The 72089-nt window shown below is 35.3% G+C and overlaps 3 protein-coding genes across 3 annotated transcripts; all 3 read right to left on the bottom strand.

Annotated features, from left to right (window-relative positions):
* Window positions 1-35764: 35764 nt before the first annotated feature.
* Window positions 35765-48441, bottom strand: LOC136802495 (serine/threonine-protein kinase LATS1-like). Its single transcript, XM_067059223.1, has 3 exons — window positions 47932-48441; window positions 38266-40569; window positions 35765-37895 (listed from the first exon to the last, which is right to left on the bottom strand). The coding sequence occupies exons 1-3, from the start codon at window positions 48373-48375 to the stop codon at window positions 37359-37361; spliced, it is 3285 nt and encodes a 1094-aa protein (XP_066915324.1). The 5' UTR covers window positions 48376-48441; the 3' UTR covers window positions 35765-37358.
* Window positions 48442-50740: 2299 nt separating this feature from the next.
* On the bottom strand, window positions 50741-59218 carry LOC136802493 (ribosome production factor 2 homolog). Its single transcript, XM_067059221.1, has 10 exons — window positions 59135-59218; window positions 58705-58837; window positions 57733-57770; window positions 57556-57595; window positions 57299-57380; window positions 56197-56273; window positions 55525-55624; window positions 54112-54214; window positions 51827-51971; window positions 50741-50996 (listed from the first exon to the last, which is right to left on the bottom strand). Exons 1-10 carry the CDS (start codon window positions 59140-59142, stop codon window positions 50814-50816), a joined length of 909 nt encoding a protein of 302 aa, XP_066915322.1. The 5' UTR covers window positions 59143-59218; the 3' UTR covers window positions 50741-50813.
* Window positions 59219-59413: 195 nt separating this feature from the next.
* Window positions 59414-67526, bottom strand: LOC136802494 (GPN-loop GTPase 2-like). Its single transcript, XM_067059222.1, has 5 exons — window positions 67062-67526; window positions 66710-66866; window positions 66315-66475; window positions 65477-65613; window positions 59414-59852 (listed from the first exon to the last, which is right to left on the bottom strand). Exons 1-5 carry the CDS (start codon window positions 67473-67475, stop codon window positions 59843-59845), a joined length of 879 nt encoding a protein of 292 aa, XP_066915323.1. The 5' UTR covers window positions 67476-67526; the 3' UTR covers window positions 59414-59842.
* Window positions 67527-72089: the final 4563 nt, after the last annotated feature.

Genomic DNA, 72089 nt, shown 5'->3' with positions numbered 1-72089 from the left:
ATTTACGGTCAATATAAATAAATTTTCCGTCTGGTAATAGGATATGTTTAAAGAATTGTTTCATGGTAAACATTAAAGAAACAGATTTATTTCTTTTTCAATACTTGAAGTTTCTTGCTTTTACACATTCATCAGTTGATTAGAATTGTTCACATAATTGCCAAGCTTTTAATTGTATAAACCATAACCAGAACATTTTTGCAGTGAATTTGTATTGTACGTAGTCTCAATTTTTTCTGAAAAAGCTTCTTCGCCGATCAGTTCATTTTGACTACCAGTCAAGCAATCACTGGAGATGTATGCTTTTTTCTTTTTCATACTCCTGATGCCCATGGTCATGGACATGGACAAGATGTCAAAATGTATAAACATCAGTCAGTCATTCATCACGAGTGATCAGATTATAAAGAAACATGCAAGATTGCTGTTGGAAATCAGTTCAAGCAAAACAATTATATGTGGACAGCAGAGAGTCTTTTCGAGTGAATCTTTAAACTATTTTCCATAGTCATTTTGTCTTTCTGTAAAAAATCGTTTTACAAGCAGTTCCAGTTCGCTCAGTGCAGGGATAGACTGCTTATCAAGGTCTCGTAGTATCTTTCTCTGCCAATCAAGTTTCATTTAAATGATATTTTGCAATTTTGTCAATTGATTGGTTTGCCAAGAGTTCTTTCTTCATACTTCAACTTCTTCATGTTGAGAATCTGTCTTTGACTTTTAAATTTACTATTTACATTATTTAGCTTGTTTTGATTTTTTCATATTCTCGGAATTTGTAAAATGGCGGGATTATGCTAATCGACATACGTTTCGCGTACATGCCTAAAAGTACTTTCGTTTTTAAAGTGCACCAGGGCTTATATCCCCCGTCAACGCGTCCATCAGAATCATCAATAGCGTAAGGGGGTTAGATAAGCCATGGAGTCGAGGGTGGTGTAAGCGTAAGTTTTTCAAGCATCTTTCGTGGGACTCAACCATATGTGATTGGTTCGAAAATAAGGATTTTTTTAATTTTTTTGAGAGCGGGCATGACGGTTGTCAATAGTTTTTATGGCCAAAAAACTGACGTCGTAAGCAAAACTCCTAACCCCCAAAATTAGTAGAAAATCGACGATTGAGGGGGTTTATCTAAAGAGTTGCCGAAAGTTTCATACCCTTACAGTGTAGTTTGATTGCATATCTTATTTTGCTGAAGCCACCTGAAAATGAGCCTGAGATGTCGACACAATGTGCGAGTCAAAACTATAAATACTTATACATCAGATTTTTACTGTCAGTCTTGCAATTCAGCAGTTCCCAAACACACCCTTACAGTGTACTACTAAGTAACGGGGAAGATAAGTACAGGTACATTTTTTGAAAAAATTTTGAAAATGAAAAAAAAAAATTTTTTCAAAAAATGTACCTGTACTTATCTTCCCCGGTTATTAGTATTTTTTGAAAAGAATTTAAAAATGAAAAAATTGAAAAAAAAATTTTTGAAAAATTGTCAAAATTGAAAATTCCAAAAAATTCGAAGAAAATTATAAGTACATAAAATTTGAGATTTTAAAATTGAGAATTTTAAAATTTTTGAAAAACTAAAAATAAAAGTGGTCAAAATTAGAAATCGCCCGCGCGACAAAAATGATCCGCGCGACAAAAATGATTTGCGTGATTTGAAAAAATGCTGAGTTGTCGAAAATTTGAAAGGAATGAACTTTCAAATTTTGTTGAATATTTTGATGATTTGAAAATTTGGAAATCACTGTATTTCTGATCAAAATAAACACGGCATTTCGCCTTTTCTGAATTTCGATCAATCACTGTCAAATGCCTGTCATCGGGAGCATCATAGCGAAAGCTACTTGCTAGTCGTAAGGATGTTAATAAGATTTGTGAATATCAAGGTGAGATTAATGAATTGTATAAAAAAAGTTCTATTCAGAGAGCAAATATTAAAAGATTGAAGTGTAAGCGTGACACATTGTTGTATGGAATCATGTCAATGCTCGAAGAGAAAGAATATTGGATAAGAAAAGAATTGTTTGATTGTCGAGGTCTTCTTCCAATTGATTGGCGTACTGGAATACGTAAAAAGGGTGAAGAGAATACAGAAGCGCCAGATTGGTGGGAATCTAATGATGAAGATTAAAAAAAGTGCAAGTTGGACTCAAAAAAACATATAATAAATGTACAAGTTTGGTCAAATTGAAATTTTAAGTAAAGAATTTAACAACGAATACAAAGTGACAGAAAATGTTGATTTAGAAAAGATCCGATTAACTGAAGGAATCACTGTTAACAAGCACGACACTAGATATACGATTGGCTATGAAGTAGAACAAGGCAAAATTGTGCCGCTTTATATGAAGACTCCGAAAGATTGTGTCTCTTCGGGAGTTTCTCGATATAACGAGAATTCACCGTGGAAAATGGGGTTTAATGTAATCGAAGATGAAGTTTGGACTGGACAGTACGAAGCTATTTCAAAGAAGATTGAAGAGCTTTTAGGTCAAAAATTGGAGGGAGAATTGTTGAGTAATGGTAAGTATATTAATCCAAAGTTGATCACTTGGGATGGTGATATTAGAACGAAATTTAAAGGTTTTTGGGGTAAGCCAGAAACTATTGGATCTTGTTTTGCGACTGGAATTTTGAAGATAGGTAGCGTGTATCGAAAAGGATCGGATTATCACTTGCAGGTCTTTTTGAAGGAATGTAAATTTAAGAAGAGAGACAGCATTTTTAAGAGTCAATTAAGTGATGATGATGAAGATGATTGTAGTTATGACACAGTTCGCTGAGTTGAAAGTGTATTTGTGAAAAGTAGATTTTCACAAATCGTTTCTTGGAATCAAAAAATAAAGATGAAGAATAACATATTTCTGTATATTAATAAATGAGTGATTTATTTAGATTTATTTTGGATAGTATTAAGTTGGTTGCACCGATATTGATTGTAGACATGTGGTTTAAACAAGTAGAGGTTAACTACCGGTTGGATGAAATTCAAGAATCAGTGAACGAGTTAAACGAAGATGAAGATGATGATGAGAGTCAATTGAGTGATAAAGATGAATAAATTTGTAAGAAATTGTATTTCTTACAAATCACTATATTTAGGTGGAGGTTCAAAGTTTACGTGGCATTGGCAGTTGGGATAGCGAAAGAACCGGCGATTTTTGATAAAAAAGCTTGTTCGCCTTCTTTTCGACCTTGAGCTAAGAGGGCTTCGTGTTGTTTGGCTGTGATGGTATCGATTTGGTGTTTAGATTTTTTTATGATATTTTCTTTTTTCTTGAGGTATTGCTCCTTCTCTTCAAGAATGATTTTGTACTCTTCGTGGGAAATATGAATATTTTCGATAGCCTTTGAAACCAATTTAGAAATTGAGTCTAGTTTAGATTCAGCCAAGGTTTTTATTTTGCTGTGTTTTTGGAGTTTGAGTGTTACAATCATAGAACCAAAAACCGTTATTACTCCAAATGAACCAAGACCGATACTCAAAGGTAATGCTATGACTGTTGATGCGGTTGCAGCAGATGCTGCGGCCGAAGATATTGCTAAACAAGTTAAAACAAGTCGTTTTCGTTTGTATCTTTTTTTGTATCTAGATCGCTCTTTTATCTCTTCTCGCAGGAACTTTTCAATATCTTCGATTTTTTTGAGGCGATAATTTTGACTTATGTCTTGCTGGTTGTCTTCGGGAGCACTAGCAATATCAGGGTATAGTTTTTCGGGTTTTTCGCCGTAAACGCTCATTTATTATTAGTTAGTTTGTTGATTGTAAACCTAAAAAACACTTTTTGAGCTACTAACTCATTTCGGAGTTCATCTTGAATGTGAAAATTGAGTTGGTTTGAAAAGTTATCGCTGAATGTTAAAGAAGCGGGAAGTGAAGCTGTAATAGATCCATCCATAGCTGTGGCGACAGGAATAGCAACAATGGTGTTAGTTTTTTGGTTATTTACAAGAGTTGTTTTATCGGATTCATCACAAGTGAGAAAAACAGTAGAAGCGTTAGAGAAGCAAAAAGAGATGGAAGATTTATCGACGAGTGTACCAGTCATAATGCCGTTTTTGTCAGGTTGAGCGTTTTCTAATTTGAAGAGTTCGATAATGTCGTTAGACAATGTGATGTTATGCGGTCTTAAAAAAGACACCATTCCAGGTGATATTTTTGACGCGACTTTATGATTTTGCTCCAGTTCTTTTAAACGTTTTTTAGTTCTAGTTTTTCTATAGGATTTTGAGACTTTTTGAGTTCGTGTTGTATAACTTTGATTTGTTCATCAAGGTTTAATTTTTTTGGATCTGAAGGTGGAAAAACACGCCAAGTGACTCTTCCGTTGTTGTGATAGAGATTTACGACTTGTTCATTATTTACGTTAAGAAAGTTGCTGATGTCTTGAGCGAGAATGTCAAAAGTGTATTTTTTATTCATCGTGACTTTAAGAGCATGTTCATCAATACCTATTCGATAAGTTAGAATAGTATGGAATTTTAGGTGAGTCCAGCCAGGCCATATTTTGAGTTCTTGGAGTTTTATTTTTCCGTGAGGAATATTTTCAATGTATACAGGATCATCTAATTTAGTGAGTATAACTTGAGACATTTATTTGACTAGATTTTTGAACATTTTGATACACATTTTTTAAATCTTGTGTGATCGTCGTATCAAGATTAAAATAAATGAGTTACGAACTAAATGAAAGAGCTTTTTATGCTCCAAAGGGAGACCATAGAGAAGTAATCACAGGGAAAGATTTATCTAAATTGGACATTATTGTGGAAGATAACAATAAAAAATCATCTGGATTTCGTATCAAATTGGAAGATTCGCTATTTTATCTGGGTACATATAGATACTACGGCCATGGCGATTTTTAATGACGCGGGAGGGTTTCAAAGTGCAAGGAGCGCTTATAATATGCAGCACGATCCCTTAAAGCTTTGGGGTACGCAATTGAACTTTGCATTTCATTGCGCTACGTCTTCTCTCGGAGTTTCTGTAGAACATCTCAACGCAAAGGAGCCACTCGTCAGAGCTTTGTATCGATTTCACGTTTACTACCACATCAGAAGAGTTTTAAAGCGTATTTTAGCACCTTTGCCTAATGAAAAGAATTTTGACAAGTACAATAATAACTGTTCGAAAGAGCAGGCTTTTATAATCGCTGACGAATATGGAACATCGAGAGATTTTTACATCTATAGAGGTAAATATTACCAGTGGCAAGATTCACATGCATCACCATTTAAATGGATTATGCCTGACTCACAAGGCTTTACAAAGACAGGTATTGAAAAAATCAGTGAAAGTATTAGAGCTTATACCTATCTTATTTTGACATCTCAGTACGGAGCAAGGCATGGAATTTTAGGTAACGGTGCTGAAGCCCTTGTTGCTCAACGACTGTTTCACGATAACCTAGAAGACGTGATTAATAAGGTAGTTTCACTGCAAGACGATGTTTCGAGATATCAAGATTCGTTGAAATACGCTCGATCGAATTTGGATTATAGCGTCGGCAAAGGGCTCTACATGTTACCATCAAATATGTTGTTGAAGCCTTTGAATCAAGTCATGGAAGGGTATAATGACAAGATTGTAATCAACAGCTCAGGTCATGGTTTAGGAAAGGTTGTAAAACCAACTCCGGTGATCTTGAAAAAATCACCGCAGATTTCAACTAAAAAGGCAGCAGATAGACATCTTCAATTGATTCCTAGGATGACAACTCATACTCTTGACGATCACGGAGACGAAAAAACAGCTATTGTTTTTGTAGGTGTGGCAGCGATTTTAGCGATTTGGCGATTTTTCTAGTTTTTTTTCTTTCGTGAAGAATAAAAATATTGATGTATTTCATAGCCTATTAAAGCACCAACGGACGTTAAGAATATCCAAGTGTAATTTGCAGCAGCTAAAGCCACTTTTTTGAACAAATTTAATATGGCAGCGAGAAGCGATCCAATGGCTCCAGGCAAAGCTTTAGCTACTTGCTCTGCTAAACGTCCTAGAAGTCTTGCTAGAGCCTTTAGCTTGTTTTTAACCCACTCTTTACCCTTATTTGGTTTAGGAGAACCACTTGGAACACCACTACCTCCGCCTCCTGCTAAAGACAAGACTAAGGTGGAAATAATGGTGCCAAGGGCTGTGATGGCTACTGTAATGGTCAAACCGTGTTCTCTGAATATGTTTTTGACTTTCTCTTTGAGACTTATATCATCTTCGCAAAAGTCGTAAAGCGTATCACGAATGCGAGCAATCTGGCTAGAAAGTTGTTTTTGAGTTTGACTCGAAATTTCAAGTCTGACTTTTCGCTCTTGCTGAAGCTCTTTTAAACGTGCTTTTAGTTATTTTTGTTCTTGAGGATCTTGAGCGTTTTTAAGTTCATCTTTTGTGCCTTTGATTTGTTCATCAACTTCTGTCAATTTTGAAGCGTTGTTAACAAGTTCACCTTTGAATCTTGTTAATGCTTTGTCAAGGCCTAGCATTTCTCGCATTTCAAGATCGGTATTGGTAGCTATATCACGAGAGAGAGTTTTCACAGTCTCAATGATTTGTTCACTAGTCATGGTTTGCATTTCAATCATCGTAGGAGTGTCGTCGAGAATTTTAGATACTGCGAGTATAGTTTGTTCCGACGGATTTATGATCGTATTAATTGTTTTTTGAGATCTGAATTCACCATTGTTTTTAGTGAGAGAATATTCTTTACCGTTTTTGATGAAATAGAGTTGATTCCGCCCTTTTTCGTTTTTGATTGTAAATTTATCATCTAGATAAAGCTCAGCACTGTTGTCAAATTCCCATTTCATGTGTTTGTACAAGTCGCTTATTTTAGATCTTTTTATTTGACGTCGTGGATTTTCGATTGACGGTTTGGGTGATAATAACGGGTGATTTTCAGTTGGTTCGTCGTCGTAAGTATAGGGCGTTGAAGAACGGGTAGGATCAGTAAAAGTAGTTGTCTCTTCGTCATTATATGCTTCGTTTTCATATGTATAATCTTCATCATCGTTATTTTTTGTTTCCATTGGAATATCTTCTTCGATTGTTGGTTCAAACATGTTTCTTTTTATCTTATAATAAAGATGCTTGAAAGATACGGAAATAAAATGATTGACGAAGATATCAACAGAGAAAGATATAGAGACGAAGATTTTAGAGCACGCACTGATGATGACGATGATTTAAAACCTGTATACGGAGAAGATATCGATCCAAACAGAAGCTCGCGAATCATCCGGGCAAAACATTTTAAGCGTCAACACATGGTAAACACAATTACTCCAAATTCTGTCAAACCTGGATCTACTCTGATCGTTGAAATGTCAAAACTTGGAGAAAACGACATGATCGTGCCAGGAAGCGTTTTTCTTAGCTTTAACATGGACATTAGTGGTACAAAAGACGCCAAAAGAAGTGTAGTTCCAAATTTGGGTCGAAAAATTATTAAAAAAATAGGCGTAAAATTTGAAGGCAAACCTGAGAGAGAAATTGACAAATACGATGAAATAATGACGTACATGGACTTGTGGTTATCTGAAAAAGAAAAAGCACGACGAGTTTTTCAAGGAATTCAAACTGCGGAAGGATTGAAACATAGAGTTAAGTCTAGCGGTGCCAGTGGAGATGCAGGAGAACAGGCCATTGGTAAAACGTTAGGGAAAAGATTTAGAATTTCGTTTGATTTTTTTGAGTTGCTCAACGACGTTATTCCGTTTTCGCAATATCATTTGAGAGACAAGCTTCAATTTGAATTCACATTCAACGATGCCAAATCAGTCATTTTAGGAAGCACAGATGCGCTTGCATCATCTAATGATCGTGATTATGATTATGTAGCCAACGACATCAAGCTGGAATATGATATCATCACTGATGAATTTTTGAGTCAGTCAGTTATGGCAAAGTATAGTCGGATGATCGTGCCTGTCAGACACATTATGAGATATGCAACAAAAACAATTAAGAAAAATGACACTATTATCAATTTATCTATCAAGTTTAATGCGGATAGATTGTCACATGTCTTAATTCTGGCTATTGATCCAGATGATAGGAAAGAGTTTAGGCGAAACGATACTTTTAAAAATCTGGATGTGACAAAAGTTAAGCTACAATACTCAGGTCATACAAATCAGTTGTATGCAGGAGATTTGTTAACTGAAAACTCTTACGATCAGATATTAAAGCTTTATGATAGTAACGAAGTGACTATGGGTGAATTTTTAACAACTAAATATGCACTCTGTTTAGATTTCAGACCTAGTACAGACATTAAGCTACATGGAAACGGTTTAAAATTGAACGATGAACTAAAGATTGAAATTAATCGCGTCGATAGTGGCAGTGGAAATCTAAATTTACACGTCTTCTTATTAAAAGACGGCCACTTGAATATTCATAAGAACGGCTTTCGAAATATTTCGGTCTAAATTTTGCCTGCGACATTTTTTTAAGCCTTCTTGAGGACCATACAAATCAGTAATTTTAATCGGAGACTCTCCGTATGACTGTAAGATGCCACCAGTACATACAACAACATAGAAAAGATGGCCTATATTTTAGCCCACATTTTGTAAGGTATCTGGCTTAAATGCTTATATTTTTAAATAAGCATGGATAAGTAACCTTTAAAAATTTTGAAAAAATTATTTTTTCAAAAATAAATGAGTTATGTAAAACAGCCACATACAGCTATATTTAGCGGTCCTACAAGCTGTGGAAAAACACAAAAAGTTCTCGATCTAATCGAAAAAGAATATCAGCATCACTTTGAAAACATCGTCATCCTCTGTCCGACAATCCGGTGGAATCGAACTTATCTTGAAAGGCCGTGGATATGGAAGGACAATTACGTTTTTGTGTTTGAACCAAAATCAAATCTTTTTGAGTTGATTGAAAAATTATCCAAGTTATTTGCAAACGAGGAAACACTGTTTATCGTAGATGATATGATAGCTGACGAAACGTTGGATAAAAAGCGTCAACCGTTGCTTGAACTGGCTATATCAGGAAGACATAAAATGCATAGCCTCTGGCTTCTTACTCAAAGTTACACAGCAATCCCTAAAAATTTACGACGTCAAAAAAAGCAGCTTTTTGTCTGGTATCCTAGCGAAAAATCAGACATGAAAATGATGGATGAAGAAACAAATTTGATGAGCTCTGAAGATTTGAATAAAGTCAAAGAGCAGCTCAAACGTGAAAAACATGCCTGTCTCTATGTCAAGCTGGAACATCCGAGAATGTTCAAAGTTCTCTCTTAAAATAAATGGATAAAGAAAACCAAGAAATACAAGTTGTAACTAAGAAAAAAAGTGAAGGTCGAGTTAAAGCTGGCAAACAACTTGCAGAATGGAATCGTAAGAACAAGGGAAACTTGCTTAAGAAAAAGACTCAAGATAATCCAAGTGAAAAATCAAGTAACCTATCAAGTGATGAAAAAGCTCCAAGTTACCTATCAAGTAAACATTACTATTATAGCGGAGCAGGAATCGTTTTAGTTGCAGGAATAGCAATATTATACTTTTGGAACAATACCATCCCTGAAAAAACTCCGCCTCCTACCCCACCGACAAAACCCAAAATTTCTGACGACGACGATTTTTTTAAGATGAATTAGTTCGTTAAATATCTTATAATAAACATGTCTTCTAAGATTGATAAAAAAGAAATCATGCAAAATTTAGGCGTTGGAACAGTTATCGCTGGTTTAAAGATTGGAATTGATTATTTCAGCGGTAAAAAAGTGACTTTTTGGAGTTTTGGGAAAATGCTTGGTATTGCAGCAGCTGGAGATTTGATAAACGATCAAGTTAAGGATAAAAGCTGGTATCCCTTTAAGCCGTGAAATACCGCTTAAATAAGAAACACAAAAACGTTTTATTTTGAAAAATAATTTTTTCAAAATTTCAAAAAAAAATGAAAGTTTTGAGGATACTTATCTCTGCTTGGATTAAATATAAGCACGAATCAACTACCTACCGCTAAAAGATGTTGAAAAGGTGTGGTGTAAAAAAATATGGATGCCTTTAACAATGTGACAGATTTTCGTAAAAGATGAATCTGCGAGGCCTACCCAGCGGGGTAGACCTATCATTACAATCACATCGGAAATTTTAAACTTTTTTAGGGTTAAGCTTTTACCAGGCAGCAAAATATTTTTTCAAAATTTCAAAATGAATTTTTTGAGGATACTTATTCTTGCTTATTTGAAATATAAGCATTTAAGCAAAAATTACAAATGGTCAAAATGAACTAAGATAAATGGCAAGCATTGCAATAATGGCAGGAGGAGCGCTAGTTAACGTGCTAGCCTTCTCTGGAACTAATTTTTTATTTAGTCAATTTGGAAATCATGGAGAAGAAATGAAGCGTCACAATCTCGCTATGGAACAGTTTACTCGAGATCGTGAAGAATATTCACAGAGACGTCAAAAAAGGTTTGACTATATCAACAAAACGTTACGTCAACAGAAACATGCCGAGCAAACATTTTCTGACCTTGATAAAGCTGGAAAATTGTACTATGAAGTAACTGGAAATAGACTTTCACCTTTGAAAGAGCCCAAATTTAGCGACTATTATAATCCGTCTACAAAACAGAAAAATGGTGAGCTTGCCTTTGTCGCAATCGGAATGGGAACTCTCGCTCTTGGTGTTTTAGCTTACAAAGTCATTGGAAAGAGACAAAAATCATGAATAAAGAAAGCAGAAATATCTTATATGACATGTGTCATATAAGATTTTAGACACTAGAGTCATAATTCGCTTAAGACACAAGTCTTTATTCGAAGCAGACAATTTGATTTACAATTTTTCTTCGCTAACACTGGGAATGTCTTTTGGTAGTTTATAGCCTCTAAATTTCTCAACCTCTAAATCAAAAGCCTGAGCCGGAAATCTATCGTTAACAGGCGTCAAAATAGTGTTTTTATTTATTGGGTAAAACCCTAAAGATCGAGCCTTTTCTCCTGCGTTGTGCCCTTTTTGAAAAGATGAACCTCTACTTTTCCTAAAGCAAAAATTCTCCACTTCATTTTTCATCGGATATTTAGATAGACAGTTTCCCATTTTATTTCTATTTTAGAGTCTAACTCACATTTTGAAGTATGGTCATTGCTTTGAATATCAACCATAAATAAATGAATCTGAATGTTAATAAACCAGAGCTCATAAAAATGTGTCTGGGATTTATTGGATACCAAAATCACAAAGCCAAAGCGGCTAAAATCGCGATAATCAGAAAAATGAAACCGAACGATCTCAGAAAAAAACTAATTGAACTAGAAAAAGAGGCTAAATTTATTGAGGAAAACAAATGTGACGCGTGTTTAAAAGAACAATTTATTCAGCGAAAAATTGACGAGCAAACCTATAACGAAGGACTCTTAGCTAGTGCAACACGAAAATTGGTATGTTATTATTGTCAGCACTCAGACCTTGCAGTAAATGGAGATCAAACTTTTTGTGTAAAATGTGGAGTATTACAAAATCCATCTGTTTCGTACGACAAATATCCGCATTAAAAATATAGTAAATCTTTTTGTATGATCTTAATAAATCATACAAAAATCTAACGGGAAGAATTCTTCCCTTTGTTTTATCGTCAAGCGTCTTGCAACTCTATCAATCTTTGATGTGTATAATTATCACCTAACTTGAAATGTCTAACTCTAGCAGGATTTGCAACGATACAACCACGCTCTCTCAACCAGTTGTAGTAGACGATCGCATTTGGAGTTTCGGCTAACACAATTATCTGGCCGTTAGGATAATCCGTCAGTTTGTTTTGAATTTTTTGAGCAACATAGCCTTGCTGTCCACATATAGCTATGTACGGATAAGAGTCGCCGTTATTTTTTTGGATGACTACGATACCGTTGTTGTTTGTTTCATTATCGAGATGAGGCACAGATCGTCGAACAACAAGGGCTTGGAGCTCGAGATTATCTTGCTCCAAAGCTACGACGTTTTGTTCTACATTAGTTAAGTCGTCGTTGAGAAGGGCGAGTTGGCCGTCTTTTTCTTCTATTAATTTTTTAAATCCTCGAGGAATTATATCTCTGAAAATCCATTCGCGAAGGGCCTTTCCTTTAGGTTTTTTGCTGTTTACGATTACATGCATAACACCATAAACAGATAAGAAAACATCCGTATCTTGTACTCTTGGATATGCAGTCCGTAGTACGGACTGCATTTTAAACTCAGATCTAGCGCGCTGTTCACGTTTATCAAGATTATCTAATGATGTTATTATGCGCTTAATTCCAAGATATGAACCTACGTGAGCTCTCTTAAACCAAGGTTTATCGTCCTCGTCATTTTGAATCTCAATAGCTCCAGGTGGTACTGCGTTAAAAAGCGAAATAGACATCTTTATTTACATTTTCTAAGTCTAACTTGCAAAGCTTTTTCAGTCAAGTGAATTATTTAACTCACTTGAACTTCTCACTCCCCCCACAAAATGTGCAAGTCTTTCTTTTCATCTTCGTCAAAACACCAATCTACAGCGCGATCTGGATGCCAAGCTATAGGAAGCAAATCTTTCTTAAGCTGATAATGTCTCATCTGTTTTTGAAAAGTATCTACAGCAAATGTTATGTGATTTTCAAAATATCCGTCAAGACAAAAGTCATCTTCATCATCATAATCATTCCAGCCACCTCTAAAATCAATAATACGATGAAATGTAGGATCAAACCACTTTTTTACACTTTTCTTATACTCCGATGAAAATGCAACTTTATCGGTAAATTTGATAAGAGAATCTAACAGCTTTTTTTGTACTTTAACAAATATGGTCAACCACTCTGTCCCATATTTTTTTGCAATGAAATGGTAGTTCCATTTCTGATTTGGTTTAAGAAAAACTTTTAACAAATCATCTGATGAAAAGTCACTTCGCTGTATGATAAAGTCAAGATCCCAATTCGCACCAATATATGAATTCATCCATGCTGCCTTAAAGTTAGGATGTTGCGATAACAACTTGAAATTTATTTCTTCCGCATATATATCGTAAAACTTGTCAAGCAAAAAGTCATCATTTAAATCAGGATGTTGTGAAATAACGTCAAAATCCCACTGACTTGGATAGTAATCTTTATCGTGATTAAAGTCAAAAATTTTACGCATCCATTCTAACTTAAAATTTGGATGATGCGAAAGTTTATGTAAATCCCATGGAGCATCCCCATATAAAAGAAAAGTCTCTATGTTTAATTCAGGATGTTCGGAAATTTGACTAAAAAAATTTCGAAAAATTTGTTCCATTTTTACTTCTATTTTTAGAGTCTAACTCACATTTTGAAGTATGGTCATTGCTTTGATAAAGGCCCGCTTCTTTTTAACAAAACTTGTTCATTTTTAAGTACCGGTGTCCGGTACGACGAGCTAAAGGCACTTCGAGCCAAACTTTCCTCATACTGTGTTTGATATTTTTGTGGAGTCGCTGGATGGCTCTCCTTCCACTTCTTCCATCACTATAACCTATTGCTTATATTTTAAATAAGCATGTATAAGTATCTTTAAAAAATTCTTTTTTAAATTTTGAAAAAATATTTTAAATTTTTTCAAAAAAAACTAATCAAATATTGAAAGAAAAACACTTTTAGGAGCCAGCTTGTAATGAAACCTTAAATGGTCATACTCTGCTTTCATATTTTCACGATGAAACGGTTTATCATGTTCATGATAATATTTCAATATACACTCACGAATTTGCAAATCAGTAGGCTTTTCCGGTAACAATGACTTAAGCTTTGCGAGTCCTTCCAATTTACATTGCTTTACAGCATTTTTATCATAAAGTTTTGCCTTTTCTAGTATAGCTTTAGATATGTTGGAAGATTCAAAAATGTGTTGTGTTTTAACCAAATCAGATAGATATTCCAGCGATAAACCTTTTACTTTTTTCATCGAATAATTTTTGTTACCATTTCCAATTTTACGACGTATTAAATCTCTTATGTTTTGAGGCTTTAAATACGTTTCTAAATATATGTAAAAGTTTACAGGATCAGGCATAAATCCTTCTAAACAACTTTCTTGAGCATATCCCCAAACAACCGCGCGATTACACAGCTCTTGCAAATTCATTTCATCGTCAGTAGTAATGCGAATCTGTAGGTGAACACTTTCCATTAGTCATACTTTTTATAAGCATGTGTATTAACATAGAGTTGGACATTTAATTCTTTTGAAAAAAATTCAAAATATTTTTTTCAAAATTTAAAAACCAATTTTTCAGAGATACTTATCCCTGCTTTTTTTTTAAATAAGCATTTAAGCACAACTCAAATAATCATCAATCGTCAGCGTGTAAAACGGATATCCAAACATTAAGCCTTTGAACACTTTACAAGGTTCTTCAGGAATGTTGCAAATCTTCGTGTCATAAATATCAAATTCAAGTAACTCTGATATAGACTCTAAGTCGGCAACATCAGATAACCTCAGATCAATATTTTTCATTACATTATACATTAACATTCCCCACTGATTTCGAAATTTACGTACAATATGTAAACCAAAACTTTGAATTTTTTCTTCCAATTTTCTATCTACTGTTTTGCGTGGAATTGACGCAAACGGCTTTTCACCTGTCTTCATTCTTTCTAATAATTCATCGTCTGAGCGATAGCGAAAACCATCGTAATATGGTCCTTCTCGATAGCAAAAGTTTTCTGTGCATACGTCACAAAAACCTTGACTAGAATTTTGCTTAATGCAACACCTTAACACAGGTTTTAGCGGTAAAGGCCTCCATCCAGAAACTTTCTGTTGAGATAAAATGTAATCAGCCATACGATTTTCTTTTGATATACAGTTTTCCATTCTTTTTCTTATCTTTTGACCCATCTCTTGCGTATGAAAATGGGTCAAAAAACTTTTTTGAAAAAAATTTAAATTATTTTTTCAAAATTTAAAAAAGAATTTTTCAGAGATACTTATCCTTGCTTTTTTAAAAAATAAGCATTTAAGCATTTTACCATTTTTTCACGCTTTCTGGAGGCAACTCGGTACCTTCAGGTATTAACATCGATTCCTCTCGTACAAAAGCTCTTTCAGGCCCGTCTGCAAGATAATACAAAACCCGCTGACCAGGATTTTCTATAACTCGATCTAACCTAAACGTCTTTCTTGACCAGTTATTATCAGTTGCACGCCTTTTGGTATCACTATTTTCCTCTCCAGGCTCAAGCAAATGTCGATATAAACCATCAACAGGAGCAACATCTTCCGGTTCATACGGCTTTATTTTCAACTCTACATCCTCTAACTTAATAGCTTTGCTAGGTGTCATTTTAGTGCGATTAAGCTTCCTATTGTTCAATTTTGTCACACATTTTTGTTGATTTTTCACTCAAATTTTCGAATCTTCTCCACTGCGCAACTCTTGCGCGTCTTGAGGCTTAAATAGCATCATAGCTAATAGCTTATTAAAATTTTCTACAAAAGCGGTAAAACTATGATGATATTTTGTAACCACACTTTTCACAGGAACGTTGTTTTCTTTCATCAGTTTTAAAACTTCACCCTTAAACTCAGTTCCTGAGTCGACATGGAGTTCTTCTGGATATTTCAAAAGTCCCTTTCTGTAAATGTCTTTAAACATTTCCGCAACTTCCTTCGCCTTTTTCGTGCGTAAAGGTCTACTCGCTGCATATCCCGAAGCGATGTCAATGACATTTAAAGCGTATTTATACGTATTTTGATATACCTTGTCATGAGGTAAATATAACAAGTCAGCCTGGTGAATTTTGTTTGGTTTCGTTACGTAAAAATGGGCATACTTTATCTTTTTGGGCCTGGGTAAATGAATTTGCCAAAGAGCTTGCATTGCCAGCCAAAGTCTCACAATTTTTAAGGAAAGTCCAGACTCTTTTTTTAACATTTTTTCAGCTTTTCTACCTATCCATAGATTTTCTGTCTGATAGTAGATCTCGCTTAGTTTCTCATCAGTATTCATTTATTAAATATTTCCTATCTATATAGGAAATATTTGTTAAAACGGTAAAATTTCTTCTCCTTCTTCTTCTTCTCCAAGTCTAACGCTCGGTTTTGGTCAATTTCGTGAGTTTGTACATGAGTCTCCTTTTAAATCAAGCTCCGGCGGTAAAAACAGTAGGTTGTTCTTTTTTCGAGGCGGAAGACGTCATTTCTTCGAGAAACGTCTGTGGTAAATATCCGTACGGCGCTCTATTCTCCTTGTCGATCGGGCAACGTCGGCCGTTTCAGAAGCGTATTGTTGATCAGACCATACTGCTTTATTTCGAACTGTCAAAACAAAGATGGCAGAAAATAGACAACAACTTTTGCTCTTTCGCTACTTTTCTTTGCTTTGGTTTATATGCTTTGATGAGTTGAATTGGATTATGATTTTTGTACGATTGTCACAAGGAATGGTCGATAGTGAACTTTTCTTAATATTACTTTCTGGATTTGATGTTTCGTTTACATTCTGTTAACCTGATAACAGCTGTTCATAATTTTCTGACGCGCACGGTAAACCTCTGAAGGCGCTTGAAAATTATACATCTGAGGAAAATAGTCCTCCCGCGAAAAATTCTACAACAAGAATCTTGTTGTGCGCTGTAAAGTTAAAAACTGATACGGCGCCCTATTCATAAACACAATCACGCAACTTTGTTGTCGTTCCTAGTCCTTTTAGATGAACGCGGTCCTTACGATTTCGAGATTGCATATTCGTCAGATTGTTTGTTTTCACACATCCCTTTAGAGCTTCAGCGTGGTGTGCAGAAAACATTCACAATCTGATCTCAGGTTACATTCTGTTGGTTTGGAATGAGCTGGAATGAGAGATGACAATCTCTTGTTGGTCTTGGAAAAACAGGACATTTTATCAACTTTCACAACAAACTAACTTCAATTTTGTTTGTATATTTACATAAATCGTACGAAGGCAAGTGACTGTGAATTAATCTGACCATGTTCTACCTGAAAAATTACATACTTGCAATATGAAAAAAGTTTGCACCAAACGAATGCAAGCCGACAATGCAACAATGGGAATGGTTGATGTATGATGAACTGATTTTAACTAAAAATTTAAACATGGAGCAAAATTGACTGGTTAATGATTAAATTTCCCTTGGTTTTTTTATCTACAACAATGAATTAACTGCTGGGGTTTGAAAACTCGTTGCGGTTATAAATTTCAAATTTTAAAGCTGATAACCGAAATCGGAACACCACAGCCCCAATATGAAGAATGATGTTATGTTATACTTCTTAAAAGGTTTATTGCATTGAATATGAATGTAATAAATTTGAAATAAAATCACTTGTACAATTAAAATTTTTCACGAACTTGGAGATTTTCTTCCCCGCGTGCATTTTAAAACGTGGAAAACTTTAGTTGTGAATTTAGAGATCTTTTGCAACGTGTGTTTCAAACGTGGAAACTTTTGTCGTGAATTTGGAGATTTTCTTACCGTCAACTGCTCCAACTTGGGACTATCTGACAAAACATGGGACGGCAATTTGGCCACCATTTCACTGAACCTCCAAAGTCATTTGATTTGAGTTAATGAACGGAGTATTAAAAAAATGGCAAAACAATGGAGCGTTTGATGTCACACGAGCGGCAAGTTACACACGCGTTATTTGTTAATCCCATCGGGCGATAGGCGGTTAGGCAGCGGGCGTTCTCTAATTCTCCAATCGTCGCTATCAGTGAAAGTTATCGTGACATGTTATGAAAGGAAGTATGATTGATAAACTTGGTGGAGTTATCAAAACAAATTTGTTGTCAAAGAGATTTAACAAGTTAGTGAAAATACAGACCAGATATCAAACGGTCCCATGTTTCGACCAATCGTCCCAAGTTAAAGCAGTTGACAGTATGTACATTTAAAACGTGGAAACTTTTGTGATAAATTTGGAGATTTTCTTACACGTGCATTCAAAACGTGGAAAACTTTTGTCATGAACTTGACATTTTCTTCCACATGCATTTAAAAAAATGAAGAAAACTCAATTTACAATTTATTTAGACAATTTATTTTATTTTCTGACATTTTTTTGAAAATTTTGATTGTTTCCAAGTATGTGACATTTTTTTGCTCTTGCAGCATGCTTTTGGAAATCATAAAATGGCTTCTGTTAGGGGAATTTTTTCCTATCGACATTCTTTCAGACTATGTAATGTTTCCCAGTATATAAAAATAAGATTTTTTTTTTTTTTTGCATTCTGTCGGAAAATATGAAATTGTTTCCCTGTTTTGAAAGATTTTTACTTTTCAGCATGTACATTATTTCAAAAAACTCCAAAAGTTACTTTAAATTTTTACATTTTTTACAATATTTTATATATGAAAGTATAATGCAAAATATTTCATCTCATTCTGAAAATATATAAAATTTTCTTTGGTTTTCTTTTTACTGTGAAATATTCTCATTTTTGTCATTCTTTCATTTTAAATATTTGCCCTTTTTGGCTGTATAATATTTCTGGAAATCAGCGCTTAAAATAATAATTATATAATCAGGTCTTTTGATGTGTTCAACAACACTCTACTTGGCGGTGGGACGCCGGGTGACCGCTAGTATAATACTAAAATCCATTTAAAGTCCACCTAACGAAAATTAAAGTTCCAGCCAATTTGATTACTGCATTGTTGTTCTCAGTCGGGTTCAGCTTGGATATATTCCGTGATCCGTAGCTTTGAACCTACAGTCATCTTATGAATAATCCTGTAAATACTGACAATAACATAAATGGAATTTTGAAATTCTTAGGGACTTGTGTTGCTTGATGTTATCTGAGATTTAAAGCACTTTGAAATCTTTTGAGGACATTAATTATTATTTTAACATTTGTAAAGGAAATATTTATCCGCATCTTTGCGGCTCTTGTTATAGGAGATTTTTTGTGTATATTTTTTATACACAAAAAAAAATTACCAGTTCTCAAAACAGTTTTCGATAGCCCATACTTTTTCGCGGTAATATTTCATATATGCACCCTCTGCAAATCATATCCACGCATTCGTTCTGTCAATACAGTCTTTTATATCCCATACTTTTTCGCGGTAATATTTATATAATATTTCATATATGCAGCCTCTGCAAATCATATCCACACCTTCAAGTTCTGTAATACCTTGAAATTCCCACTTGTCATGTGGATTAATCGTAAATCCAAAAAATCTATCTCCGCAATGATCACACGTGTAAATTTCATTATCAGTCATCGTCTTGTTTATTCTCAATTTTATCCTCAACTAACATCACTTTTTCAGTTTTTGCAAAACCCTCAACATGATTCGCTGTATGCGCTGCAATTAAAATAGGCGTTAAATATGCACCAAACACCCCAAAAAGCAAAGCCCCTAAATCCGCCATACTTTCCTTTATAATCGGATCCTCATCAATATCTTTGCGAAGCTGATCTACATTGTTTGTCTTTAAAAATCTAGAAACACTCTTCGAATACAAATTTATAGCGTGAGCAGAGACGGCTTTTCCTGTTTTCTCAGCCTTATATTTTGTTTCATTTTGATGATACTTATTGTATAAGTTTTCTATTATCGAGTCCGAAGCTTTTCGAATTCTTGCTATAGTCCACGGTGTCTTTCCAGTAAGTTTATTAGCTTTGCCTTTATTTATAAGTTGAATTAAAAAATCTCGCTTATTATTAGAAACTGGGACCCCTTCAGAATTATCATTTTCAACACAGAAAATTTCATCAATATCACTCATGATCTTTATTATATTGCGAAATCGATAAAAAATTACAAATATCACTAAATATAAGGGAAAAATTAAGCATAATTCTAATATCATTTTTATTTAAAAACAAAAAACTCTGATTTCAGAGAACCCGTAGGTTTTTACGTGCAACTTTTCATGTTTCCTCGGTTCAACCGGCACTCCACCCCGGCTTCTCAGACTCGCGTCTCCACTGGCTCTGAGCTCTACCCCTGAACCTCAGACTTTCTTTGTCATTTCTATCTTTTTTTTCGACCGGGCCCAGTCTTTTTTGTTGAGTTTTGATGTGAACTCTACACAATCTCCGACAGTTGAGTTTTGATGTGAACTCTTACACAATCTCCGTCTGTTTTTGAGTTTTTGATGTGAACTCTTACACAATTACCCAAGCGTTGTCGATAGTACCATATTCAACTTTCCGACACTTTTTCCACTCATTTTTTGAGTTTTGAACTGACTCGACAGCTTTTTGTAATCTTGAACTTACTACGCATTAACGAAGCCACTTTTTGTGACAACTTTCAGAGGCCGTTTGGTTCGCTGATTACTACCTGGGGCGCAGTCATTTCGTGAGTGTAGGTCAGTCTACTCAGCGTCCCAGGGGTGGATTTTTATCGAGATGAAGAGAGCCATACACCACTCTAGAATCTGATTTTTACCACCAAATTACTCTATATTCGCTCAGATATGACATCAAAACAGTTTTGCTTTGTTTTTCGCTTGTGGTTTGTAAAAATGTCACATGGGTTTTTCCATCTTCCTACAATTTTTTTTTTCTCTCTCTCTCTATTCAATCAACCGTTGCTATGGTTCAGTAAACATTGTTGTTTTTTCGTTGCTATGGTTTGCTAAATATTTGAACATGCTTTTTTACAAACCTAATCTGTTTGTAAAAAATGTTTAACTCATTTGCTTTTTTTTAGTGTTTATTTTTCTCTCTCTTTTTTTTTTATGCTTTCATATAACATCGAGCAAGCGTTGTGATTCCGTCTTCTTGAACTCCTTTTAACATTTTGTTTTTAATATACTACTATACTACTTTTTATACTACTACATTAACGGTCGGGTATGAATTCCATCTTCAAAAACATATCTCTTATCATAATAGGCTGACAAACCTAGCTTATTTTGCTCATACATCACAACTCCATGATCGCGTATTCTAAAGCCTGTACTTTGTGCTTTATCAATTCCTACGTGATTAAGACAGTCTTTATATCGCTGAAAGCTCATATCGTTGTGCTTTTTAGATACTCCTTTACAGCTAAATTTTGTACATTTACACTTCTCAGGCTTATCTGACGCTTCACAACACTCTTTCGACTTTTCCATATCTTGTGCTAAATAACACTTTGCAGTCAAAGCAACCATTCTACTACCTGAAAACTCTGGTTTAAATACGCCCGGTGTTCTTTCTGAGAACTTATCTGCTGCAAGCCATTTAGATTTTTCACTTAGATATTCTTCCTTTAAGGATGGCTTTACCAAGTTATCAATATCCAAATCACTCCAAGCCACATATTCTGAATCCGTATCCATATACATCAACTCGTAATCTCTCCGATCAAAATACTTGTCTAAAAAATCGTAATGAAACTCAAGCATTCGCAATCTCCAAATTCATCGAGGTCGGCAAAATATGCAGATCTTAAAGATTTTTCAACTTGATCATCACAAGTAGTAAACACAGTATTCGCATATTTAGCTCTATCCTCAATCATCTTTCCATAAAACGAGTTCCCCTTTAACTTTGCTGTATCACCTAATATCTTCTTCGTTTTATCTAAGTCTGCTTCTCGTCTAGCGTTTGCTACCTCTTCTGGAAACCACTCAAAAGGCTTGCCTATTTCATATTCAATCAACTGATGAACTCCAGTTATTTTCAAACCATGCGCTAAATACCACTTTATCAACGGAGTATAAAGTAAAATCTTTTCCGCTTTCACCACTCCACACAGCTTTTTTGTTCCTTTTATAGTCTTGCGCCCAGTATCCACCTTATACTTCTTCATGTGATCTGGAATGAGCTCCTCAGGTATCTCTTTAACAACAAATAATGGAGCCGTCTCTTCAAACTTTTCATACAAATATTCAGGCACTTCAATATCAACCTGCGCAAAGCCAAATAATTTGCCTTTCATCACACTGCGGCAAAACTTCTTGATCCGTTTTTCTTCATAAGGCCTTCTGTTAACTATCAATGCGTCTTTACCACAAGGCATCTCTGATCCAGAACAATAAAGATACAACGCATTTGCATCATATCCTATTACACCACGACAAAATTTCGCATCTTTAAATTATGCGATCTTATCTTTGTCACTCCAGCCTCGTGATAGCGACAAAACACAATTGAAGGCAGTGGCGTAGACTAGCAAACTAGTCTGTAAATTAATCATGTCAGAGGGCGGGAACATAAAGGCGGCGGGCGTTTGCTAGAATAGGAGCTGCGTAGGAGAGCGAGCAAAAGTTGGTGAGAGGCTGCTGATATACAGACTAGAACATTCTGCCACGGCTTCATTTTGGAGGTTGTGAGAACGGAGGAGTGCTTTCCTAAATTTTGGAGGGAGAAAAGCCGACAGACCACTTTGTTTTGAATTTTGGGTGGTGGAGGAGCCACCTTTCAAGTTTTGAAACTTTTACATCTTTATTCATACATTCTTAGAAAGGTAAGTATTTGCAATTTAGCTTCAGTTTTCTACAATCATCAAAAGTGTACAAGGATTATTCAGTTTTCCTTATGCAGGTTGGTGGTATATGTTACGTGCTTTTGGGGCTTTTTGCTAGCCTCTTTCATTCAAGGTAAGAAATATTTTTTCTAACAGTCTAATTTGGTTCCACCTAAATACTTTTTGCTTTTTATTTTAGTACTTACAGACTACTTGTTAAGGAACTTGATTACTCTAGTCTCATTGTGGCTAAGTGAACCCCTCCAACACTCTTTTCTATGAATACAACAGTAACACTAACCAGGCAGGAACTCTGCTCAAAAGTACCCAACAAAATAACCTTTTTGAAAAAATTTTGACACTATTTTAAGAATAATAACATATCATAATAATCAATAATTCTGACACTTTTATCTCACGATAACCTAACACAGGTTTTCAAGCCGTACCAAAAATTTTTTTGGTATGGTTTGAAAACTATTTTTAGGTTATCGTGAGAATAAACAGCGTTTCCTGGTTAGTTTAAAGAAACTCCAAAGATTATCCCTCTCATCACTCTCAATGTCATTACTGCCAGGCTGCTGTCTGACAGTCTGACCCTCTTCAACAGACTCACTACTACAAAAAACAACCTGTCCTGACTGTCAGCATGTAACGTACCAGCCAAGCACAGGAAAATTACACATACACATAGAAAATTAAATGGAAAACTTACAGAAAAGTACTTACTTTTAATAGTTAAGATGTCATATGTTGAATAACTAAAACTCCAACCTCAAAACAAAGACACATTGGTGCATAATTATTATTATAAGTGTATTATTATAATTAAGTATTTCAGTCTGTCGAATGAAAAATGTAACATCTGTCATGTACAAATTTAATTTGTGAAAAATTGAAATTTGCAGAATTTAGTGCTGTGATAAGATTGCTCTGATAGAAAATCCAGAGTTTATATGGTGACAGAAAAGTTTTTGGGTACACGTATTCATGATTTTAGAAAAATGCAGTATTTTTTTGTCATGAGAAGAGAATTATTGTAAATTCTGACCTTTTTCTATAGACTGTGGCTATGTGCTGAAGAATTTTCTTGTCACACCAAAAATGCTGAAAAATTAACCTTACACTTTAAGATTTATGGCTAAATTTTTTTGGGAGTTTTCTTGCCACACTAATTTTACAATTTAATATAATTAATTAAATTAAAGTTACCTATTTGAGAAATTTTTTGTTGTCAAACTGAGAATTCTGAATTTTCACCGTAATATAAATTCTGACAAATTTTCATCTACGTACAACTATAATTTTGGGGAAATCCCACTTGTTCGACAGTATACTTGTCCGACGGTACATTTGTTAGACCGGTTGTTTGACAGTTATTAGTTCGACACCCATTTGCTCGACTGCATGGTTGTTCGACGACCACTTGTTCGACACTTTTCTCTCAAACAACTGGTCTGTTGAACAACTATATAGATTGTCGAACAAGTGGATTGTCAATCAACTGGGTTGTCGATCATTTTGGCACCCATTTGTTCCACAACCCACTTGTTCGACATTCAATTTGACAAGAATTTGTTGAACAAGTAAGCTGTGGAAAAAATGGGTTGTTGAACATGTGACATATACTTATCACCCATTTTTCTGTAAATTGTAAGTATGTGTACTATAAAATTAACTTCACACTTGAAGATTTATGGCTGAATGAAAAAAATGAGTTTTCTTGCCACACTAATATGGCAATTTAAAAATATGTAAATGTTTAAAGTTATAGTAGGTACTATGTGTACAGTACGTTTGAGAAATCTTTGTTGCCAAACTGAGAATTCTTAATTTTCTCCATAAATTCTGCTAAATTTCCCTCTACGTAAGGGCATACTGGAGAAGTGGGACGTGGGACGGTGGGACGCTCAGGTGGGACGCTCAGGTGGGACGGTAGTGGGACGCTAAGGTGGGACGGTAGTGGGACGCTAAGGTGGGACGGTAGTGGGACGCTAAGGTGGGACGGTAGTGGGACGCTAAGGTGGGACGGTAGTGGGACGCTAAGGTGGGACGGTAGTGGGACGCTAAAGAGGGACGGTAGTGGGACGCTAAGGTGGGACGGTAGTGGGACGCTAAGGTGGGACGGTAGTGGGACGGTAGTGGGACGCTAAGGTGGGACGGTAGTGGGACGCTAAGGTGGGACGGTAGTGGGACGCTAAAGTGGGACGGTAGTGGGACGCTAAGGTGGGACGGTAGTGGGACGCTAAGGTGGGACGGTAGTGGGACGCTAAGGTGGGACGGTAGTGGGACGCTCAGGTGGGACTGTAGTGGGACGCTAAGGTGGGACGGTAGTGGGACGCTCTCTCGTAAGGCTTTTGTATTTTTGCTTCTCTGATAATTATGTACGAGTAAAAAAGAACTCAATATGAGTAAATGAATACTTTCAGTATTAGTTGTTATTCTGATCGGAATACTCTCAAATGATTACGCCAGTATCGACAAAATAACAATGAAAATCCTGCCTATTGTTTGTATGCGCGAATGAAAATGTTTTACGCAATTACATTACGTCACTTTTTATTACTTTTTATGGCAATATAAAAGCATTTGCTCTCACTATAAAAAGCATTTGCTCTCACTATAGAAACATGACTAGCTAGCTCAGTCGGTAGAGCAATTGATTCAAGGTCAGGTGGTCCAGGGTTCGATTCCCCCACACGTATTTTTTTTTCTTTTCTAAACTAATCTATCCACAGGGATCAAAAATATTTCAGACCTGATCAAAAATATTTCAGACCTAATCAAAAATATTGATTTTTCAAACACGGAGGACGAGAAATTTATCTTTTTAAATAGCAGATCTTGTTGTTGTCCTTTAATCTTTTGATACTTTTGATACAATTTTCATCCAAAATCTGTCTTTGAATCATACAAAGTTCCAATACACTTTCCTCGAGATATACATGGGGGGGATATCGGCAAAAAGGGGTACGGATGCTCCGGGGGGGGGGGTACTAGGTTTGCGAGGTGACAGGTATGTCCGAGGCAAAAATCGAAAATCGCCCCTTTGAGAGACAAAATTTTGATGATTTGGGACCCTTTGAGAGATTTTTTCCCTAAATTTAGTTTAAAAGTCTGTACTAGACGGACACGGTCCTCCGCCTACTTGAAGTGTTAAAAATTGGTTGGCTAGTCAGACAGGCTAATAACGTTTTTCTGAAACAAATATTCTTTTGACACTTTTTGCCGGACAAAATCGGTTCGGAAAAACTGGAGCAACCTTCGATTGCCTTATCGGACTTTTAGCTGTTGGACTAGATGATGTCGGATGCATGACTTTTGAAGACTCCTCCCCCCAGTTTGTGAAATCATCATTCTGAGCAGTTTTCCAAGAGAAAAATAAATAAAATCTGTATTTCCAATTAAATAAGACAGGCTATGAATTTTCGCATAGGAAATTGATTTTCTGTGGTTTCTTAAGGGAATAATAATCTTCTTTTTCAAAAAGAAAAATTCAACTAATGATTGCTCAAGGAATTTCAGTTATTTTGTATTTTTTGCAAGGGAAATACCTTTTCTTTCAAAAGAAAATCAATAAAGTGCTGTGATTTTCCTTGGAGAATACGTGAAAATTGATTTTCCTGGGAAAGAACGGAACAAATGATTGACAGGCCCGGGTTAGATATTTCCGTGAGCAATCTCGTTATATTTATCAAAAAGTAATATACTTGTGGAAAGCCCAATTATTCTACTTTTTCGAATGCTGTGTCATGGAATTTTTTTAACAATTAAATAGAACGGGGTTTCCTCTGATGTAAACAAACCTCGAGTCCTATCCTGAAAATTGACATTGAGCGTAGAAAAAAAGACAAATGAAAGTATTTTCCTTTTTAATTCATATTTCCAATAATTAAAGACTAACTTGAAAACACCAAGAGTGAAATGTAGCTAAATGATTAGAACGCCTTGCGACTTAGAATTTTTTTTCAAAACTGAAAATTTGACCCTGGGCTCGAACTACCAAAGTCTCTTGTCAATGATTCTGAGTCCGGCACGCTAGCAATGTACTATCGAGCCGATACGATCTTACGCAATTCAAAAATCCTTATAAAAAACACTACTGCATATACGGGTGAACTGACCTTGGACCTCATGGGCTAGGTCTTTGTAGCTTCGATCAAATTGATTATGTTATTATTTTATAATCCATTCACTATGAAAAAAGTCAAAAACATTTCGATCGATCTGTGTATTGTTTATAAGTACTTGACCTGTCCCTCTTCACTGTATTATAAAAAGAAAAAGACAAAATACATATAAAAGAGCGTCCCACTACCGTCCCACTACCGTCCCACCTTAGCGTCCCACTACCGTCCCACCTTAGCGTCCCACTACCGTCCCACTTTAGCGTCCCACTACCGTCCCACCTTAGCGTCCCACTACCGTCCCACTTGAGCGTCCCACTACCGTCCCACTTGAGCGTCCCACTACCGTCCCACTTGAGCGTCCCACTACCGTCCCACCTTAGCGTCCCACTACCGTCCCACCTTAGCGTCCCACTACCGTCCCACCTTAGCGTCCCACTACCGTCCCACTTTAGCGTCCCACTACCGTCCCACCTTAGCGTCCCACTACCGTCCCACCTTAGCGTCCCACTACCGTCCCACCTTAGCGTCCCACTACCGTCCCACTTGAGCGTCCCACCTGAGCGTCCCACTCGAGCGTCCCACCTGAGCGTCCCACCGTCCCACGTCCCACTTCTCCAGTATGCCCTACGTAAGTATATATAAGTTTTGGAAAAAATACTAGAATTGAGTAAAACATAAGCATGGCGAAAAAATTTAATCATTTTTAGATGTAAGAAGACTTTTAATATTTCATAATTTGAAAGAAAATATTTTTTGGAGAAATTTGTCAGTGCCGCTTTACCATAACTTTATTTCTACTCAAACTGTGTAATTTTATCATAGGGATAGATACAGTACGTATTAAACTCAAAACAAAGGGATAACCAGGTAGATATTCACAAAAGTTTGTAGCACTTCCAATACACACGACATTGTGTCAGTGTCGTGTAGTAGTCTCTGGTAGTCCAACAACCATATATTTTTGATAAAGAACCTTTGACTTGTGAGTCCTGGAAAATTAAAACGTCTTATGTGTTTGAATGTCAGTAAATAATTGTTAGCTACTGTACCTGGGTTATCCCTTTGATTATCACCTGCAAACCTAGGAAAAAGAAAGCTGAAATGAAAAAAAAACTCACAGTCCATAGTGTTTGCAATCTGAATACTCCATTCCTAAAATTGAATGAGTTATGAATAGGAAAGATAACAAGTCAACAAGTTTCTGATAACTGATGTTACAAGATTTCCATCTTCTCTTGCCTCTCAAGTCAAAACAAAAAACAATCAAAATGAGCCAAAGAATTTTGCATGCAGAGAACCATAAAGAAAAGCCACATATACACAAAAGAAGAGACTCATCAATAAGAAACAAGAAACAAAACAAAATCTTTTCAAATAAAAATTTCCACTAGAAGTCAGCCATTATTTTTTCCAATCACTCCCTCCTCAAAAATCAAAACAACACGATCTGCGACTTTGACGGAAGTTTTCATTTCTCATTTCACGAATTTCTCAAAGTTCATTCATTTCTACAACGCCGAAATCTGGCGTTGTAAGATTGGGGCTTCAGCTTAGCCGTTTTTTCCTTCCTGGGGTTTCGCTCCAGTCGGGCTTTCAGCCCTCGCCGCCGACAAAATTTCTTCCTACGCTTACCTAACTCCTACGCTCACTTTTCCCGCGTGATACCGTTCCAGCCCGACTGGCGTGCCAGTCTAGCAGTGGCGTCACTAGGGTGTCGCTCCTGAAGACTCAGCGACACCCTTTTTTGACAAACAAAAGTTTTTGAAAGACAAGAAATAAAAAGCGCTGGTAAGAGGACGACACGCGGCGACTAGCGCTTGTACGGACACGCGCGGCTTGCGGCTTTTTTAGAAAATCACGTCGCCTTCAATGGGCGGTTTTCAATTGGCGGCGATGTTTTAAATTGGCGGAGATATTTAGATTTTAATAAATCTACGGTACCGAATCAAAATTCAGTATTGCGATTCCTTAGCTTAGTAGAGCTCGGTAGAAATGAAGACAGCTCCGGGACCGTAAAATAAGAAATTTTTCTTCACTTTGGCCTTCATCGTCTGCACAAAAACAATGACACGGCTACCGACTTTAATATTTATTGTTATCCTCTTTGTTAAATTGTTAGCAGAACAAAAGAGGTCTCGTCGGTGACCGTAAATTATAATTATTTTTTTATCAGAAAACGAGTAGAAGAGGAAAAGACTCATTGAATGCAAGATCTTTCTTCGATTATATTATGATGTGAGACTATTACCATGAGAGAGCCGAAAGATATATTTGCAATACTGTATCAGAAAAATTTTTCAAGACCTGATCCCGACCTGATAGTGCTTCTCTTGTTTTTGGGAAGAATTGAACTGATGAAGAAAAAAGAATGCTATTATTCGTCGTAAAGACAGCAAAAGTTGCTTGTTTCCAGAATGGCAAATAATAAAGTAAAGATTTGTGATTGAACATTGACTATCGTTTGTGGCAATATATAAGAGAGAGTACTTGTAGCCCCCTTGTACAGATCCTATGCTGTAGTTCTGTATTCTGATTGGATTGCATGAAATGATATTGTATTATACTGTAATGGATAGATGATAGACAGTTCTTGGTTTTTGACTGGTTGTGGTTTCTTGTTGTTTTATGAATTTGAGACTTTATGCTCGATTTTACAGACAATGACATCTTTCGTTTTCGAAGAACGTAAAATTGTCGGTGCTTTTTTTCAGTGACAGCTATACGAGATCAAGACTCAAGAAAATGTTATTTTTTGGGGGATTGATTACATTGTTTTGTATACGGTATTTTAGCCTGCTAGTCTAAAGTAATTTTTATTTCTTTTGTTGAAGGTTATTTTTATGACGAGCTTTGTAAAAATCATAAAAAATACTTTTATGTCAAATCACAAAATTATCACTCAATAAACGAATTTGTCTCTTGTTGACTTTTCCACGGTTAGTGTAAAACGCAGGTCACAGGTCACAGGTCGCAGGTCACAGGTCACAGGTCACAGGTCAACAAAGTGCAGACCGGAAAAAAGATAATAAGATCATAACATATACATAACATAACATCAATACATAACGCATTAAATTACAAAAAAGGTAATACATGTTATTTAGATATTATAAAATGACAATTGAATAGAATAACAACCTAGTGACACTTACTTACAAAAATAATGACAAAATCATAAAATATGATGCCTAATAAGACAAAAGCACGAAAAATATTTATTATACAAAATGTGATGTGGATGGTGTGAATGGATAAAAAATGGCACCAAACAGAAGCTTGCAAGGTCCCTAAGAGAGTGGTTTTAGAAGGATGGAACTAATTAATTATTCAGTTATTATTTTAATGTCTTAATGACAATTTTTGACAAAAATATTGACAGAATCACAAAATATCATGTCTTACAAGAGAAAAACACCAAAAATATTTAGCATACCGAATGTGATGATAACAATATGGCTGGATATAAAATTACACCAATCAGAAGCTCGTGAGTTCTCTGAGAAGGTAGTTTTAGAGCGATGTGTTTTATTATATGTATGTAACCATCATATAACATTACAGACATTACAATATGTATATACCTGTTATACGTATAATATGGTTTCAAATATTTTCTGGTCTGCGTTATACACGGCGCAAACTGCGAAAGATCGATAAAAGCACATGGTTAAATTTTGATGTTTGAAATGGTTTTATATGGATGAAATTGCTTGATAATTATGTTTTTGATAATTCTTTGTGTTTTCCAAACATTTTCCTCTGCAATGACATTGATTAGAGTTAACCTGTCATCACTGACCTGTGACCTGTGACCTGCGACCTGTGACCTGTGACCTGCGTTTTACACTAACCGACTTTTCCATATAACACGAACATAACTTTTTGAAAAAAATGAACAAATTTTTCATTCACTCTCCATCGGCACACTTTACAATAGAATTTCATTTTATATTTTACAAAAGGAGCGCATAAACTGTAAGACGGAGAGTTTGTTTATCTAATCTTACAATAAGAGCCAATCAGAAGATAGAAAAAAAGACAAAATAAAAAAGTTCTAAATAATGTTTTGATATTATGTTCTGTGTGTGATGTGATTTCATATTTTTGTCAGTTGATAAGCTACCAATTTACTGTCCCTAAGCTAGTTATTCAGTCACAACTTAACCATCAGATTTATCCAAGTGACTGAATCAAACTAGCTTAGATTTCTAGGCTAATAGTACATATGAGAAAGAGTAATATATAGCGGTACTATTTTAGTTTCGTCCGGGAATTTCCCTAGGACAAAAGGAATTTCCCAAAGGGCAATATCATTCTTTTAGAAACCGCAAGCTATTATTACGAACGAGACACTCACTCTTTGAATATTTTCGATCAAATGTAAACTCGTCTAATGGTGAGTTGCCGGTTAACCACGTGCAACGTGGCCTGTGTTTGGGGTTCACAGGTATTGGGATCTGCAGCCCATAACGTCCCCCGGTTGTTTGGAAGTATTTGGGCGTTATATTTTAACACCGCCCTAATGAAATTAACAACCGCCCTCCATCCGCCCATTTGAAAATTGAAATTTGCGACACCCCTTGAAAATCCTGGCTACGCCACTGGAAGGCCCACCTACCATGCCAGTCTTCAACAAATTATAGACTGTATTTTCATCACATTTACATTTTTTCAATCTTTCCTTATCAGCTAAGCAGTCTTCACAAAATGCTCCAGATTTAATAGATCCAAAACAATCGCAAGATCTAAGATCTTCCTCAACAACGCGACATTTTTCACATAAACCACCAGGCGCATATAAATTCAAAGACTTTTTCTCAGATAAAGCTTTGTTAAGCGCATATCTCATAGAAAGTCCGGGTATACTAACAACATCTTTCAACATGTCAATTTTATCAGGATAATATAGCTTCCTAGTCTTTTCAACAGCCTCTACAAACGGTACAACATCCGCAATATTATATTCTCGGAGAACTTCACGCATTGTCACTAAACCTCTCTTTTCAATATATTCACTTACAAATGTGTCATAATCCGCTTTTGCCTTTTCATCATCACCGCCAGACAGTCGGTTCTTAAAATCTTGCCAAACTATCTCAGTACATGATCTTTCCAGTTTATCATAATGATCTAACCATTCGTAAGGAAACACTAATTTTTTCACAACACAAGCCATGGATTTACACCACATATCAAGATTTTGACCTGGGGCAATATAATTCCTTACATCCAAAAATTTTAACTTACTCGAAATTAAAAACATATAACTGTTGTCCTTTTTCGCAACTTTAATTGTTTCATCCTCACTAGCGCCGCTTACTAAATGCTCTTTGATCAAATTCAAATCATATTTTCCGCTATTAAACCCATACACTGGAACCTGATTTACCCACTCATTCCAACGACTCCTAGCTTTTTTAGGTAACATCTTAAAGTCGCTAGGACGAGGATAAATCTTTTCAACGTCCTCTACAATAGCTTCTTGTTTCTGATATAAAACTTCCATAAATCGTCGCGTCAATTCTTTTGGATCTGCATCTTCAAGATACACTGGTTCTTCACTCAAACTGTCGTGAATTGCAACGCTAACTGCTACTTGCTTGTGGATATAGGTTAGGTCTTCTGTAGGTCGAATATTTTCAGGTAAAACTCGTGCTTCAAAATCATACACAATAAAATGTGGATAAGGAGTAAATTTCCACTCAAAAAACTTGTTACTCAACTCTGGTTTCTCACATTCCCAAACCTTTACCAAGTTATAGCCACTATTTACAATATGATAGTCTCTAGCCTTTGTAGAATAATAGCTTTTTTTCTGTCTGTTTGTCCTATTTTCCAAACATGTATGACCGTGCCATTTACAACCGTGATATTGATACACAGTATTCGTTTCTGGCTCATATCCATCTACAACATAAAAATCAGGCTTTTCTTCCCCTTCATCGTCTTTAATCATAACCATCACCTGTCTCTCCACCATGTCCGCACATTTTGTGATGAATGTGTTTTCCTAACTTTTCACTCTCAGCCTCAATCCACTGACAAGCTGTATAACTAAACCCTGTATCACCTCCATAAAACACATTATCTGAAGCGCTAAAAATTCGTCTAAACTGTTTTCCTTTACATATTTCCTTCGTTTTTCCTCCGTTACATCGATCCTTTTGTAAATGTTCCAGTAAATGATCGCTCCGTTTAAAAACTTGCTTACATCCTTTACATTCCCATCTTTTCGCTAAAATACTTACATCTTTAATATAAAAACAGTGACCGTCTAACAAACCAATATTCATCGTAGGTAAATCTTTCTTATATTGAAATTTACCATAAACAAGCCGCCAAATCTCTTTTTTTTGTTTTGGCTCATAAAGCATGATGTTAACATCATGATGCTTTGCAATACCTTCAAAATCAATCAATTTTGTTGCCCTAACAGTTTCCTTCGTCAAAGTTAGATCTCCATAATAGTCTCTAGCTAATTCAAGAGCTGCTATACATGTTCGCTTTTCAACCTGATTAGTTCTACCACTTTCTAAACGCTTATATATCGCTAAACACCTCCAAACGCAAAGATTATCATCATATTTATCGATCGCATAAATACATCGCTTCTTTGCTAACCATTCTGGCAATGGCCCACACCCCATCAAAGGCTCATTTGAAGCAACTAGCTTAACTTGAACACTTTTAAACATCACCTTTCCCATGTGATTACCTTTTATATCTGTTGTTTGCTCTTCAGGCATGTATGCTTTAGACCAAACTTCTTCGTTTTCTAAATCTAACCGTTTTTGTTCGCATTCCTCAATATAATTTCTAATCTCTTCAACACTTGTAAATAAACCGCGATTCTCAAGAGTCTTATAATATTCTGTAACCTCACCAGCGCCTCGATAAATATCTGCTGTAAACGAATAAATCACCTTTACCCGCATTTCAATGTGTGGTATCAATTTTTTCATAATCAACTTGCTGCTTACATTGTTTAAATTACCTTTAAGTTCAATTCTTTTTACTATCTCACCATCCTCAATAAGATCAACATGAGCAACAAGATCTTGAACTTCTTCTAAGAAACTCTTCTTCGTGCGAACTTTTCGATATCTTTTAAACAAGTTTTGACTATCTTTTTCGATAATCTGACGTTCAACTTCTGATTTTTTAGATCGTCGACTCACATTAACATCTACTTTCTTAGCCTCATCTTTTAGCTTTGTCCATGTTTTCTGATTTGTAAGCTTCTTTGATCGTAAAGACAATTCAGCTTCCATATAGGCTCTTGCTGGATCCATGTCCGGTCTTCGAAGCATTCTTTCATTAACTTCTTTAAAAACACTATTAAATAAATGCTCTCGAAGTTGTTCCTTGTTTTTCCTCCATAAACCACGAATTCCAAGGAACCTTCCATACTCACGTAACTCTTTAACCGTTTCATTCATCTTATTTATTTTAGTAGTAGTTGAGTGAAATAAATTTGTGGTCATCTTTTATTATAAGTACAGCCTCCAACTAATAACAACTTTTACAGGGAATTTCCCCTTTTCAATTTTTGACCACTTTCCAAATTTTCAAATCATCAAAATATTCAACAAAATTTGAAAGTTCATTCCTTTCAAATTTTCGACAACTCAGCATTTTTTCAAATCGCGCAAATCATTTTGGTCGCGCGGATCATTTTTGTCGCGCGGGCGATTTTTTATTTTGACCACTTTTATTTTTAGTTTTTCAAAAATTTTAAAATTCTCAATTTTAAAATATCAAATTTTATGTACTTATAATTTTCTTCGAATTTTTTGGAATTTTCAATTTTGACAATTTTTCAAAAATTTTTTTTTTAATTTTTTCATTTTTAAATTCTTTTCAAAAAATACTAATAACCGGGGAAGATAAGTACAGCTACATTTTTTGAAAAAATTTTTTTTTTTCATTTTCAAAATTTTTTCAAAAAATGTACCTGTACTTATCTTCCCCGTTACTTAGTAGTAGTGTATCCAGCTAAAAGAAGATCCTTGTAGTGCACTCTTTCAAAATAAGTATGTACACCCTTACAGTGCATTTCGAAGGTCTCGAAATAGTTACCTACCCTTAAGGGCAGCACATGCCGTGGGTCGGACCATATGACCATAGGAGTGCCCCTCCCTGGCTAAAAAAAGCAAAAAGAACGATAATTTCATAAAGAACGAGTGACTGTACAACCCTTACGGATTCATTCCTCTTCGTTTATCACGGGAATTTACTGCATGTGGTCTAAAAGAACGACAAACAAATTACGCATGCGTGTTACAATGCAGGATTTTTTAAAAGTCGAATTCAACAAAAATGATTGTTATCATCGGATTGAGCATGAGATTCAGAAAAGTGTACTACAACAAGTCCTATACTCAAACACACAAACAAGTGATACTTTTATGGACCTAAAGTCCAAAAAACCCGTTTTTTGGCCCAAATTTGGCCAAAAATTCTTTTTTTCGAAAATCGGGCCCCGTCACATTCGAGGGTTTATAGTTATACATCTTTGTGCAAAAAATCAGAAAAACTAATGAGCCAATCACGAGGAAAGCTAATAACGAACGAACGAACGAACGGACAAAGGTTAATTTATAGGACCTCCACCCCACCGGGGTACACTTTTTTTTTATAAGAACCAGTAAATTTTTGTTGAGGCTCGGCTGTTCTTATTTTTTTGGCACTTCGAGCCTCAAATTGTTCTTATCCTGTTCTTATTTTTAGGGCAAATTTGGGGGTATTTTTGGGTTTGAACCCTAATTTCATTAATTTGGCCCTTATTTTACCTAAAACTTAGCAACTCCAGGCTCAGGATTGTTCTTAAATTGTTCTTATTTTTTGGCATTTTTGAGCCTCATTGTTCTTATAAAATTGTTGTTATAAAAAAAAAAAGTGTAGGTCCAAAAAGATATGGCGATTTATATTTCGAAATCCTTTGGAATCTGTTACGTTTTATAGGAAATTTGACGTCAATCGTACTCCAGATGACATAGAATTTTGAACTTCAAAAGCCTGTAGTTCTTTGTATGTTTGAGTACAAGACTTGCTGTAATATAACCTTTTTTTACCATTTTTCAGCTTCATCATTTCAACTTTTTGTTTTTCTTTTTGTTCAATCCATAATAATCCACTCCTGAATATCTTTCTGGATTTCATCTATAATTTGATCTTTTGGGCTTTTCTTTTCTTTTAATTGATTACATCAGTAAAAATTCGATGAAAAATTATAGATAAAGCCTTTTTATTTTCCTCTCTCAATTCACCAAAAATTTACAGATCCTCTCACAAAAAAAATAATGACAAAAATTCGAATAAAAAGGTATGAAAAAATAAACCAAAAAAATCATTAAAAGTACTAAAAGAGATACATAGTTTAATTTAAATACAAAAATATAAATTATCTCATACATTTTTTACTTTAAAAAAATAATTTCAGGCGGTAGAATAAGTGAAAAATAGTATCTTAATAAAAATATTAAATTGGAATGGCGTACGATAGTATTAGGTCTATTAGTGCAGCTGAAGAGATAACAATAGCGTGTTTATGTATTCGAGAAAAATCGAGGGAGACGGTATAAAGCAAAGTTGACATGTCATCTCAAAATCACCATCCACTTTGCTCGACGACGGTAAAAACACCAAAATACCGTCGTCTGTTTAGGTGAGCAAAGGTGATATAGAGCCGTATCTCAATTAGCGACTTTATTTTGAGTCATCTTCACTTACCGTCACCCTCGATATCCTACGATAAACTCGCTGAAATACAGTACCAGACAGTATAGGTAATAGAATATAAAGAAAAATCCTTGAAATATTTTTGGTAATTAACATCTAATCTATCGTTAGAACCAGTCAATTCATTCGGCAATTTATTCCAAAACAATTAGGTAGGTTTTCAAGAAAACGTAAAATGGATCATAAATTTGAGGATTTTTCTTTAATGCTATTTACTTTTTTATAGAGGCACTGTAGAATTTCCAAGATATATACACTGTGTCCCAAAAAAAGGGAAAACATTTTATATAAAGTAAAATCTTAATCTATCCTAAGTCTAGCATTAAAACTCTACCCTTCAAACCTACTTTAGAGCACTTGCAAATCGATTGTGGTTTCAAAACTTCCCAGTGAATTTCCCTTTTGTGCCAAGTATTTTGTCACTGATTGTAGTTCAGGTAGTGGGTTTTGAGGATTTTACTTTCAACATAAAAATTTGTTCACTTTTTTGGGACACACTGTAGTACACTGAAAAATACTTCTATTGTTTTATGTCGATTAACTATAGAGTCGATATTTCATAACATAACTAGCAAGGTCACTTAAGTGGCCGTTTGAGTTAAGTTCGAATAATCGAAAAAAATGGCCTAAATTACTTTAAAGGCTTGGGGACACGAGAAGTCTTTTTCGCGTTGGTGCAATGTAACATGCTCCATCCCATCACCCTGAAACCCATGAAACAAAAAAGAAACCATGGGACACATACATTTTTTCTTGTGTTGGTAGGATAGAACATGTTGCATTGCACCAACGCGAAAAAATCTTCTTGTGTCCCCAAGCCTTAAGTTCATACATTCGTCCATTCGTTTGGACTATGACGAGTCGACTTTTGCAAATGCAATTTCCAAGAGATTTACTCAAATAATTATTTAGTACCCTTTATTATCCCTTGAGAATAGTTTGCGATTGAAGTTCTAAACTAACTTAAAACATTTGTGGTGTAAATTTGTAGAACTACTGCACAATTTGCATTCCAAAAATCCACCTAACCGGAAAATCTAATGTTTAACGAAAACGAAAAATCAAACAAAATTGAAATCGAATTTATACATATATCGGTGTTTTCTCTTCTGATGTACTGGACGAACTTGCGGAAACTTTAGAAGGAACAGTCATTGAATTATTACCAACAGACGCAGCACCACGTTTGCTAGCTTGTTTCGGATTCTCATTCGTTTCAGAGACCTCGAATTCAGTATTAGGGTTAGGATTAACAAGTCCGCCATCATCAAAGAAATGTCGAAACGTGAACTCGTAGAAAGCATACTCAGGTCCTTCTTTGTTTGTTTTAACGTTGTTTTTCTCTGCGTGGTCTTCAAAGTCGTCCTCGATCATAGCTTCGGGGACGGGATCAAAATTCGATGTATCAGTTGCATTCTTTATTGTTGGGACATGAGGTGCTTTCTCTGCATGTAGGGTTAGAAAGTCAACACCATCGAAGTATGGATGAAGTTTGATTTGTTCTGCGTCATCTTTTCCAATTCGTTCGTTAGGATCAGAGCACAGCTTCCTGATTAGATCTTCCGCTTCTGGTTCCAATCGGTTCCTTGGAATGTTTAGAATTTGACGCCAGTTGATGACCTGTAAACAAAGATTGTAAGTTTGTTATCAGTTTTTGTTCAATTGTCAAGCCTTTTCAATTGGCCTTGTCCCTGAAATTATATTTGTTTATTCCATATCTTTGGAATGACGTCAAAGCATTAAAACACGATAGGGCAATTACCACCGAAGCGAGAACTAAATGTTTTTTTTCTATAAGAGCAGTGTTTATAAGCATATACAGGCTCAGTTTTTGGTACCTAAACAATAGCTTTATTGTTTGAAAACAATAGAATGCTAAGCATAGTGCGACCCTGATATAGGAGTAGACACTAGTTTCTAACAGAAGCTAAGAAAAACAGAAGCTAAATAATTTTTCAATTCACAGCTGTGGAGAAACAAGTATCTTCACCTTAAACTGTGTTTCAGCAGGAGATTGTGCTAGGAAGGGTGGCTGACCGATTAACATTTCGTACATGATGACACCAACCGACCACCAATCACATTGTTGACCATAAGGGATACGCATCAACACTTCTGGTGCGATGTAATTTGGGGTGCCGACCAACGAATGAGCTTGACATCTCATATGACGGCGTAATTTACGTCTTTGTAGCGGTTTAAGGAGATCGTATTGCATCCGATGGTTTTTGCAATTACAATTAGTGTCGTCCATGAGCGATTCCCATCCCCCTTCTGGTTCCATCGAATATTGCCGTGTATGACCACCTCCTTCCGGTTCCGGCTGATAATACTTTGAATCATGCGTCCAACGAAAGCCCGTGCAAAGTCCGAAATCAGTCAGTTTAATATGTCCGTTTTTATCGATTAAAATATTGTCTGGCTTTATGTCACGGTGAATAAAACCAAGCTTATGAACAGACTCGATGGCCAGTACCAATTCAGAGATGTAGAATCGAGCTAAGGGTTCATTGAAAATTCCGAACTTAATCAATAGAGCCATGAGATCACCACCTGGGACGTAATCCATCACAAAGTATAAATATTGCTGGTTTTGGAAAGAATAATAAAGCTTGACTACCCATTCATTGTCAGCTTCGGCAAGAATGTCACGTTCTGCTTTGACATGAGCAACCTGGTTTCGACGTAATACTTCACTCTTTCTCAAAGTTTTCATGGCATAATAAGCATTAGTTTCTTTTTTCCTGACTAAACTCACTTCACCAAAAGCACCAACTCCGACAACTTTTATTTTAGTAAACATTGACTTGTCCATTTTAGCACGTCTAAGACGAATATAATTTGATTCCTTTTGATTTAGAAGTTTTCTCATTTGTTCCTGTGCTTGAATAGGTAGTCTAACTCGAGACATTTCAGCCTCTAACTGTTGCCTCCGTATTTTGCGTTGTTCTTGTTGTTTAAATAAGTTTTCAACATGCTGTTCCATATAAAACTTGTACGCTTGAGGGGTATAATGTTTTAACCTTGTGGAAAAAGCTTCATCTGTTTCGTCCGTACTCACTTCATCAAAATCAATTTGGTTTTTCTGGTGAATAATCATTGTCTTATCGTAATTACTGTTCAAAGTCAGGGATTGAATTACTGGGAGCGGTGAATAAGATCGCTCAACATCATCCCCTGGAACTGGTGATGTGCTTGAAGTTGAATCATTATCTTTAACAGAAGATGCTGCAGATTGTGAAGATGATTGGGTCGAGTAGTATCCGACAGAGCTTTCAAGATCGTCCACATTCAGAGAAACACGATTGCTAGATGTAGTTGACGAGTTTGAGCCTGGGTACGGCGGTGGTGAACCACGATCACTTTTTAAAGATTCTGAGATTGGTTTAAATTTCTCATCCACGGAAGATTTACTAGCATTGGGCGTAGGAATAGCATAGGTGACTGTTGGTTTCTTGTTGGTATTGAAGTTACCTTGCACTACTACTGGAGGTTTTGAATGTGAAGATTTTTGTTGACCATTTGGTGGGTTGTTATATTGTTTAAGGTAATTGTAGGGCGGTGGATGCTTCTGAGATGCGGGTGGCGATGATTGACCTGAAGAGGAAGATGAAGGGTTGGTACTCTCAAAGCCATCTGGAATTCCTCCAACAACATTGACTCTCTCATTTTCCTGATCAAAGATGACTGTGATTGGAGTGTTTTTTACTGCTTGAAATTCACCTTCTTGGCTTGAGATTCGATTTAAAGAGTTCTTAGTTGACCCAGGATAGGGTGGCGGTGGTTTATGTGCGTAGGCCTCCATGTAACTCCGCTTGTTACTTTCATCCATCACGTTTTTGTGCAATATTTCAACAGACCATGGTCGTTGTTGATTTGCTAAGGCACGATCAGGTTTTTGTCTCAACGTAACTGACGGTTTATCGTAATAACGTGATGATTGACTCATCCCGGAATCTAATGAAATGGTGTCTCCATCAGACATATAGCTCCCAGAGATTGGTCGTTCAGGGTATTGTGCTGATACTTGGAAGCCTACTCCATCATTCGCATTATGGGAACGTAAGGTTTCAGATTGGTATCTCATTGTTGGTTGTCCATTATTATGTAAAGCAGAGCGACCGTTGGTCATAGGTATGTTTTGACTTCTTGGACCATTCTGGGTTACTCCAAACAGTCTCTGAGTTGGCGTTGCACGGTGTGTGTTGTTAAAAACATTGTTCCTTTTCAGCAGATCGATGATATAGTCAATGCTTTTATTTGGATACAAGCAAAGAGCTTCTTTTGCCGAGTTCTATAAAATAAAGTGAAAAGATTCTTTTAGAAGCAACCGTAGTACAGTGGTAGAGCATCCGGCTATGATTCGCAAGGTTGTGGGTTCAAACCTCAGCCGGGTCATACCAAAAATTCTCAAAATCGTACTTGATGCCTCTCTGATTGATGCTCAGCAATTAAGAGAAGGATCAAGGGTAAGCAGAGCAATCCAGGGAGAAAGAGTGGCACCCTCCCCTACCTTCGAGTAGATAGCTATTGAAAGAGGAGCCTTCGGGTCGCCTCCGACTGCGGTCGCAGAATTACTTACTACTACTACTTTGTTAAAAACTTTTTTGCAACCAAAATTTGTGGTCTTACTTCTAAGATTTTGTTCATTTTGTACTAGCCAGTACTAGTTGTATCAGATTTACTATGATCTCATTTAATATAGAAATGAACAAATGTACAGTTTCTTCCGCACTTCCGATGTTCCGGAGCAGTCCGGAGCACGATTTTCAGGGATTAGTCTGCACCAGAATCTCCGAAACGTTCTGTTGCACTTCCTGTGTTCCGGAGGAAGTTATCAGCACATGTGAAAACTAACTGCGCACGTGCGTATTTAAAAAAAATCAGCCGACTCATGGTAGTTTCGATATTTCGATATTTATAGCACTAGAAGAGCTCCGAAACTTTCTTGAGAGAAAAATAGTGTTTTTAGCTACTCCGGAAAACTCTGTAAGTTTCCAGAGCGCTGGGAGGCTCCTTGATTGGTTTTTAGTCCGTCTGGAGAAACCTCTTAATTGTACCTAACTCCTGAGGCCGCAAGCCGTGCAATTACACAGTTAAAATTTACGCCTGTGTGTTATTGCACATTTACAATCCAGCCCAGTTGAGATTGCTCCTGCCTCAAAACCTTCTCATTACAAAATTAAAAGTTAAATAAATTAGGGCTAAGCTTCATGTGTGTCAAACTAAAGTACAAAGGGTTGAAAGTGGATTAGGAGAAATTGGAACAATTTGAAAATTTCAAAGTTTGTATGAAAAAAACAAAGGGGTTAATTACAATTTGAATGTAAAAAGGGCTGTGAACCGATATTGTATTGAATAAGCAATAAAACATGAACCTAAAGTAATATGGGATATGGGATAGGGCTTTCTCTCACCATGACATGCCTCTAGAATTACCCAAAGCAACGATGTAAAAATAATAGATAACCAACTACCCTTGATTCTCAAAAAACATCCGTGTTATGGTTGTAAAAATATTAATGACATTTTGCATCGTAAAAAGTGCAATTAAATAAAAACTTGCTTCATTTGCAACCTTCTATTGGACAGAATCGATCACGTGATGTATACTTTTCCAAAATTTGGGTTAGAAAAAGTGTATTTTCCTATAGGCAGCCTCACAGAAGGAATTTTTTAATTAGATATTATTGTTCTATAAACATTCATCTGTTTATTTTGTATCAGGCAACCTTCATGCACTTTTCATTCGTGAGATATCGCACTTCAAATCACACATATATTTTTCAGATAACATCATTTTATGAGCGTTTATTTATCCAGATGAAGATTAAGTGGTATCAGGCCGATCCGTAGTCAATTTGTCTAAAGATTGGTACCTTTATCTTTTGAAAAAAAATCCAAAATTTGCAGTAAATAACAATTCAAATTTTCTATCAATTCAGTGGATGTCAAAAAGTGTGTCAAAATCTAGCTAAAAGCATAACACGCACTGCACACAGAGCTATTTAAAGGAGTGCTCATTTCAATAGGAAAACAATGGTTGTTCTCTTGGGAGAAGTGCCTTCTAGAGGTAGTTGGTTATCTATTATTTTTACATCATTGCCCAAAGTGAGCTATTTTCAACTCAAAATTTGTGTAAGAGATTTAAAATTTTATGCTCATTATGCCAAGGCATTTTATTTCATGCTTTTTTATGCTAATTCTGAACTAAAGTCAAATTTTATGCCATTTTACATGACTCCGCCCCACCCCCACTTATTTGGGGGGGGTGTAAATCTAAAGTTGGCCTAAAAGTGGGTGGGAGCTGTCTCATTTTTTAAACTCAGGGGGGGGGGCTAAAAAAGTGGGGGGGGCTGCACTAAAGTTCTGGGGGCTAATTACAATAATAAAGAAATTGTAAAAATATTTTTTTGTTTGGTTTTAATGTTCTATTTTTAAATATTCTACAGTTTTATTTTTATCTGCGTGCGAGAGGGGGTGGTACACACACCACAAAAAGAAGACATTCCATTTTTGCGAAGCTATTCAAATGTTTTGCTTTTCAACTGGGACCTGAACCTTACTGAAAAGTGGGGGGACCTAAAACTTAGGGGGGACCTAGAACCCCATTCGGAGCAATGTTTTATGATTTTATGCAGAGTTTGACCCCTGCGATTGGCTCTAATCTGATCAATTGATCACAATTGATAGCCAATTGATGAAAATCCAATCGATGATCAATTGATACTCAGGATTTTAGAATAGGCTCGATTACCTATCTATTATCAGAATCAATCAATGTCCAATCAACTGATTGGTTATCCATTGATCATAGATTGGGAAAAATTGATTGTAGCAAATGGGGGGAGTCTGGTCACAAATAAATAAAGTTTTTTTCAAAATTATAGACTGGTTAATATAGGATACAATTACACACAGTATATGGCCCCCAAAACGGAGACGGCCCCCAAAACGGAGACAGCCCCCAAAACGTAGGTCATCATTAAAATTAGAATTCTGACCTGTAGATTTATCAGAATTAGACGATTTTTGTTTGAAAGAATGATGGTCATACTTAAAAATGAGCATGTTTTTGATAGTTTGAGACAGCTTCAAAATAACATATTTGCATCTGAAGAAAATATTTTAACACCAAAATTAGGTAAAAATTGCATATAACTCAGGGGGGGGGGCACGCAGTTACTACAAGACATGATGTGTAGTAAGTGCTTTTTCAACACTTTTTTTCAGGACCACCACCCTTTGCAGTTACTACACCTTGGTAGTAACTGTTTTATGAAAAGATTTCCAGGTACCACCCCTGTTTTTGAGTGATATCATCAAAAACATACTCCAAATTACCCTAAATTGCGATTATTTTTCAACTTAATACCATTTTGTGCTAGATTTTCTTTTAATTTACTTGGTTAACAGCTGTTGAGAACATTTTAATGATAATTACGGAAAGCATAATTTCAAAGTTGGGCCTGAGAAAATTTCAAATTTTTTTCGTCCATTTATAACAAAAATATTTTTTTTAACAAAGAATTTTTTCACAAAAAAATTCATTTTTTGTGAAAAATTTTGAAAGTTCTTTAAAAAGAATTAAAATATAAGCACTTACTACACCAAAAGTGCTAGTTTTAGTGTTTGGCACCACCCCCAAACAGCAGTTACTACACTGTGTAGTAACTGTTTTCATAACTTCTGAATACAGTACCACCACGGTAGTAAGTGTCATACTGTCTTGTAGTAACTGCGTGCCCCCCCCCTGTATAACTCACTGTACCTCCTTAAATAATGAAAATAAGTTATGAAAATGGGGTATAGGAAACTTTCTACACCTAATGCCTTTCAGAAAATGCAGATACATCTGTGACTTTAGAGGATGGGTAAAAGATATAGCATCTTAAAGGTCAACCAGTGTTTTGGGGCCATAGAATCAGCATTGATATAACCGAAAATTCTAAATATAAAAAAAGCTAAAAATCTTGGAATTCCATTCCTATTAGCTTGAAATAATAGTTTATAACAAAAAATTTTGCTGAATCAGCAAAAACGGCAAATTCTGTCATTTTTTTGCAAAATGTAAGAGAAAAATACCTTTAAAGCTTAATATTTTCAGTTCCAGTTAAGCTGTTTTTCTAAAATTTTCACAGCATATTCCATACATGAATGGAACTATTTTCAAAACAGATTGGTTTTCAGAAACTTGATTAAGACATTGTTAAATCAAAATTGTCATTTTGAAAATTTCTAAATTTTCAGTTTGGACAGTTTTGCATCATCGAAAATCTTGAAATATTTTATAAAAATCATGAACTTTACATTTAAGGGAAAACACGAATATGTTCATAGTTTCTCCCCCTATTACCACTGGGCTTAATAATTTGATTTTAACTACGCCTACGTTTTGGGGGCCCCAAACCTCCGTTTTGACAACCAGGGGTATACTGTAGAAATGTTAACAAACAAATTTATGCCCAAAACCCTCCAAATCACATTTCAAAACTATGGTCAAAATTTTGTATTCATATCTTAAAGATATCTTGAGAAATCGCTAAATTTGAAAACCTCCGTTTTGGGGGCCATTAGAAAAAAGCTACCTATCTTTAAGGGATTGAATATATTGTTGAAATTAAAAATTTTGAAAAGGAACTTCTGGGAAATAAAGTAGAGATGTTAAAGTTTTTCATGCAGCAAAAATCTTTGTAAAACGTCTTTTCCTCTAGATTTTAGAGAAATTTTAAATTTGATCGACTTTTTGAGGGCCACATACTGTACATGCTTAATACTCATTCAAACAGTGATAAGCGTGTAATTCTGCCCTTAAAAAATTCTACAATTTTGATAGCCATGTAATTGCATGTTTAGATATCAGAAGTTAAGTGAGTAATAAAGAAGATTTCCAAGACTGTTAGTTTTGTACCGTCAACTGCTCTACTTGGGACGATAGGTTGAAACATGGGCAGTATAGACTCAATTCTTCATACAAAAATTAGGGGAAACGCATATTTGGACTTTGTACGCTATGCTGCAAGCAAGCACTTAAGCTAAAGTCCCGCAAAAGCGGAACAAAAATTAGTTTTTTTAAAGTTTGCAAAAGAATTGCCACATAGAAGATTTTTCAAATTCAGTATGTGAATAGAGCAGAAAAAATAGTATTTTTCCTTTTTTTGCAAAATTTCTAGGAATGAAAATAAAGGAATAATGATAATTGAAAACTATCCACTAATGATCCGCAGCACTATTGTAAATCTTCTAGAATAGCTTCGCGTCTCTTTGCTTGAGAAGATCATTGACAGAATAAAGTTTTTCACTCGCACAGGAGCTTGCAGGGGTTCTGTGAGCATTCTGCGAGTGTTCTCGGCTCAATCCTCAGACTGCATTAAAAATAATAGACTAAGCTGTGACAGACCATTTCTATGGAAGTTGTTGGAATGTTTTCAAGACTCTTGACAAAAAATCCTTTGTTTCATTGTCAATGATGACAGTGCTGTTATTAATGTTGCTGGATCTGACATATTGATGTTTGTAACTGCACTTTATAGTTTTGATTCCCATTGAAGAATCATATTCTTGTTTTCATGTTATTAGTTGCTGTTTTAGAGCTTTACAGTTAGGAACATTTGGCGAGTTCCTGTACGCAACCGCGATCTAAAAAATCATAACAACACTCATTAAAAAAATGACGTTTGTGTCTTTTCGCACTTTTTTTAGCCTAGACAATGTAGCAAACATAGAATATATAAGCACACTGTGCTTTTAATTTGCTGAAAATTTTTTTTGCATCGGAAAAAGCTTTTCAAACTTTCAGCAATGATTGACCAAACTGTTACAATAAAAATTATCCAGCACATTTTTTATCTTCTTATCTTCTTAATCTTCAAAAAAACCGTTTGTTGTGCCCTGCGGTGGAGTGTATGACGTAACTCGCGCGGTAACTAACTCGCCTTTTGTTGGAAGATCAAATTGGGCGTTTTGGCGTTACCACCCTCGAAGCTAACGGGCGCCCCTTTGCGTCTTTCCGCAACTCTTTCCATCATTTTAAATGGCCATAACAATAGATCCAAAAGGGCGCCATAATCTTGGAAGATAATTTGTTTCGGTCTCCAGCTTTGGGAAGTAGCAATATTTTTGGTTGTTTTTGATGGAAAATAGTAAGAAACTTAAGTTTACAAGTGGCATTTAGTTTTTGCTGGCTTATAGAATGGCAGGATCCTAGATGGTTTCCCTAACTGCTTTAGAGCTAGCCTGATGGGACTGTTGATATCTGGCCTGTATGTCCACTTAATGTTAAATCTCTTTGACAACAAATTTGTTTTGATAACACCACCAAGTTTATCAATCATACTTTCTGTCATAATGTGTCATGATAACTTTCACTGATAGCACACATCGTGTTCAAAAATAAAGGCCTGTTTTGTGACATTTTCAAAGTTGGCTGACAATTATGTTAATAAAATGAGTATTTTTGGTGGCTAACCGTTTATTTTTTCACCAAGGATAAGTAGAATGATTAACCTTTCCAATTGTTTTGGAGCGAAATTAAGTGGCTTACTAGGTTACAAGATATTTCAAGATAAGCTATGAGTCGTTTATGTGGCTGACAACACTGGTGGCTTTTTGAAACCAACCAGTTTCAAAATGTTGCACTTTTATCTGTTTTGAGATAATATGATACCTCTAGTTACCGATTCAAGTGTCATTTTCAAACAAACCATTTCCTCCTTTGAGGTGGCTGACAAAATACATATTTGGACATATTTGGACCTGGAACCACACATTTTACTCATTTTACCATTTTTTTCATCAAAATATGTTCTTTGTGTAAATACCGATCATCATATAAAATTTCAACGTTATATTTGAAATATTTTTCAAGTTATTCAAGAAATACTATATTTTTGAGTTCACTAAATGTCACACTATTTTTGAACATGATCCACACCCTTTTTAACTTTTTTGTTTTCATTCAAAATGACCGGACGCCGATTGGAGAATTAGAGAACGCACGCGCCTAACCACCTTATCACCTGATGGGATTAACAAATAACGAGTCTGTAACTTGCCGCGCGAGTGACGTCAAAGGCTACATCGTTTTGCCACTAATTTGGTCTTCTTCGTTCCAACCATTCGCGTGTTTTCCACTACAGATTTTTTTCATATTTCGATTTAAAAGCCTACTCGGTGCGAAAGAGAAATGGTGTATTTTTTAATACGCTGTTTATTAACTCAAATCAAATGACTTTGGAGGTTCGGAGAAATGGTGGCCGAATTGTCGTCCCATGTTTTGTCAGATAGTCCCAAGTTAGAGCAGTTGACGGTATTTTGGCTTCGTGAGACACAGATTTTTCAAGACAATCTCAATGTACTGGAATGACTTACTGGACTTAGAAAAGGGTCTGGGTATGCTCTGTCCCCACACTTTTAGACGTCAGAGCTTTATTGCTATCATTTTTTGAGTAAGATTCAACTTCTCAGAATAATATCGTGAATAATAAAAGAATAAAATCGTGCTACGGAACACATGAAGTGCTTTGGAATCTTCCGGTGTTCCAGAGCACGAAAAATATGGCACTTTTGCTCCGGACGTTTCCAGAGCGCCAGGAGGGTCCTACCAATCAAACTTTCAACTCGAGTCAACCAAAAATTAATTAAAAAACTAACTAACCTCATCCAAACCATATGACATCAATATTGATAAGTCTGTTGACCTATGGGATTGATGAAGGTCTGTGTAGGAATTGCTTCTGTAATCACTTTTTGAAAGTTCATTGTCAAAAGAATGTTGCCAATTTGACATTTGTTGTTGGGGCATATCTTCTAAATCTTTGCGTATATTTTGTAATGCAAAAGCATGCTTTGAACTTGTTGAAGCTACTCTGGGATAAGATCTTCGATCGCCTGCTGAAGCTTCTGCAAGGGCCATCATGTTAGAAATTCCAAGTTTTTTCTCAAATGCTGTCTCCAAATCATTACTTTGAAGGTTTTGGCTCCCTTGGTATTGCCCGGAACGGTTCATACTACTGGCTCCATTATCTCTATTTACAACACCACGATTTGAAAGAATGTAATGTTGTTGTTTGTTAATGTTTGATTTACCTTGATCACTCATCGTATTTTTTTCTAAAAACTACATCTGGGTTACTTTACCTGTAGAAGAAAGAAAGATAATTTCACAGACGCAATAGGTTTTCTAGGTACTAAACAAACTGCAAATCCCATCAACTGTTCATTTGATCACCCATAAATTATTTAAAAAGTACAAAATCACCAAGAATCCTTCAAGGAGCAGAGCAAACGCAACAAAAAATTCCTTCCATTGAAGTGCTTTATTATCCAAATTACTGACCAAAATATTAAATAAATTTTAAGACAAATAAGCCAAAATAATTACATATCTTATAAAATTCGATCAAATAAAAAAGTCAAAACATATTTCTTTGAAGTATGATACAAAAATACTCTGTTAAAATGTTGTTAAAGTTAGCATTATATGGTCTTGATTTTATGACATTGGATAGAAGCAATCAGCGAATGCCGTTGGAATTTTTTCGTCATCATTGTTGTAAAAATACTTTGTTATAAGAAAACTTTCAAGAACTTTATTTTCTTTAATCAAAATTAATCTAATCTAAATCATTACTAACTTTTCCCCCAATTAAATAAAGTGCACATGCACGTCTATGTTTAGTTTAGATATGAGCAGAAGCCTAATATATGTTTCGAGTTCTCGACGGCAGTCAGACAGTATATTTTTCTGCTAAATGGAAAAATGAATGCGGTTGTGTACCCATTTGTCAGCCAAACACGAACAAAATTGAGAAAAAACTGCTCACACTTGACTTAATTGAGCAAAAAATGAATACTTTTCGAATGTTGCAACATTTGAAATAATTTTCGAACGTTCAAAATCTTTTCCCACGCTTCGATTTTTTTCCCACGCCATAAAAACAAGGCACGTGCTTTCGAATGTTGCAACATTTGAAATAATTTTCGAACGTTTGAATTTTTTTCCCACACTTCGAATTTTTTCTAACGCGATAAAAAACATGGCACGTGCTCTTCGAATGTTGCAACATTTGAAATAATTTTCGAACGTTTGAATTTTTTTCCCACGCTTCGAATTTTTTCTCACGCGATAAAAAACATGACACGTGCCTTTCGAATGTTGCAACATTTGAAATAATTTTCGAACGTTTGAATTTTTTCCCAAGCCATAAAAAAATATGGCACGTGACAACCATGTGGTGAATCAATGAAAAATAAAATGCTCCACGTCCGTGTCAATCCAATGTAGCGGAAAATTTTACTTTTAATCAGGAATTTGTATAAAAACCACACGGGCCGCGCAACTTAGGTAGGATTTAACGGCTTCAAATCCTACCCTGCCAAGGAGATTCGCTTTGGAGCGCGCCCTCCCGTGCGTCACAGCCGATTAATTTACACTGCTTGTGTGTAATGTACCAGATAGATAATAATGTACCTATAGATATACTTCCTATATAGAAGATATTTTTTTCGCTAGAGAATGAGCAAAAGCCTATGTACCAACCTCGTTCCCTGCGCATTATCAGCTTTTTGATTCTTACTAATAGCGCTAGATATGATATTCTCTCGCGTCAATCAATAACGTAAATAAAGCCTGAGATACACGGGGACGAGGTTGCCTATGTACCAGAGGGTATGTTACGTATAACTTACCGTATCAAAGTTCATCAAAATGATTTGAACTTTTGGAAAGATAGCCGTCAGTGCAGTAGCGTAATGAAATTCAAACATTTTCGTAGTCATCGAGTTTTCAGACAACTATTGCTTTTAGTGTGTGTGGTATTTGAATCCCCCATTTAAGTTTATTCATCAAAGTTTTCATACACAGCTTGTGCAGCTAAAGATAAAAAGAAGAATCTCATTTTTGTATCTCCTGATTCCAATACAGTTCCAATACACGCTTCTTTTAATAATAATATCTTCTATAAGAATATCACGGTGAAAATGGACCAAATCTTAGAATACCCAAATGTTCACTCAAGAATCCAAAACTCTCAAATTGATAATTTCTTATGTTTGTAAAAAAGTCAAGTCAAGAATACGTAAAAATATTTCACCCTCAATTTTGGCACTTTCTTAAGAATACTTAACCCTCATCCAAAGTACACTATTCTTATAAAAAAAGCGTGTACGAATTTTCTTCAAAAAAGAAGTGCAAAAGGAGCATCACACCTCTTTCGGGTAACCGTTCTTCGACTGAAAATCCATTCGAATTATTTTCCATCCTTACAGCTCTTTAACATAGCAGATTTTGAGGCAGATTTCACTAAGGGATAGTGGTAAGAGACTAAATAGATCAACATCAATTATCAAAAAATTTGGAGAAGAAGAAGGGCAGCCCCGGACACGAAAACTTGTACATTTATGCTTAAGAATCTGAATGAGAAAATCAGATGAATCCAAAACTTCTCAATTAGTCACAAAGTCTCTTTAAGCGTCAAAAATATATATATTTTCGTTTGTAAAAAATATCGCATCCTATAAAAAAATCAATTAGCTTGTTCAATCGGCAGTTTGTTTTTGACGTTTGCTTCCTTCACTATTCGCATCACTCTTAGGTTCTTTTTGACGTTTTAACCCTTTCATTTTTCGTGTTTGCATCGTGTCTAGATCTTGTTTCTGCATATGAATTCGAGCTGTTTTTGTCTTGAATACATCGTGTTCGATATTCTTCTTCTTCTTTGGCTGCAATGGAAAAAACACGGAATTTCAAATCAGATCTTGATACAGGCCGTGTGCCTCACAGATCCACTGGGACCCCAAGCCTCACTGGAAAATCTCGCCAAATTAGTCTCTTTTGGGAGAAATACCGTTCAATTTCAGCCCCACTGGAAAATTGACTTTGATCTCATCCCAATCGAAATTCAATATATAAAATGGCGCTCTAAAACCATCCCCACTGGAATTTTTGAGCATGGAACAAAAAGAATTTCTATCTCAATTGGGATTTCCATAGAAGTTTTTATCATGGCAGTGGAAGAAGTTCCAACAGGACTTTGAGACAGGGATGACTTGATCAAAGTAAAAGCATTTTCATTTAGCTTAACCTGCAACAAATCTATCAGGATTTATTTTTATACTGTCTTCAGCGGTATTCAACCTACGTAGTTCGCACTGACACTATAAATATACTACTGATGTAGCCTCGAAGGTAAGCTCTGGATAAGCTCGAATAAAACAAAATGGAGAGAATAGCAAACATTAGGCTCTTCCAAAAGATTTTTGTACACGGAGGGGGCCCCCCTCGTTGAGGATTATATTGGATATGTTGTCCGGGCAGTGAAAAATCTACAAAATTTGCCTTGTTTTTTTTTTTTTTTGGGGGGGCTCCTCTGATTAGGGGTAATAATAAATGTCCAGGGGGTCAACTGATGCTTGTCCGAGGCATTAGATCTGTTTTCCTGGGGGGTCATAAATCACAAGTTCCGGGGCAATTTCCAAAATGCGTTATATTCTCCACCTCCAAATTCAGTTTTTTTTCTGGAAATGCCCATTATTACGAAACTTTGTTATACCTTATTGGATTTGGGTTTCTTCAACGAATCTTTGTATAAACTTTCAGAAGCCAAATGACTCCTTCGTACTGAGAAATCAATCGAAGGTCCGATCTCTTCAACCTCCAAGCGAGGTGTCTTCAAACCAGACTTCTTTAATACGATCCTGAAAGTTATATAATATTGTGATGGTTAGTTAGTATAATAGGATTTGAGGGACGTAGGCCGTAGTGTAAAGTAGGCTGCCCCCATCCCATCCCGTGGTTTATGTTGACAAATTTTGGGCACACACGCATCTTATAAGTTCAAAATTGTAAGATTGAATCCAACAGCCTATATTTATTCACCTATTTCAACTTTTGGCATACTAAAGTCTATTCACGATAAATGCGCATTCTTTTTTCTTTTACCTATAACTTTCGAAGGAATTCTTCAATCTCTATAAATTAGTTGTCATTGGAAATATAGTAGCGAGTGGAACAATTTGAAATAATTTTTTTTTTAATTCTAAAAATGAAGATGAAAACGAAAAAGAAACAAGCTAGATGCTGAATGGACCTACCTGATGATGAAAGTTAGATAGCAATGCGAGGAGAAAAATGAAAAAAAAAATCAGTCAGAAAATATAGCGTTAAGCGAAAATGCATAACGCATTAAATCATCATTGATTGTTGATGGGGGGAGAGGGAAGGGTTGTAGGGAAAAATAAATAGAAAGATTTGGTCGCAAAAATCAGTCACAAAAATTTTTTTTTTTGAAAATCGGGCTCCGCATAGTGTCCTCCTGGGTTGGTTCCCCCCACTAAAAATCAAAATTTTTCTCCATTCCCCCCTCTTTTATTTCCCCCACCATATTTCAAAATTTTTCGGTTCCCCCTCTTTTTTGAATTCCCCCGGCTATTTGAAGATTTTGCGGTTCCCCATATGGTTAACATAAAAATGCCTTAAATCAAGTTTGAAATTTTGGAAAGCTTGAAAAAATAGCCTTGAAAGTGCTGGAAAAATGAAATTGTATTGAAAAGTTGGTTTATCCCAAAAGATTTGCTGATTTTATTGCTTAAACAGGTTTTGCAACAAGATCACCTTGAGATCAGTGAAGTCCCCCCAGTCAAAATCTCCTAAATTTATGGTTTTCCCCCCTCTTTATTTTCCCCCAGCAAATTTCAAATTTTTCATTTTCCCCCATACTTTAAAAAAAGGGCCAAAATCAGAATCCCCCCCCCTTTATAAAGGGGGGGGAGGACACTATGGCTCCGTCACATTTTAGGTATTGTCATTTTGCATCAGTGTGCAAAATTTCATAAAAAATATAAAGTACAGCTCGAGAAATTCAAAAAATACTGTCTTTCCCGCGAAAATAGGTTGTTCCGGCGATTTTTAAATAGTTCCGGTATCAAAAGTCAATTTTATTGCAAATTGAAACATGCTTGATGGTGGGCATTGCTATTAATAATGTTCTTGAATGAAAAAACCGGTATTTTCGGCCGGAAAAATGTTTTCTCAAAAATCAGACTCGGCCATGTTTCGGGCATTGTTAATACGCATCTTTGAGCAAAAAATCAGAAAAAACTAATGATAAAATCTCGAGAAAATGCCAAAAAAACAGTTTTCCAGGCATATTTCCGGCATTGTCGGCCGCAAAAAACTTTTTCTCGAAAATCGGGCTCCGTCACATTTTGGCCATTGCCATTTTGCATCTTTGTGCCAAAAATTAGAAAAAACTAATGAGCCAATCTCGAGAAAAGCTGGTAACAGACGAACGAACGGACGGACGGACGAACACAGGTTAATTTATAGGACCACCACCGGAGTACCCGGAGGTAGGTCCAAAAAATGAAGATCTTGTAGAAAAGTGCTATAACTATCATTTTCACTGAAGTGAATTCTTGATCATCAAAAGTCGTCAATGTGAAAAAATTTCTCAAAAATAATCATCCATTCAAAAGATATCAAACAAAGTTATAAGCTGATTGACGTCTAAAAACGCTGTTTTCTGATGTTTTTATCAATCACTTATTAATTTTAAGTTAATGTGAAAAAAAAGTTATAGCACTTTTAAGATCTTAATTTTTTTCTTTTTCATTTTCATCTTCATTTTTAGAATTTTTTAGATTTTTTTTAAATTTAAAATTGTTCCACTCACAAATATCTCTCCAACGATACCAAATTTATAAAGATTGAATAATTCCTTCAAAAGTTATAGGTATAAGAAAAAAGAGTGCACACTTATCGTGAACAGACTTTAGTACAATAATATATAAAACGTGATGAGAAAAATCAGGAGAAAAATCAGGAGAAAAGTCATACCTGTAACTTCTTAAATATATTTTATCATCCACACTTGTGATCTGTACGACGTGTTCCAAGCCCTCTAAGCGTACGTTGGTCGTCTTTTCACCACGCCAAAAGTCTAAAGAATGGGATTGCCATTATAAATTAGACTTTATGTCATCGAATACACATGAATGGGAAAAATTGTTCGGTAACTATAAATTTTAAATGAACGAATCCTTTTCCATTAAAAAGCTAAGAAGAATGAACTTTAATTTTGAGGGGTCATTTATCAACTTTGGTTTATTAGATCAAAAGACTTTAATTTCGCGAACAACAGATGCTAAAGTCTGTAGCTGAAATCCTTAAATTAAAAATAGAAAATGTTGGTTTGAAGCTGATATAATTGCTTGACTTGCTAATCTCAAACTTAAAAGGCAAAAATAAAAATATAAGAGTGACATTTTCTTCTTTTAGAAAAAATAAAAATAAAAATAATAATTTGCCTAAGAACATTCATCTATGCCTATAAATAGTGATTCTTATAGATGAAGATTCGTTTTTCAGCCAAAAAAATAATAAATGTTTCTAGAAAACTCAAACCATTGCCCTCCACCGTGACATTTTCATCTTAAAAAAAAACTAATAAAAATAATAATATGACTACAAGAATATTGATTTATGCTTATAAATAGCGATTCTTATAGATAAAGATTCGTTTTTTGAGCCGAAATTTTTTTTTGTGAAAATCAGGTTCAGCCATCTTTTACCAATGATGTTAGCCTACTTTCATGCCAGAAATCAGAAGAAAAAAAAGATCCAATTTTTCACAATGTCTTACAGAAATCAGAAAAATAAATGATCCAATTTTTCACAATGTCTTAAAAACCCTTTTTTTAGCCGTTTTTTGGCTGAAATTTACCCAAAATTTTTTTTTTCAAAAATCGGATTCCGTCACATTTTGCACCTTTGTACCAAAAATCAAAAGATTTCTATCATTCAATCTTGAGAAAAGTTGGTAACAGACGAACGAACGAACCGACGGACAAACAAACACAGGTTAATTTATAGGACCTCCACCCCACCGGGGTAAGTACAAAAACTCGATTGTCTGAATATCATTTATCACTAAATAATAATAGTTATCGCACGACACCGAGTACAATTTGGGGTATATTTTTGGGGTATATTTTTCGAGTTCAATTTTTTTATCATATAGAAAATAAAGAAAACTCTCAACGAGAAAAATATATCCTATATTACACTCGAGTAGAAGTGTGATAACTGGTTTATCATCAACTGGAAAAATATCAACAAACTTTTTTCATTCCATTTGTGTCTTCTGTTTTATTTCCCCCCTCTCCTCTTTCCCTCGTTTTTAGCCAATCAGATTTCTCATATTTTTCATGATGACGATAACCCCAGTTAAGAAAATTTGAAGTACAATACCTGTGAAATAGGTTTTCAATCTTCTGTATTCCAATTTATTTTCGAACTCTTCTCCCGAAAACATGATACAAGGTTTCGTACCCAACGCCACTTTTGCTGTCTAAAAGGGAATTAAAATTCGATCAAGTTGTATCCTTTACGTGTTATTTGCTCCTAAAATCTATCCAAAACTAAATGCATCAAAATGAATACAATATGTCTATACCAAATTTCGAGGGGTTTTAATTGAAGATTCCCTTTAGACCGCATTATAGAGATAATTTTAGTTGCACAGCGCCCTGTTTTAAGGAATGATTGGCCGTCACTCTTGTCATTTTATTCTGAGAAATTCATTGAATTATTTTCTTTTTAAAGAACTCCATTGAAGCCACACATTCTACTATCAAAAGGCAAACGGACGAACTGTACAGAGCTTAGCTTTTCCTCTTAACTACGTAAGACCTTGTTTGGCTAAAGTGTAAAACTTTTTCCAGTCCAAAAATCTGAACCCGAAAGGGTTCAAACTTGCCGTCAAATCCAACTATTGTGCAAATTAAAATCTCAGCCAAACCCGATCATTCAACATGATGTACTTAGTTCCCGACAGGAACAGGCAAACAGACAGACAGACAGACAGACTCTAGCTCAAAAGAAGTTGAGCATAGTGAACTAATAGACAAATTAGTAAAATACCTTAAAATCTTGTATAGGTGCGAATCGATCGATACCAAGTTCAAACATGTCCAAGATGTGGTGGTCGAAGAACGAGCCTGTATACGAGATCAAAATCAATCTTAACTAGACTCTGTACCAGAGTTATGAATATTTAAAATCACTCTTAACAAGACTATGTACGCTGTCTCACGTTATAGATCGTACTAACTTTAGGGAAATAATTTTGACGAAAAGTAATTTAGGCGGAGGACGGGGTAAATTGTTTTTTTTTGCCTAAAGGTTTTCGTCAAAAATCAGGGGTTCATATGAAAAATGCGAGATAAAACTTAAAATTTTTGCTAAGCTAATTTTGAAAAATTTCACCCAAAGTCGCTAAATTTGTCAAAATTAGTTCTCTCCCTTAATAATCCAAACTACCCAGATGTAGAAAATTTCTACACTTGGTGCCACATGGCTCCGACTGGGGTTCTAGGTCCGCCGCCAAATTTAGGCCCCCCTGAGAACAAGGTCCCCACAGCCTGATAAAATTTTAGGTCCTAGTTTAGGGGAACAATTTTATGGCATTCACAAAGCTCTATTTACATGTGTGTGCACTTTTAGAGAATGCAATAGAATGTCTTCATTTTTGCATTTTAAGGATCAGATCACACTTTGCATTAAAACATAAAGGTTTAGAGAAATTAAAAACCAACAGTAAAGAAAAATATTTAGGAAGTGTTATTTAGCCCCCAGAGTTACATAAACTAATGCAGGTCCCCCCTAAGATAGAGCTCCCCCCGCCTGTCGAAAAAAACAAGCAGCTCCCACCTCTTATATGGCAAATTTTAGGTGTAGCTCCCCCCGCTCAGGCGGGGGAGGAGGGGGTGTGCGAGCCATGTGTCAGGATGATCTATAACCAAATCCACGAATTGTTTTCAAAACTAGAGATGTAACTTTAGGTTTTCGGAAATCACACCGAAAAGATCCACGGACACTTCAGAATTTATACCTTATGTTGGCAAATTTTAAAATTGCCAGATCTTTTAGAACTTATATCTGCTCGTCAAAATAACTTCAGGCCATAATTGGTTCTTTTCGAAGGCGATATCATTCACATTAGTTGATAATCAAATAAGCTTACCGAAAACCAAGTTATGTGGACGCTTTTTAGAATGTGAGCCAAAAACCATCAATGATGCATCTGATTTTTGAGAGAAAAATTCCTAAAAGTGAATTGAAAGTCATTATTAACAAAAGTGGAATTTTTTTGATTTAAATGAAACAGAATAATTGATTTTGAAGGAAAAATTGTTTGATTATTTGCTAAAAAGTAGCTGATTGGTGTCCTTAAGAATAAGGGTCTTTAAGCCTTCTGCAATCAGAGGATAAGTAACTTACAATGGACGTTTGATCTTCAAATGGCCGTAATATATTCTTCCTGGAAAAGAAATTTAAAAACCACTTTGTTAAATTTACAAATCTAATATCTCTTCACATTTCAAAGGAAAAGAACATGTTAAAAGAAACTATCATTGCTTTAAAAACTTATTGGAATAAAATTAAAACAGTAGTTACCTTCGAAATAAGTGTGAATTAGGCTTTTTCAATGTGTTCTAGAATCAAAAAAAGAATTGATATGAGCTATCATCTAGATTAATAGATTGAGGCATAAAAATTCAACAAATTTATAAAATCGTTGTGATAAGCAAACAAATAAACCTTTGGGGACATTTTATCTAGACACAAATTGCAAATTGCAAATTTTCAAAACGAACGATGCCATCCAGAATCATAACTTCTAATTTAAGGAGGCACGCGAATTAGGCCCGAGAAATGTTTTTATTGCTAATGGACTGATGTACAGTATAAAAAATCAAACGATTTTCAAAAGTGGGATTTGACAAAGAATTCTTGATACCATTGGATAGATCATGAAATTCTGAAAAAAATCACCTCCGATCTCCAGTGAAATTTAACGAAATTTTGAAAATTTTGTAGTTAAACTGACAGGATGAGCTTCAAAGTGTTTTCCGTATTTTCGGTGTATGTTTGAGTAAGTGATACGTTACTCAATACCATGCATGGTACTTATCTTTTTGTGGATTTCGACTTTTGAAAATCGTTGATTTTATACGCACTTATTTCCTGCCACTTTGCCTGTAACATACGTCAGTGTTTTGGTGATATGAAACTTTGCTGCGTCTAATTTGTTTTCCCTCTCAAAAAGTCTCTAAATACATTCTCTTTTCGACTGAAACAAAATATCAACCTCGGAAACGTTGTTACAGGCGCTAAAAAATAGCCACTTACTATTGGCCTTAAAATTCCAAGCTAAAATACAATGGAGTCTTCTTAACTCGATCTCCTATTACTTGAATGTCTCCTGAACTTGAATAATTATTTTGGTTTCTTCAGTAAACAATGCCTTATAAACCAATCTCCATAGTTCGAAATTTCAATAATTCGAACGAATTTGTACTCCCCGTGCGTGTTCGAGTTATAGAAACTCGACTGTATTAGCATTTTAGAAGTTAATGAAATGCTTACTATATCACGTAGGGCTTGATTAACAATATCACTTGTTTTCCCTCCTTGGATGAACATCACCTGTTTTGTGTTCTCGTCAATTTTGGATTCTCTGTTCGCCAAGAATCGTTTTCCGCGTTGTGTCTTCGGTTTCCTGCGAAAGACAAAACTAACTTTTAAAGTGACTGGAAATTAAATTTTAATTCGTTAATATCACGAGATCCGCATCATTGTTACATTACCGTTAATCAAAACTAAAACTGACAATGCCTGACAAATTATATTGGTTACTGACAATTTATATTGGTTATCGAAGCTAAAAAAAATGCAAATTTTGAGATGGATAAAAAGAAGACAAACTAGCAAAGTTTAAAATGTGACTGGAAGAAATTCAGCTAGCGAATAAAAAACCAGCCAATAAATAAATATTGGATCAATCAAGAGTACTTACGATGCCATTATTATATTCTTGGTATGCCAAATGGTATTACTATTATTTAATATGTTTTATAATTGTGATTTTTTAGCCCTAAAAATAAAAGAACACAAATGCCTTAAAAACCAACCCTAATTTCATCGGAATAATGCAATAGAAAATTAATCTCCATATCTACATTAGCTTAAAACATCTAGTAAAGCTTTTCTCCATTAAAAGAAACAGTACTTATTCTTGACCATACCAATGGTTTCAAGCATCAATGATGCATGCACCAGTTGTTCAAACTGACACTGAGCTTCAATATTTCTTCAAACAATAAAACTTATACGATTTTAGAAATATTATTTACATATTTTAATAATAACAGTACAAAATGTATTTTGCTTTGGTTTTAATATTCCTCTTCTTTCGAATAATATATCCATGAAGTCATTTTGATGCCATTTCAAACCAATTTTTAACATCATCTGTTTTTTGATGGCATCATAGTATTTTTATCAATTATTTTTGTGATGACGTAGTTGTTTTGAAAAGCTGTTCCTGGTCTCTCAAAATTTCTTGCAGAGAGATCAGATATCATACGAAACATTGATTCTCTTTGATTCAAAAAAGGGTTTCTTTCTTGGTGACAAGACAACGCCAGTTGATTTCTGGACGAAGCTATTAAGCCGCCTCAATTAGCATAAATTCCACATTTGTATGAATGACTGATTGTTCAACCTAAGAGTTACTATATTGGTAAAAAATATAGTGAGTTAAGTTGAAATACACGTTGTTTTTTTTTAAGAAATTAGTTTTACCAAGCAGCCTCAATGTTTCTTAAGAAATCGGCCTTTTGAGCCTTAAATGTTTCTTACATGTTTCTAAACTTTTTGACATAATCAGCCTCATGGAAGGTTGAATTGGAGAGGCCCCCCCAGTCACCTCTCAAATCACGCAATCACGCAAAAAAAATTTCCAAATCACGTTATCACGCAAAATTTTTCTTTAAATCACGATCACGCCAACCTTTTTTTTTGATATGGCTAGATATAACGGGAGTATAACTAACACCAAACTTGTTACTTCGGTTACTATCAAAAGAGTATCAAAACAAAGGCAATGTAAACTCGATGGTAACCTTGTAATAATTTTTGTTTAGTTTACAGTGCTTCATGCAAACCACGTGCGATGGTTAAAGTTAGACTCGAAATACATAAATGCAAAATGAAAAAGTACAATTTGTAAACCTAAGCAATATATTTTTTATTAAATGTAATACTTCTGCCCTATCGAGAAGGTCGTCCAAGTAAAAAGGTTGCATCACTTGAAATCGAATCAATATGATTTGAATCGCCATTCACAATTGTTTCATTGTCATCATTATCACTTTCGGATTCATATTCTGGGATATCATCTCGGTCATCTGATTGTACTTGTTCGTTTGTATCATCTCTTGTATTTTTAGTAGTTCTTTTAACTGTTTCAGAATTGGGAGTGAGTTCTTCGTAATATGCATTTTCGGGTAGAGTGCCTGCTCGAGCCATCGTTGTTTCTTGCCTTCCACTCCGTTGTCTTACGACTGCAAATTGATGCCCACTCTCTCATTTCTTGCTTTTGATCTCGAGATAATTTGTTTTGGTATTGTTTCCTCGTTTTGGAAATGTTATATCTTCCAATTTCACTGCTGTTTCGGAAACAGGATACCATCTTTCCCTGCTTGTAAAATAGTGAGTGCTCCAGTTTGAAATAGCCTTGATAGATTCTTTGATAGACGAAGAAAATGATTGTGCATATTGTACCATGGTTTGTGTTCCTTGTTTCTTGTTGACGGTGGAATGCAAATTTTCAACAGCCAATGTCATACAACTTAATAGATTGGTTCTTTGATACTGGTATGTTTCAACATTCTCCTTCAATTTCTTCAATCCCCACAGCAAGATCTTAATAGACTCTGTTGTTGCTGCTGAAATACTTCCTTCTGGACCATTAAGGCTTTTTTGATGGTTGACCACAGACCGAATAGATTCGATGTTTGTAGAAATCATTTCATCACAGCTCGTAACCAATGATATTGCCTGTTCTAGTGACTTTAAGGAGTTGTATGCTTCTCAAGAACGGAAAATGCATTGGCAATTTTTCCCAAGCCCCTTAGAAACTGTGCAGTTTGTTTTAAGGTTGTCAACATTTTGATTGACCCAACACGCTTGTCAGCACAGTAAATGACGTGATCAAATTCGACAGCAATCCCAGTGCATTCGTAAAACCTGCAGTACGCGGTAGTACCATCCCAGCTTCCTTCTGTGTCTTTTTTTCCAGCAAAGATTTCAAGACCACTTTTGTTCCAATAATACAAGCAAGTTTTAGAAGGGAACAGAAAACCATCTTTGTATGAAACGATACATTTAGGACTTTGATCCACAAGAATTTGGTTGATCAAATTTGTCTCCAAGTTCAACAGTGATACACCTCTGTTGTGAGATACAATAAGATCAGTATCCATTGCTTCAATCTCCACTACTTGATTCCATTCAGAGAGATAAGTTATCTTATGGCTAATGTTTGCCTCCATACCAATCGAATTAGATTTCATAGAACATAATGAAATAAATTTCACATGCTGGTAAACAGCTTTTTGGTGTCTCAGTAGACGTTCTCTACAAGATGTGAGGGTGCCATTAGAAGGAAGATTGAATAGAGCCATTTTCTCAGAAATAGCTTTCTTAGAAGTAATTTTATTTACTGCTACTTTTGAATCAGAAGCTTTATCGACAGGATGGAAGTAAACCGAGGATCCGCCATAACAATAAACAATACCACTTTGATACCGGATTCTGTCACCATCGCAAACATCAAACAGCTTGATAATCTCACTGATAGGATGATGCAATTTAGCTTTATATATTGTTGAGCCTGATTCATTTGCACATAAGAATAATAAATATCCATGCATACCAACTGCTACCGACGATAATTTGCGTATGCTTCTTTACGGTTCAGCTGCGTGTAACGGATTGTTTCTGGGACTATCGTGTACGTCACATAGTCTGAAAGTTTTTAATGAGAATATATGTCAAAAATTTCTGAATCATGTTAAGTGAAAACTACTTTATTAAAAGGTTGTTGCTATATGTTTTATATCAAAAGCCTTTAGATGTTTTTAACTTTCTTAAGAGTTCCAACATGTTCCGAAAAACCTGTCCTGATTTGAAAAAAGTCGTCCTTAATAAGGAAAAAAACCAATAGTTATAGGTGTTGGGTTCGATGGAATGGAATAACATACCTAAACTTTCAATATATGTCAGGAGAGCCTGATTACAGAGAGCGAGAACAGCTGAAGGATTTTGACGGTCCCTGTTGCGAACAAAGTCATTACTTTTGAGATGAGATTGGATTTGCTTTCGAACCTCAGGATCAGCCCTGTTTCTCAAGGTATAAAACAATGAAAGGCAACCACGTTCATTGAGCAATTGTAGATACCAATTTGCGAAAGTAGCCTTGCATGTTTTAAGTACATGCGGTACGTCTGGAAGAAGTGAAAGCAGTAAAAGATACGGATCAATAGATTTGTCAGTGATTCCTTGCTGAAGCTGTTTCAAACAAAGTTTATTACCAGATTCGCAATCGACGGTTATAACAAGTACTACCCGTTTAATACATTTTATGTCATACTTGAGACAATTTTCACAGGCTCTGAGCGACGGGACAACATGTGTCTGCCCTTTTAATGTACACTCAGCGCACACGTTGTCATTTTTGAAGCACTCGTCACAGTAGCTTTCGCATATGTTGAATGTATCGTTTGCTAATATCATTTCTGGATCTTCTACTTTTCTTGCACAGTTTTCACACATTTGTATCAGTCTTACTTGATTAATGAACGAACTCTTAATGTTATCACCTGACTTTCCATTTTTCGAGCTGTAATTGACAGCAATTGGTAGAGAGACGTCGTTATCCAAGCTAGTGACAGATGAAACCGCACGAAAAACGTATATTTACGGCCTCGGATTCTTATAAAGTAAACAAAAATGATTTTTGGATAAAAAATGTTTATCACGCTCACGAAACACAGTCTCAATCACGTAATCACGAGTTAAATTTCTTATCTATCACGATCACGTTCGTTCCTCCCATCACGCAATCACGCATTTTAAAATCTCAAATCACGAAATCACGAACTTAAAAAACGCCAATCACGCCATCACGAAAACCGCTGGGGGGGCCTCATTGGAAGGTTCTTTAAAAAAAACCGAATTAAAAAATGTTTTTTTCTCATTCTCAGCCTCAACATGTTTCTTAGATGTTTCTTAGTTTTTAGGCATTCTGAGCCTCATGTTTCTTAAAAGTGTGTTTCTTAAAAGAAAAAACGTGTAACAGGTTTTAAAGTTGCTGCAATCTCAAAGGCATGTTAGAACAGGGGGGGGGCACGCAGTTACTACAAGACAGTATGACACTTACTACCGTGGTGGTACTGTATTCAGAAGTTATGAAAACAGTTACTACACAGTGTAGTAACTGCTGTTTGGGGGTGATGCCAAACACTAAAACTAACACTTTTGGTGTAGTAAGTGCTTATATTTTAATTCTTTTTAAAGAACTTTCAAAATTTTTCACAAAAAATGAATTTTTTTGTGAAAAAATTCTTTGTTAAAAAAAATATTTTTTTGTTATAAATGGACGGAAAAAAAATTTGTCTCAGACCCAACTTTGAAATTATGCTTTCCCTAATTATCATTAAAATGTTCTCAACAGCTGTTAACCAAGTAAATTAAAAGAAAATCTAGCACAAAAATGGCTTTAGGTTGAAAAATCATCACAATTTAGGGTAATTTCGAGCATGTTTTTGATGATATCACTCAAAAACAGGGGTGGTACCTGGAAATCTTTTCTGAAAACAGTTACTACCAAGGTGTAGTAACTGCAAAGGGTGGTGGTCCTGAAAAAAAGTGTTGAAAAAGCACTTACTACACATCATGTCTTTTCGTAACTGCGTGCCCCCCCCCCCTGGTTAGAATGGAAGATTCTCTATCAAGATTCAAATCATTGAAAAATGAAAACAAATCTTTAGTTGCAAGCAAAAAAGTAACAAGTGATACTTTTATGGACCTACCTAGTTATGCATTTAACACATATATAATTGATATCTACGTGAGCGTGACCATTAACAATCATTCAGAACACAAATAGTGACGATCTATCAAAATTAGTCGTTTGTTTCTTATAAAAAAAACGTTTAGAAACCAAAATTTCATGCTCTTGAAATATTCTTTCATATTCAAGACTTTGTGAGCAAAAAAAACATCTATCTCATCAAAAAATTGAGTAATTTGGCTAAGAACATTGATGTATGCTTATTAATAGTGATTCTTATAGATAAACATGCGTTTTTTGAGCCAACAAAATTTTTTTGAAAAAATCTGCTTGAGCCATCTTTTACCTATGATGGCACCCTACTTTCATGTCAAAAATCAGAAAAAAAACAATGATCCAATATTTCACAAAGTCCAAAAAACCCTTTTTTTAGCCGTTTTTTGGCCCAAATTTGCCCCAAAATTTTTTTTTCGAAAGTCGGGCTCCGTCACATTCGAGGGTATATACTTATGCATCTTTGTGCAAAAAAATCATAAAGAATTAAAGAGCCAATCTCGAGAAAAGCTAATACCTAAGTAATTGATAATGTGCTTATAAATAAATATCGAATTTGGTCAGTTTTTCTGTAAAAACACGCCAAGAAACCAAAATTTCATGTCTAAACACACACAATTCTTCAAAAGTAAGCCCTCATGAGCAAAAAAAACATATATCTCATAAAAAAATTGAGTAATTTAACTAAGAACATTGATGTATGCTTAATAATAGTGATTCTTATAGATAAACATGCGTTTTTTGGGCCAACAAAATTTTTTTGAAAAAATCTGCTTGAACCATATTTTACCTATGATGGTACCCTACTTTCATGCAAAAAATCAGAAAAAGTTAATGATCCAATTTTTCACAAAGTCCAAAAAACCCGTTTTTTAGCCGTTTTTTAGCCGTTTTTTAGCCCAAATTTGCCCCCAAAATTTTTTTTTCGAAAATCGGGCTCCGTCACATTCGAGGGTTTATAGTTACACATCTTTGTGCAAAAAATCAGAAAAAACTAATGAGCCAATCACGAGGAAAGCTAATAACGAACGAACGAACGAACGAACGAACGGACGGACGAACGGACAAAGGTTAATTTATAGGACCTCCACCCCACCGGGGTAGGTCCAAAAATAAGAGAAGGCAATTTCTTAAGATCTTCTGTTCTTAGGCCCTTTCAGAAACACCTGGCACAAAAAACTATCAAAAGACACAATGTACTATAATTACAACAAGGGGAAAAGATACGCCTCAAAATCTAGATCAGCACCAACTTTATCAGACATCATTTCCATGACATCATCACTCTCTTTGGATAAGCCACCATAAATATATCCATTTGCACGGTCCACAATTTTCATCAAATTCAACATACTTTCTTTGTTCTTGAAATTAAAAAACAATAATAAAGAAATTTAGTAAGCCGGGTGAGGACAACAATACTTGCAGCACAAAAGTTTTCAAACACACTAAAAAAAATAGGAAAGAAAAAGTTTTAGAATTATTGGGTTTTTCCAGAAATAGTCCGTGCCCCCCTGTTGTGGATATCCAGGGGGGTTAACGATTTTTGTTCAAAAGTGGATATCCAGGGAGTTTAATTTTTACAAGGGAGCGGATATCCAGGGGGTAAAGTGTCTTTTCAAGTAAAGAATACAATATCCAGGGGTAAGGATTTTTATAAGAGAGAATATCCAGGGAGTTAAGGATATTTTTAATAGAGGATATCCAGGGGGTTTGATACTTCGAAAAATCAATATCCTCAACAGTGGGGGTAAATTTCTTTTTTGGAAAAGCCCATTTTAGTGCATTGATTATAGGAAAGCTGTCTTTGATTTCTCAAGTCTAAATATATAAAACTACCTTAAAAGAAGAAATTTTTCCGAGGGGATTTAATTTGGCAAATGGCTTGAAAAAATTAATGGGTGGGAATTTTGTTTATTGCTTGCGGGATATATTTTGGACAAAATCGTTAAACCAATAAAAGTGATTGTGATTGGATCAATAGAAATGTATTTATTGTTGACTTACACAACCCTTCCTAGTGACTTAATAAAAAAGTCCAGAGTTAATTAAATGTATTAAGAACCTCCACATGGAGTTTGGAGAAAGACACCAAACTGTAATCTTGAATGACACCAATCAATGCTTCATTGAACTTTGCAAATTTTCCCATTTTCTGATCCTCTTTAAAGTTCTCTAACAAGTAATGTAGATCCAAAACCTCAGTAAAATAGTCAATGTCAAAAGCTGAAAGAAAAAAAATGGAAATTTTTTTTAAAAAAGTGTAAAGCCGCTGAAGTCTTTTAGACTTTGGTGTTGTGAGCATTAAATATCCCAAAGAAAATGTTTATCCTGTCTGTGGATCTTCATGATATGCTTGTGATATGTGATATCATGTTATATCCATATGAGATGAGAGAATTTGCAGCTATAACAAGGGGTCATAAAATGCGATGTTTTATTCAAAAAGAAAGGAGGTACCTAATTTCCCATACTTCTCGATCAGGTCCATCTTTGAAAGAACATTGATATGTGGAAGAGCAATCCGCAACATAGTTGATAGAGAAGTTAACAGAACAGATATGAATTTTGAAGCATCACTGCAATAATGTGAATCTACCAAGTGAACAGCTACTAACTAAAAAAGAGCGAGTATTTCAGGTAACGGATACACCTATTAATCTTCTACCATAAGATGACTGCTTTGTGAAAAACAACAAACAGAGATGTCATTTGTTTTGATCCTGGAAGATTAAAATCAAATAAGTTGTTCTATTCAGCATTAAAAACTATGGAATTCTGATGAAAAAAATTGAAAACTTTAGTTACTAACCCTAATATCCAGTTTACCAAGGCGATCTACTATAGAATGTACAGATGTGTGGTGGGTGTAAAGCTCGACTTGACCAGGGCAATCGAATAAGAAATAAAAACCATCATTTTGAAACTTTCTTAACTTTGTTTCCAGATGTTCAAAGTTTTTCTCTAAAAATTCAAGACAATACAATAGACCACCATTTGGGCCAAGTTTTAAAAGATTCATGACGTCTTTTAAGCAAATCAGTTCTGCTAAATCCCAATCAGGAATGAAGGGCATGTTGTCATTAGCAGGATCTAAATTAAATATCACAACTTTTCTTCCAATTCCAGTAAGAAAATTTTTGACAGCATGACAGTATGTAGTCTTCCCACTCCCAAGTGGACCAATTATAAGTTGACCAAAGCATGGTTTAAGTTTTTCTGTCATTGTATATTTTTTTGTTGATTGTTTTTTATTCCATGTTCATGTTGTATTTAATCTGAAAGAATAAAATAAATGTTTCATACTCAATACTTCTTTCATGTAACATTTCTTATCATTTAGAAAAAAATCAAAAGAGGCAGAAAATCTACCTCAGGGCAGAGGGATAAATCCTTTGAAATTTATAAAATTTGGCAGACATTATTAGCAAGAGTGTTTCAAGCATTCCAATTTTTCAATATTTGCTATTAAAATTGAACAAACATTTCAATAGTAAAAATAGTTTATAAGCCAATAATTAACCTAAAAATTCATTTAATCAAATTAATTTGTACTTGATTTTGTTTCAAAGGTTGTTGTTGCATTGCAAAAGCTACTTACAAGATGAAATGCTAGTTATCTAATAAATTATAAGGCTATCTTTAATGTATAAAACCAGTTAAAAATGAATAAATAGAATCAATCAGCTTTTTCATCTTTGCGATCCATTCTCTCTTCTTTGATAGCAGTCCAAATATACAATGCAATAATAATATGAATAACAACAACAGCCAGAATAACAGAAGCAACTGAACCATCTTCATAACCAAAAATTGCTTCCAAAATATATGTTCTGACGAAAAAATATGAAACAATTGGTACAGATAACATTGCTATTGTAAACATTAGCAGAGTCTTTAAGACATCCATTTCTTTTGGGCCTAAAGTACCATCACTTCCTGGCATGGTTATTTTTTTACTTTGTCTATTGGAATTTCACTGAAACAACAAATTAAAATTTCATTATAGTATATACCGGGTGTATCAAAAAAAGATACAGAAAAATACAGCTTTGTTGACATTTTTTAAGCTTCAGGATTTAAATTTCTTTCATTCTCTATCGTATAGAGGATACTCTAACTTGAATTTTGAGTTATCATACATTAAATTTGAAAAAGTAGTGCCAAAGTTATTAAAAAAACTTTTTTTCATGTTGAAATTTCAAAACATCATCAATCACAGCAAGCAAACTTTTCTCTTGACATTTACACATAAAAATACCAAAAAAATCTGTGTTGCGTCAAAACTCGGTACAGAATTTAAAAATATGGTAAATCAAGCTGTGGGATAATATTTTTGGAAAAGCTGAAAAAAGATGTGGAAATCTGCAAGAGAGGTTTTGATGTTTTGTGTGTGCTATGTGAGAACACTTTTGAAAAAATAGATCACCATTCCTCGACTAGTTGCTCAAAGAACTTGGGTCTGCATTGAGTTTGCTCGTGTTAGAAATGTCCATATGACGTGCAAATAAGATGGAGAAATTGTTGGCAAAATATAAATAAGAAAAAAAAAAGCATAAAAAAACAATAAAATTGTGTTTTTGTCATTTGCAACTCCCCAAGCGATTTTAAGTTACCTTAAAAGACCCGTCCAGACCGAGCGACCAAAAAGCGGTAGAACAGTGGCTTTTTACCGATCCCGCCTCTTTTTCTATCGGCTATGGATCGGTCACTCTCCTTTCACTTTAAAGCGGCTTTCTAAGCGGCCTCTGTTTGTTGTGGCTACTTTCCCCAGGGATTTACCACCTTTTTTTGAGTTCTTCTTTTCCTTCTTTCTTGCTTTAATTCATAAAGATAAAATTAAAGACCTGAATTATAGTACCTTTTAATAAAATTAGACAACTGTAATAAAGGGCTGACCCGAAAAAGAGCCTTATTTTATATCATAAACCATTTATATTTATGAAGTAAAACCGTTTCTTGCCTTTGCTTTGTGGTCTTCATTTGTGCTCAATTTATTTTGTTTTTACTCTTTCGTTTTAACGAAAAGACTTCCTGCCCCAACACGACGTCCTCTAGCTCTAATTATATTTTCCTCGTAAAAAAAGACATCCCTGTCTATGTTTGACCTCTTCTATAATTGCGTCTCCTCTCCGACTAAGCACATGCCCCTGTCTCAATGTGACCTCCTCCAATTTTGATTTCTCTTGTAACAAAAAGGCCCTGTCTCTTTGACCTCCTTTATATTCTCAATATTTCGTGTGACCTGGGAAACTATAAGTTACCCATACTTCAGTTTGATCTGCCTGTTTAACCCTCTTCTGTTTTACCAACTCTGTTCTTTATTTTATATATACCGTTTGCTTACAGCCTTCTTTCCTCTTAACTGATGACCGACCAAAACAATAAAGAATAAAAATTAATTATCTTACCTTTCTTCTTTGTCTTTGACGAAAGTGCTAAGTCTATTTACTCATCATAGTAAATTAATCTCACCTTGCAGCTAACAAATAACTGGTTTTCTAAGAGTCCCACGTATATAAAAAAAAAGATAAAACTCATCACTACTCTTCGAACTTTTTCCTTCTTCCTTCTTTTTGTTTTGATTTAAATTAAAATTAAAAAAAAGTCTAGTCATTTCTCAGTACAGCCCTCACTAACCGGTCATTATTGTATTAGGGTTAGGGTTGGAGCTTGAAGTCACAATTTAAGGCTGATGGCCTTCTTAAGGGCATTCCTAACCTGAGACTTAAGTTAGGATCCCTTACGGGGAGAAGACATAACTTGGACCCCCCAATATTGACCCCAATATGGACCCCATTATGGACCCCAATATGGGCAATAATGGCAAATTGCATCACAACGCCAGGCAGTCGAATTGTATCATGGTTACCACATGTTTAATTTCACAGACCGGCTATTTATTTGTATTTCTTGAAATAAAATCATTTCATTATCAAAAATAACTTTGAAATTATGTTTTAGAACATAAGGTCACACATGTCTTAGACACAGGGCACAGATCATACAAATTACAGACCAGAAAAATTGTAACGCGCTCGTATCATATAATTTATATATAACATCAAAATAATATATGCAATGGAAATGATGTATATGCTATTTAGAAGATTTCAATGACAAATCGTCAATCCCAAATATTGACAAAAATGACACTTAAGTTATGTAAATAAGGACATTATCAAAAAAAATGAGGTGTATACACCAATTTAATTTACAACAAGTGTTTTTTCATGCTCAATAGGATGCTGGCGTTGCAAATGGATATAGATTGCGATTCAATGAAAACATTAAATGCTCCAAGAGAGCTGTTTTAGAGATATGAAAATAGTACTTTTATTATCATTTTTATTTTCGTATGAACAGAGCATTACATATAACTTCAAGTTTTGAAAGGAAGTGTTTCTTCCACGAGAAAGACGTTACCTGTCATTTTCCTGACAAAGTGACACTTTTCGACAAAAATATTGACAGGGCACTTAAGTGGGATACCTGCAAGCTTTATTTACATCAAATATTTTAATTGTACCGAATGAGATGCCTTTGATATAAATAGATAAATATTGTCAAGAGGCAAACACTGGGAAGCTCAGTTTTAGAGATACAATTTTTCAATTATTCTATTGTCCTTATGTTGACAAAATTTTTACAAAATAATGATCAGATGGTCAAACATAAAGCTTCTTTAATCAACCAAAATACTTTCCCGCCATTTTTGAGGGGGTCCATAATCTGGTCCATAATGGGGTCCATATTGGGGGGTCCAAGTTATGTCTTCTCCCCAAGAGTGTAAGAAAAATCTAAAAATGTGAGAAAAAAAATTTTGTGGTCGGCTGGGTGAGTTTTTTTTCGTCACCCGCATTTCTGGAAACAAGACTACTTTTTTTTTGGCCTGAACGTGCATCAGCCAGAATATCAACCAACCAAGTTTTGTCATTCAATTCCCTAGACAGCGCTTCGATTTTTAAGGCCTTGTTTGTACGCTAAAGTAAAAATAATTCCGCACATGTACACGGGTCAGTATTGAGGTCTGACAGAATTTCTGGGAAATAGCCTATCTGGCGGTGCGCAGATCTAGGTGGGTTTCCTCTTCCCCTTAGGCTGTGCGCATCCCCAGAATTTATTTTGTTATAGGGGATGCGTATTGTGTATGAAATTCTTGTCCGAGAGTTACCTCAAATTTGGGGTAACCAAAATTTGCATAAATTTACATAATTTCGTCACATCCAATCAAAGAAAGAAAAAAATGAAGTCATTGTATTGCTATGACGCATAATAATCAAAAAAGAAAAAAGAAAAGACGGGGGTAAGTTTGGACAGAAATATTTTAGACGATACGCATCCCCTATATCAAATCATATCAGAGGGGATGCATGCAGCCTATCTTCCCCTATGCATGTTAGCCTCCACTGATGCAAGGTACACAACTTCACGGTTGCGCTTTTGCAGCATTAATCTTTTTGTTTTGATACACATTTCGGAGGGACCGCCCTAGTGTGACAGTCTAAACTTAAACTCCTATATCAGGATTAGAAACTAGGCTAGTCTTACCTCTTTTAGCTTTTCCTTATCTTTACAACAATACAATGCTGACAAGTTGACACAACACATGTGTACATGTACAATGACAAGTAATTCCTGAGAGAAGTTTTTATAGAAATCTGCAACAAAAACGAAAGTGGTCTCTTCTACTGATTGCTTCCCAGCGCTCCTTCACAGCTGTTTATCAATTTTCCACCAAAGGAGGTTGCCGCATTTCAAACGGCCCTTCTTTTTGGCACCTGTAGCCTTTCAGTGCCTTGCACGACGGGCGGCTGTAAAATCCCACCCTTCATATATT

This window comes from Clytia hemisphaerica, unplaced genomic scaffold (assembly GCF_902728285.1).
Source record: "Clytia hemisphaerica strain Z4C2 unplaced genomic scaffold, Clytia hemisphaerica genome assembly, whole genome shotgun sequence".
In the NCBI taxonomy this organism is placed as follows: domain Eukaryota; kingdom Metazoa; phylum Cnidaria; class Hydrozoa; order Leptothecata; family Clytiidae; genus Clytia; species Clytia hemisphaerica.
Note: the sequence above shows the minus strand (reverse complement) of the source record. Positions and strands in the feature narration are given on the sequence as shown.

What these genes read in the sequence shown, in the direction of transcription:
- LOC136802495 (XM_067059223.1), bottom strand. Translation starts at nt 48,375, where the DNA reads ATGAGTGATCAAGGTAAATCAAACATTAACAAACAACAACATTACATT. An exon ending in TGTCATATGGTTTGGATGAG is followed by an intron (nt 40,570 to 47,931) that starts GTTAGTTAGTTT and finishes TTTATTTTATAG; the next exon opens with AACTCGGCAAAAGAAGCTCT. An exon ending in CTGCTGAAACACAGTTTAAG is followed by an intron (nt 37,896 to 38,265) that starts GTGAAGATACTT and finishes CTTTGTTTACAG; the next exon opens with GTCATCAACTGGCGTCAAAT.
- LOC136802493 (XM_067059221.1), bottom strand. An exon ending in TTGAAGATCAAACGTCCATT is followed by an intron (nt 57,381 to 57,555) that starts GTAAGTTACTTA and finishes ATTCACTTTTAG; the next exon opens with GAATTTTTCTCTCAAAAATC. An exon ending in AGAAACCCAAATCCAATAAG is followed by an intron (nt 50,997 to 51,826) that starts GTATAACAAAGT and finishes TTTCCATTGCAG; the next exon opens with CCAAAGAAGAAGAAGAATAT.
- LOC136802494 (XM_067059222.1), bottom strand. Translation starts at nt 67,475, where the DNA reads ATGACAGAAAAACTTAAACCATGCTTTGGTCAACTTATAATTGGTCCA. An exon ending in TTGGTAAACTGGATATTAGG is followed by an intron (nt 66,867 to 67,061) that starts GTTAGTAACTAA and finishes GCTCTTTTTTAG; the next exon opens with TTAGTAGCTGTTCACTTGGT. An exon ending in TCTCCAAACTCCATGTGGAG is followed by an intron (nt 65,614 to 66,314) that starts GTTCTTAATACA and finishes TTTAATTTCAAG; the next exon opens with AACAAAGAAAGTATGTTGAA.